Source organism: Pelodiscus sinensis, chromosome 3 (genome assembly GCF_049634645.1).
Source record: "Pelodiscus sinensis isolate JC-2024 chromosome 3, ASM4963464v1, whole genome shotgun sequence".
Taxonomy (NCBI): domain Eukaryota; kingdom Metazoa; phylum Chordata; order Testudines; family Trionychidae; genus Pelodiscus; species Pelodiscus sinensis.
The window spans coordinates 41,796,366-41,862,323 of record NC_134713.1 but is presented as its reverse complement, the minus strand read 5'-3'; the positions used below and the strand labels follow the sequence as shown (position 1 = coordinate 41,862,323).

Below are 65,958 nucleotides of genomic sequence, written 5' to 3'. Positions count from 1 at the left end.
CTGTCATCTGGGGATTTGGCGCCCTCGGCTTCCCCAACTGCGGGGGGGCCATCGACGGGACGCACATCCCCATCCGTGCCCCGGAACACCAGGCGTCCCATTACGTGAACCGCAAGGGGTACTTCTCCATGACCCTGCAGGCCATGTGTGACCACCGGGGACAGTTCACGGACATTAATGTGGGCTGGTCCAGCAAAGCATACGACGCCCGGGTGTACCGCAACTCCTCCATGTGCCAGCGGCTGCAGGACGGGACCTTCTTCCCCGACCGCCACATCAGGGTCGGGAATGTGAACATGCCCGTCTGCCTGGTGGGGGATGCCGCCTACCCACTGCAGCCGTGGCTGATGAAGCCCTACACGGGGCACCTCAATCCCTCCCGCCAGGCCTTCAATGCCAGGCTGACCAGGGCCCGCATTGTGGTGGAGGGGGCCTTCGGGTGACTGAAAGCCCGCTTTCAATGCCTCCTCACCCGTCTGGACCTGGCCGAGCACAACATCCCTCCCGTGGTGGCAGCATGTTGTGTGCTCCACAATTTATGTGAGAGAAAGGGGGAGGCTTTCCTGCCAGCCTGGATGGCTGAGGCTGACCGCATGGCTGGACACTACGGTCAGCCCCGCACCACCGCCGTCCGGGAAGCCCAGCGGGGGGCCGTCCGGATCCGGGAAGCCCTGCGGGAGAGCTTCCTGGTGGAGGACGAGGACTGACCTCTTCCTTGCATGCCCCACTGGGGCCTTCTTCCACCCTACGCCCTTTCCCTTTCCCCTCCCTACCTACTGTCAAATAAAGACACCTGTTTTTCAAACAAAAACGTCTTTTTATTTTACATAACTGGGGTGGGAGGAGGGAGGAAGAAGGGTAGGAGAGGGGAGGGGGAAACCTGGGACGAGGGAGCAGGAAGGGGAGGGAAGGGAGGAAGGAAAAAGAAAGCTCAGGGGTGGGAGTTTGGCTGCCTCTCCTGTCTCGCAACACTGCGGGTCCAGGGGCGTTGGTGGGGAATGGTTGTGGAGGGTGGGGCAGGAGGGACGGGGGGTGTGGAGAAAGCAGGAGTGGGAGCAGGAGGGGGAGCTGGGGGAGCAGGGGGAGGAGGAGGAGCAGGGGGAGCAGGAGGAGGAGCAGGGGGAGCAGGAGCAGGAGGAATTGGGAAGCGGTCTAGCAGGCTCTGGAGGTGGCCTCGCAGGGCACGGCCCTGCTCCTCCAGGGCCTCCAAACTCCTCCGGCGCCGCCTCAGGTCCTCCTGGACCCAGTGGTCCTGGATACGGATCTGTTGCTCCAGGAACCGGAGGTGCCGCCTCTGGTACTCTTGGTTTCTGGCTCTCCTGCTGGCCCGGGCGTGGGCGGCTGCTGCAGGCGGGGTGGTGCGCCCTACTGTCCCAGGTGCTGCGGCTGTGGTGCAACAAGAACAGCGGTCAATTACCCCAGGGGCCCAGGTGTGTGAAACCCAGCTCCCCTCTGCAAGGCCAGGGCCCCTGCAGGATCCCCAGCTGCTGCTCCGTGGTGGGCAAGGCCCAGGCGCACGGTCCCATGGCTCCCTCTCGCCCCAGCCCCCCGTACACATAAGGGGAGCACGATGGTACTCATGTGGACGCCTCCCCGGCCTCGGACGACACAGGCGAGCGGCTCTGTGGGGTGCCTTGGGGGTCCCGGGTCCTGGGCAGGCTGCCGGCAGGCTCCTGGCTCTCGGAGCCCTCCTCCTCCTCCTCCTCCTCCTCCTTCTCTGGGAGCGGTCCCTCTGCCCCGGGGTCTATCATGTTCTGGGGGGCAGGGACGGCATGAGCCCCCAGGAGGCGGTCCAGGGCGTGGAAGTGGGGACAGGCCTCCGGGTCAGCCCCTGGCAGGCAGGCCCGGGAGTAGGACTGCTGCAGGTCTTTGATTTTGCAGCACACCTGCTCCCGGCTGCGCTGGTGGCCCCTGGCGGCCAGGCTGTTAGCCATGCGGCCATAGACAGCCGCGTTCCTGTGGCTAGTGCGGAGATCGTGGACATTGGAGGCTTCCCCCCAAACCTCGATGAGGTCCACGATCTCCGCACTAGACCACGCGGGTGCCCGCCTCTTGCGGCCCGGGCAGGCTCCTGGGAGCCGCCAGGCTGGTCCCGGGAAGAGGGGGAGGGCTGGGGGGCATCGGGTGGCTGGCTCATGGGGTGTCAGGTGCAGGGTGTGCTGGCACGGGTGCTGGCAGCCTTGCAACTGGCACTAACTGTGTAGCCAGCCCGTGGCCCTTTAAGGGCTCCGGGGCCGGGAGGGGGGCAGTAGAGTTTGCCTGGTGTTGGCCAGAGTGGCCACCAGCGCAAGCTGGGAAGGGCTAGCCTCCCACTAGTTCGAATTAAGGGTCTACACAGCCCTTAATTCGAACTAGTAAATTCGAACTAGGCTTAATCCTCGTGGAATGAGGATTACCCAGTTCGGACTAAGCGCTCCGTTAGTTCGAATTAAATTCGAACTAACGGAGCGCTAGTGTAGCGCCTATGAAAGTTAGTTCGAACTAATGTCCGTTAGTTCGAACTAACTTTGTAGTGTAGACATACCCCTAGTTAGAAGAGGGAGGAACTTTGCAGCTGCAATGAGTCGTAGTGTTTTATATTTATTCCCCTCCAGTGGGGAAGGCTGTAGTTCTATGATGAGGGGGTTGCGTAGTGATGCCTCTTGCTATCCATCTGAATCAGGGCTAGGCAAAATGCAGCCTGGGGGCTACCTAATACTTTGAACCAGCCCACGGGCTGCATCTGTCTGCTTTCTATTTATATCCTGCTGCCCAGGCCACCAAATTTTCAGTTGATGGCTGGAGCAGCAGGATCCTATTTAAATGGCTCATGGCTCCAAGTTGTGGTACTACCCTGACAGGAACTGGAGTCACGAGCCCTTTAAATAGCTGCAGGAACCCCAGGCAGCTGCCAGGCAATGCAGTGGTGGCAGAGGTTGGAGCCACGAGCCCTTTGCTGTGTTTTTAAATCAAAGCCTTTGGGCCCAGACAACTCTGGGGGAAGGCTAGTCTCCAGCCCCGCCCCTTCTGCCCCAGGCCCCATCCCTTCCAGGGTGCGGGGGATGGGATGAAGACAGCCCGTGACCACATACCAAAATTCATTAAGTGACCCCTCTGTGAAAATGATTGCCCACTCCTGACCTGAATGCTTGGCACTTGCCTAGGGTTAGGTCAGACACTAAGGCATAACTTGCTGTGTTTTACCATTATTAGTGGAACATTCAATGATTTGTAAAGAGATGGGGGGCAATGAAAACTTTATCGAAAAACAGAATGTCAGAGTTTGAGGGCCATCTAGTGGCAGCAAAGCAATATGCTTAGTTTGCAATAATGGCTCAGGTTAGAAAATCACCCTGAAGTCAGTGTTCATGGCTGGATTGCAGCATGTGATTAAATGAGTCAAGGGACAGCCAATTTAAAAGTAGAGTATTGTAAACAAATGAATTTCTTTGCCAATAATGTCATTATTAAAAATAGAAATTTACATTTGTTTATCAGTCACTACCACAGATGTTAAATAGTGACAGAGATGCAGCCGTGTTAGTATGGTATAGCTGAAACAAAAGACAGACCTAAGTCTGACTTTCTATAGATCTCTCATCTTGGCCAATCAAAAATCAAGGAAAACAGTCTCACTTTCAGGTTCTCAACATATGATGTTTGGGCTGTAAACAATCTAGTTGTTTAAAAACAGTAAATGATGAAAACATTCCTATTAAGTTAAATGTAACTAAATAGTAGGGTAACTGTCCTGCCTATTTTCCATCTAGCTCTCGTACTGAGTCCCTGTACTGAGTCTCAGAACACTGTTCTATGATAGAGAAATATTACTCCCATTTGACAATGGAATAATGAAGTAGAAAGATGAAATGGCATGCCCAAGGTCACAAAAAAGTCTATGACAGAGCTGCCTGTCTCCAGATTCCCAGTCCAGCAAATTTAATCACAAAATTGCTCGTTTTCAAATACAGAATGTCCCATGACCTGTATCTTGTAAGGCCTGATGAAAATAATGTTTTCATATGCAACTATCTTTAAAATTCTTATTTTTGCTTTAAAGTATACTATGTAATACTTTCAAGGAACACTGAGCTTTGTCCTTGATTTCCTTGAACTGGTTACTCTTTGGTAAGGACCTTTTTAAAGAAAACATTTAGAACTTTTCTGCCTAAGATTGTGGGTTAAGGTCAAATGACACAGACATCTAAAACTATGTTGGGCTAAATTGTACAATGCCAGTATAATTTATTCATGGTCAAAGTCTCCATGTAATAGTAGCTTCTAGCTTTTCTCTCCCAGCTGAAGCAACAGAATTGCTATTCCCCAGAACTCGTGATTTTGTATTGATTTTAAAGGCTCAAATAGGAGCTATGTAACAGCCCCACAGCTACATTCCCAACAAGATAAAACTTTACAGCATAACATTAACTGTTCTATTTCTTTTAGGTCAACCATTGTGCAAGAGATTATTTTACCATGAAAAAGCAACCAAACTTATCCTGAGGCGGCAAAGCTGCAATTCAGGATTCAATGGAGTCTGGATAGTACTATCAAGTTAAAAGTCACATTTAATTACCTTATCAAAGTAAAACTAATTTCAAAAAAATCTTACTTTTCACTAGTTTTTCTTTTTACATTTTTCCTCAGTTTTGGGCAATGAAAATAACTAGGCAATTTCACTTTTGTTTTGTCAATTTAGTTATTTTCATGTTCTCTTGAATCACTGAGCTGTTGTGGTTACATACATTGCTGGGGAATGTATTCTGAAATCAAAACTGAATCTTCCACTGAAACTTTTAAAAAATACGCTTTTATTGGACCAAGATAGTCCTTTCCAATTTTTTCATATGGACTTTTTCATTAACACAATGGTGCAGGAGCTATGGTGCATCCAGTTTCAGAAAGATTTTGCCTTTAATGCAATAAATTTGATTTGTACATAATAATTGAATTAGCTTTTGTAATCTGTGCAATATTTTATGTACAGGAAATAACACTTAGCATCACTCCCCAATGCTTATCATTTCACAAAGCACTAAACCTATGTTAACTAGCCTTTGCACTATCCACTGAAACTGGGTAGCATTGCATATTTTACAACTGGAGAATCCAAGACAAAAGTTAAGGATAGGCTCTTCAGAAGAGCTCACCACTGGCCTAGTTCATATCATGTTGATTCCCAACAGTAAGAGGCAGGGCTCAGAATTTGGAAATATACGATTTCTATTAGGCACCTAGGAATAACTCAAGATACCAGAGTTAGGGTATGTCTACAGAGCAACATTATTTTGAAATAACACTAGTTATTAACGGGATTGCGGGAAACTTAACCACACTCATGATAAGTGACATCTGGCTCACTAAAATCATGCTGGATGATAGATGTTGCTGGACCATATAGTGCTGGACTAGAGAGGTTCAGCCTGTATATGGTTGTAGAATTTTGTCACAAAACTAAGATATTGTCCCAGGATTCTCACAATATTTCCCTGAGTGTTCTCAAGAAATCTCCATTCATCAAATTGCACTCACCACCAGACTGGTTGTTATTTATGGATTCTTCTTATTGAATTTCTTAAACATGTTTTACATCAGCTAACTAGGAGTTTGCATCAGTTGTGTTGGCAAAGTTAACCTCTGCAACCGAGGCTGAGAAAAATAGGTCATTTGCTGCAGCCACGCTGGGAATGTTATATTCAGTTCTAGGCACTGCATTACCAAAGGGTACATCTACACAGCAACATTATTTCAAAATAATTAGCGTTATTTCAAAATAACTTTGTCTGCATCTACACAGCAGGCAGTTATTTTGAAATAATGTCAAAATACTGTCAAGCTGGAGGACTTCTTACTCTGACGCCTGTAACCCTCATTCCACAAGCAGTAAGGGAAGTTGGAGGAAGAGTGTTCTATTTCAAAATAAGTGCTGTGTAGACGCTCTATTTTGAAATAAGCTACGCAACTCATGTAGCTCAATTTGCGTAGTTTATTTCAAGAGACGCACCCTTAGGGACAAAAGAATGCACCCTACAAAACCAGTGTGCTAAGAAGGGGCTGCCACAAGAAAATGTGGACAAAAGGGATGTGCCCTAACTCTCATTCCTGACATGAAGATAGGTGCCTAAGTCTGAATGAAGGATGAAGTGGGGGAAGATGCATAGAGCCCTGTGTGGATACAAAACATGTATCCGCATCTACATCTGTAGCTGCAAAAATGAGCTGTGGATATCTGCATTCATATCCATGGAGGCAGATACCCACATATATAAAGAAGATAGCTGTGTATTTGCAGGGCTCTAAATATGGACGCTTCGTTGCCTAAGTAGCGCATAGGGCATGAACTAGTAGGCCATCCATATCTATAATAGCAAGGATAGTGCTGGTGCAAGCTGCCCAGTGGGTAGCACACTCACATGGGATGTGTAAGTCCCCCTTCCACCTGATAAGGAGAAAATATTCTTTCAACAGGGATCTGCTCCCTCTCAGGTGAATGCTCTAACCACTGCACTATGAACTATTCTGCTGGGGATTTCCTTCAGTCTAGCAAAATTGTTCCAATTTTATTAAATATTAATTGAATCATCGTGAATGACTATATAATGAAGTGCAGTGATGCCTAAAAATGGGATTTAATTGCCTAAATCTAGGAATTAGGCACCCACCTATAGATTTGGGCCCTAGAGTTGAATCCTATAGTCTGTCTATTAGACCACACTATCTCTGTGCTCAAGAATACAAAGTATGCCAATTATGTACCAGGATGGGACCATTAATTTATTTTATTCTCTATTAGATCTATCAGAGGAAAAAGCACTTTTCAGCAAACTGTGAATAATAGATAAAACTCAGAGATGTTGAGAAAGTTCTCAGACCAGGTAAACCAGTTGAGATTCTTTGCCCTTTGTGGTAAAGCACACACACTATAAAAATCCCCTTGTTCCTCTTTTGATCAGAAAATCTTTTCTGTGGACTCTACCTCAATATATTTACAAGCACATGTAACAAAACGTTCATTATCATCATTCTAACAGTCCTACTTTTTATTATACCCACTTGTCACATCTTGTCTTGTATTTTCAGCAGGAAACCCCACCAGGATATGGCTCCTGTCTGGATGCTACTTATATACACAAATAAACTTGAAAACCATGTGTCCCATCAGCACAGTTGACTATATTTACTAGTGTCCCTAATTGTTTATTTAGCATATGAAACCTTAACGGCAAGTTGTGCTGAAATACTAGATGCAAGAGCATATCGCCTTACTAGCTGGAGGTTACACCTTGGGACATCAGAAATCTATAAACAGGTAACATTAGTGGTAGGGTGAGTAAAAAATACGGGACCAAACAATCAGTATCTTCACTTGAAGCACATATATACTTTTAATGCTAGCATACGAACAAATATTAGTAGATTTTGATACTGGCAAGCCACCTCGTCCTTCCCATATTAATAAGTGGGATGTGGAGGACATAAGATCAGCCATTCCCCAGCTAGATGGAGAAAGATCCTCGTGTTTCCTTAGTATGGAAAAACTTGGAAACCTGTATGTCAGCTCCCTACGCCCACACCTTGCTTTATGAAGACTGAGTTATACATATCCATAAGCCAAAGATGCTTTAGGCAAAACAAGTCATGTAACAGATCAGTGTTACCGTTACAATACGCTGAATCTGAATATCCTATTTTTGTGCAGGTGTCATTTTGTACGTGAAATTAGAAATATGAAGTGTGGATGTGTTAATGAGGGCAATTAGTGATAATTTAGTTACTTAATGACTCACTCCTCAAACCAACAACCTGTGGATGGACATGTTTGTCCTGTAAGACCATACTGTGGTTGGTCCTAGAAAGGCATGTGACCATGTCACCTAGTTCTGGAATCCATCTTGAACCTGGTATTTTCCATGGGATTGGGGGTTCCCACCCTGGGGGAAAAGTCTATTTAAGCAATGAGAAGCAGTCAGTCTTTTGTCTTCAGATGACCTATGAAATTGCTTGGCACAGCCTAAGAGGATATAAAGAACTACGAAGAAGCTGTAAACCCAAGCCAAAGTAAAGATCAGCTCTGACTAGAAGTTTTCCCCATGATAAGAACAGCTGTTTAGGTAAGAATTTGCACGTAACAGGTTTCTAAGTGTTTTTGTTCATTTAGTAATTTACATTTATCTGTTTTCACTTGTGCCCACTTATATCCTAAGTTTTGTACTTAAAAACAAAAGTGTTTTTATCCAGCCCACTGTAAATAATTGTTACCTGCAAGGGATGGGGGTAGGAGAGCAACCCACTGTGCATCTCTCTCATTGATAAAGTGAATGGACTTTACAAGCTTTCTTTGTGCAAAACATATACACGAGGAAAGACGGATTTATTTGGGATTTTAGTCCCTTTTGGGAGTTGGTTGCTTGGGAGCTGAGCCCTTATGGCTGAGTCTTCCCAGAGCTGAACTGTTTCAGTGTCTGTGCTGCTCTCCAGGGGGGTAGTAACTCCAACTCTGTGCTTTGTCTGGGGAGAGACCACAGGATCAGGCCTGCTGACAGGGTGGTGGAGAGCCCCAGAGAGCAGGAAGGTGGGAGTCAGTGGCATTAACAGCACACCAGCAAACAAATGTAAGGGGCTTCTATGATTCAATCCATCACTCTCTGCTGTAAAGCTGTATGAGTGATTAGCTTCTGAATCTACACCAGGACATGGTTACAACCTGAAAATACCCCCCAAACCTTGAAAATGTACATGTAAAAGAAATCAAACAAAAGAGCAGAAGCAGCAGGCAAATGTCAGATAGAGTGTTTTTAAAGCCCCAGACTGCTTTTATTGTACAGGCTAAAGACTCAGATTAGTTTACACACAATTACACACTGCATATGTGTGCATCAAGTTTGAAGTATCACTAAGTGACCAAATTGAGAACTACTGAATGTCACCTAGATAAAAAGTTTAACATCTTTAACCCTTTCCATACACGTTAAACATTGGTATTTCTTTACATACAGATGTCAATTGCAGACCAACTAAAAATAATCTAAAAATTGGAGGTTTTACCATAACCCTTACAATGAATAATTTCATAACAGGCACTCTTACTTTATGTATTTAATAGAACTTCATTGTCTTGAAGACCAACAACTGAGATTTGAAACAACTGATATTTTTAAATCTCAGTCGTATTGAAACATGACGTAATCCTTACTGAGTATAAGTGTGTTGTACAGGCTCCTTACTGAACACAGAACATTTTACTATGTGAAAAAAGTAAATGTACTCATAAGTCACTAAGAAATAACAATTAATTTATTTGCAAAATGTTAATTTATTGATGTATTTTTAAACAGTGTAGCTCCATGCAAGGGTACACTTTACAAATGTTGGAACAAATAAAGTTCATTTAACAACTTTTTTGTACTTGCATCCTCTTAATTCCTAATCGGTATTTTGAAATAAGTTGTTCAGAAGATAAATTTGTAAGGAATTGCTTTAAGAAAAGAAATCTTACATGAATTTAGTAGAACAAATGTAGAAGCTTCAGTTGTTTGAGAACCCAAAGTACATGTTTATCATAAGCAGCATACAGTTTCTGCACCAAAATCCAAAGTCACATACAGTGCCTGCATGAAAATCCAAGGAATATATTTTATGATAAGCAATACATGGTACCTAAAAATCTGTAGCAGCCCCAGAAGTTAAATGCCCAATGAATTTACAGTTTCTGTAGCAAAGCTAGATGAAGGATTAGCAACGAAATACAAACATGTTAGAGTGAGCCCTGTTCTCATTAGCGCAATCAAATCTGAACAGTTCACAATCACCATCCCAGCAGAACCATGCACTCTCAGAGACTTCCCTGCACCACCATATGCCCCTTGCGTCAGACTTACTCCTGACAGTGGTCTGCCACCCAGGGATGGTAGGCTCTAATGGGCCGATATTAAGATCAGCTTACATTTATGGTGCATTATCATTTGGTGCATTATCATATGGTGCATTTATGGCTGAATTTTATGATTGAACTTCACACTTGTTCAGGTTTCTTTGCTCTTGATTTGCTTTTCAGAAGACTGATGTTTGCACTTAATGTATTGTCATTCCTTAAAGGCAAACAAAACGCATTTACTTTAAAAGAAAAAAATTGTCTTCTCAAGTCACACACAGTTTTAAACAGATGGAGGACAAATTATTTCACATTTGGAGCCTATACCAGAGTGCACACACTAAATCACGTGTACAGTAAGTTTTTCTATTACAATTCTTCCTGGACTGAAATATCATTAAGGTGCATAGGCAGATGAAGACTTGCATTTTAGAGAGAATGGTTCATAACTCTGTATGAAAAATGACATGTAAAAACTTTTCATGTTATCAAAGTCTTTTCACAACATAAATGTTTAAAACAATTCATAAGCTTGATTTCAAAACAATAAAAACCCAGCCACCCTAAATCAAATAGAACATATTACCAGTATATATTCTTCCAAAAAGATTCCCAGAACTTTAAAATAAGTTTCAAATATATACAGATGTAAAACTTAAGTGCTCATTTGCTCTTATCTTTTATTCATGCAAGAGTTGCAAGAAGAGAGATGTATTTCTTAGAGAGGCTTTTCTGAAAATGCAGTAAAACTTTTCACTCGTGCAAAAAACAGAGGGGTGTACATCTTGTCAATGTCAAAAGCAGAGACTGCAGTCTCACCAGTAGATCTACAAAGAATGTTAAAAAAAAAAAGTAGTGAGATACCTTCACAAAATACAAATTGCCATTTAAATCCTTCAATCCTGTATTTCAGGAGTGTGATAAGGAGTAATACAGTATTTTCATAATGTGAAGTGTGCATAACGTCACAGACACACAAGCTAACCTTGTATATACAACACCACTTCATGTGAAAACATGGCCTGTGTTTTGTCTCTCCCATCTAACCAATATGTGTGTGTATATTATTAATAAAATGACAAATGATTATCAAGATAAAGAAATGTCATTCCATGCTGCATTATATTTTTCTCTCCTGTCATAGGATTCACAATTTGGAATACAAGGAGGAAATTGTCCTTGTTAAGCAGGTAAAGTGAGGCATGTTTAAATTTAAAGCAAAAATACTATTTTTGCATGTTTCAGTGAAAACCATGAATGTAGACTACAGTAAAGTGATACCATATCTTATTAGCCTATTTAATGTTCATAGGTTAAATTCCCAGTTATGTTCTCTAGCACATGAGGATAGCCTCGTGACCTATGCATTGATATGCGCAACTCTGTTGGTCTGCACCAGTTGAAACCTCCCCTTTGGCAGAACTCCAGCATAAGGGCTATGCAACATATAAGCTCCCCAAACTGGGCTTAATTAGGATCTAAATGTTGCATAGTTCTTGTGCTGTCCATCAAGAGAACTTCTCCTGTAAAACAAGGCATAGTGTAAGAGTGACAACCTTCAAGGATTAGTCAGGGTGAAAGTATCAACTACTTCCCTGAAGCGGGATTTTTATTTTATTTTCCACACCATGAAAACAATTATTTTGCTCATTCATTATTAACTACAAGCTCACTACACTAAGGAACTGGTCCCTATGCAAAGCCTAAGCAGAAAACATGTGGGGAAGTATGGAAAGTGTTGGGAAGCCTCAATTTTCCCTACAATTCAGAATCAGGAACATCTGAGTAGCCCTTCTATGACTGCTGCTGCTGTAATTAATAGGTAAGAATAATGACCACAGCCCTCTGTGCCCCCACAACTCAAAGGTCTGAATTAGTGGGTATGCAAATGGAGTCTGCCCTTATCTCTCACAGACAGACATAGTAATAGGGCACATTACTCCACAGCAGACCGGGAGCTGGAAAGTATCCTTGCAGAGGCTCCTTGCAGTGTTCCCTACATTTCACACTTCACAAGCCCATAGGTAAAAAGAGAAGTAGTTCTAGAAAGCAGTTTTGAAAAACATCTCCAATAGGAACAAAAATATTTCTGCTGAAGATTGTCAGGTACAATAGATCAAATACTAGTCACAAATTTTAATACACTGCAAAAACTCCATGCCTTCATATTTCAGATAGTTTTACATTGCCAAAAAGTAGTGATCTTTTCAGTTCTTAGAATGAAAGCTATACTAACAAAATGCCAAACCAAGACCATTATTTATTTATATTCAAGTCATTTTTTAAACCAAAAAACTCTTATCACACTTTACCATTAAACAGATTAGGGTTAGGATTATTAGATTAGGGTTCCTGCCACATTAACAAACATTTTTCCTTGCTCTTGTTCCAAGCATATTAACTTACTTATAAGTTATGTGACAAGAATGATGGATCCAAACAAGCTTGTTGAATCTCTGGCGGCCACTGGAACACAGCTGTAGACCTACATGAAAACTGTGTTCTGTTTCTTGTATAGGAACACGGCGGAAATACCGGTATTTGTGGTAGTCAATTGGTTTCTGTACAACAAACACGAAGTTTAGAAACATAAAAAGAATATACAGCACTACTCTGGTATTATTACTACTACTATAATACTTTAAATAAGGGTTTAAAGAGAAAAACTCCATGCCTTCATACATAGGATACCTTCACATATTTTACATTGCCAAAACATTATGATCCTTTAAGTTCTTAGAATGAAGAGCATGCTAAGAAAATGTCAAACCAAGACCATAATTATTTTATGTTTACATCATTGGTTTAAACCTCATTTTACCACCTCCTTATTTACTATACATTCTAAAATGTCTCATACATAGAAAATGCTAGAATTAAGTAGTAATGTTACTTGAAAAAGTGCTTAACTTATACCAAGCTAGACTAAGTTGGATGTTCAACACCACAGCACTTGTAATTATTTGGATGCTACTTACTATACTTATTTCTTTTTTTGTGCAACACCTGTTGTTGAAAGTTATAGTTACTCCCCATTAAACTCTTGGCTGGTTTTTATTTAGATTCATTTATTGAATTGCTGCAGAAATAAGTTCCATACAGATGAAAGGTGGTGTCTGAAAAAGGTCTTCGTTGCTCTTCCCACCTTTTTCCTTCTTCCTCTGGCTTAATTCTCATGCCACAATCTTGTGAACTAGGTATACACATCTTTTTAAATTTAGCAAGGCTGTTACAAATTAATACAGGCCTTGTGTAGCAACCAAGCTTGGGGGAATTGTTGGAAGAGGGCTTATTAGGAGAGAAATGGTGTCTAAGTGTGAATAAAATCATCTTACAGCAAACAAATAGGCTTGACACAGTATGCTGATGCAGACAGATTGCTTTCTTGCTTCAGAAAGTTAATATATTTTTGGACAGAGACAAATAAGTTATTAAATTACCACAAAGAGCCCTTGTAAAATATCTGACATAACATCGCTAGTCTCTGGTACAGCTCACATCTTCATGCGCATTTTAAGAACACAACTGTGTGAAAGCCTTAACATAATCCCACTTTATTGACCCTCTTGTTTTCTCATTTCTCTGTACTTTATTTTGGTACTTACCTCTTCCTTCTTCTTCATTAATACAGCAAATACTTTGGTTTGATTGTCCGTATCCTGGGAGAGGCGATAATGGCCAAGCAAGATTGCATCAGTTCTGGAAAGTTAAAAGGGATGGTCTTAAGTATGTATGGTTAAAACACGGCGTTTAGAGAGGGAGTTCTCCAGGTAAGGGAGAAGTGACTACAGGACTCGAGGGAAGTGGCTGTCTGCAGTGTGTGTTGTGTTTGGGATTTTCTTGCTGTGTGCTGAGTTTGTGCTTGTGAGTGTGGTGGGTCCCCCACCCCCTTTCCCTGCCCTCCTCCCCCAAACGGAGCGTGTGCTGTGACTGGCAGCTGGAAACTGTTAGCTTCTAATTAAAGCTTGAAATCTAGAAGCCTCTGCTGATTGGCTGAGCCTTGGTAGGGGGAGAGACTATCAGGGAGTCCAGGGCTTTAGAAAGGAGAGAGTCAGCAAACAGGTGCTTGCGAACAGGTGACTGCAAACAGGGAGTTTGGAAGGGGAGACGGAAGCAGGAGAGGTACTATTGCCTTTCCTTTAAACCCTTTTTTAGGACAGCAGGTATGGATGGTGATAGCTTTGCTTTTGTTACCTGCACAGCATGTGCCATGTTTGTCTTCCTCCCGGAAGAAAGAAGGGATTTCATCTGCATTAAGTACAAGCTGGTTGCCATTTTGGAGGAAAAAAATTAAGAGGACTGGAGGCCCAGGTGTCAATCTTCTGTTCGATCCAACAGGATGAAGACTTCCTCAATAGAAGGCAGAGTTAAATCCTGCAAACAAGGCAGGAGGAAGAGCCAGAGAGGGCAGTACAGGAAGAGGGAGAGAACTGGTAGCATGTAACTACTAGAAGGGGAAAAAAAGGCCTGCACAGGAATCCCCCATTCCTACAGAGGTAAGTAATCGCCTTCAGGCTCTATCTACAGGCTCTGTGATGGTGAATGCTTTGGAAGGGACCTTACAAGGAAGACATCGGAAGGGAACCAATCCTACCAGAAGGCATGGAATGCATAGTCCTAGGAATGGGGGTTCCATGACCACCACCCCCAAAACAAGAAGGTGGGTGGTAGTGGTCAGGGAATCCTTCCTAAGAGGGACTGAGCCATCTACCTTTTAGAGCAAGCAGTATTTTAAAGAAGCCTTATTGAAGGCACAGAAAGAAACCATTCCAATGCGTAGCAAGAGAAGCAAATATAGTAGGAGACCAGACTGGCTTACCGGGGAAATCTTTGTTGAACTTAAGCACAAAAAGGGAGCTTACAAAAAGTGGAAACTTGGACAGATGACTAGGGAGTGGTATAAATGTATAGCTCGAGAATGCAAGGGAGTTATCAGGAAGGCAAAAGCGCAATTGGAATTGCGACTCGCAAGGTATGTGAAGGATAACAAGAAAGGTTTCTACAAGCATGTTAGCAGGAAGAAGGTGATCAGAGAGGGTGTGGGGACCTTACTGGATGAGGGCAGTAACCTAGTGACAGATGATGTGGGGAAAGCTGAAGTACTTAATTCTATCTTTGCCTCGGTCTTCACAGACAAGGTCAGCTCCCAGACTAATGTGCTAAGTGACGCAGTATGGGAAGGAGGTCGACAGCCCTTGGTGGGGAAAGAACAGGTTAGGAACTACTTAAAAAAAGCTAAATGTACATAAATCCATGGGTCTGGACTTAATACATCCGAGGCTACTGAGAGAGTTGGCAAATGTCATTGCGGAGCCTTTGGCCATTATCTTTGAAAAGTTGTGGAGATGGAGAGAGATCCCAGATGATTGGAAAAAGGCAAATGTAGTACCCATCTTTAAGAAAGGGAAGAAGGCCGATCCAGTGAACTATAGGCTGGTCAGTCTTACCTAAGTCCATGGAAAAGTCATGGAGGGGATCCTCAAGGAATCCATTTTGAAGCACTTGGAAGAGGGGAAAGTGATCAGGAATAGTCAGTATGGATTCATGAACATCAGGTCATGCCTGACTAATCTGATTAGCTTCTATGATGAGGTAACTGGCTCTGTGGATATGATGTACCTTGACTTTGGCAAGCCTTTTGATACGGTCTCCCACAATATTCTTGCCAGCAAGTAAAGGGAATGTGGATTGGATAAATGGATGGTAAGATGGATAGAAAGCTGGCTGGAAGGTCAGGCCCAGCGGGTAGTGATCAACGGCTCGATGTCAGGATGGCGGTCGGTTTGTACCGGAGTGCCCGAAGGTTCAGTTCTGAGACTGGTTTTGTTCAACATCTTTATTAATGGACTAGATGAGGGGATGGATTGCACCCTCAGTAAGTTTACGAATGACACTAAGCTAGGGGGAGAGGTAGATATGGTGGAGGGCAGGGATAGGGTCCAGAGTGATCTGGACAGATTAGAGGACTGGGCCAAAAGAAATCTGAGGTTCAACAAGGACAAGTATAGAGGCCTGCACTTGGGACGGAAGAATCCCAAGCATCGTTACAGGCTGGGTACTGATTGGCTAAGTAGCAGTTCTGCAGAAAAGGACCTGGGGATTACAGCTGGATATGAGTCAACAGTGTGCCCCTGTAGCCAAGAAGGCTAATGGCATATTAGGTTGCATTAAGAGGAGCATTGCCAGTAGATCCAGAGATGTGATTATTCCTCTTTATTCGGCTCTGGTGAGGCCACCTCTGGAGTATTGTGTCCAGTTCTGGGCCCCCAATTATAGGAAGGATGTGGACAAATTGGAGAGGGTCCAGCGGAGGGCAAAAAAAATGATTAAGGGGATGGTGCATATGACCTACGAGGAGAGGCTGAGGGAGTTGGGCCTATTTAGTCTGCAGAAGAGAAGAGTGAGGGGGGATTTGATAGCAGTCTTCAACTTCCTAAAGGGAGGTTCCAAAGTGGATGGAGAAAGGCTGTTCACAGTAGTGGCGGATGGCAGAACAAGGAACAATGGTCTCAAGTTGCGGTGAGAGAGGTCCAGGTTGGATATTAGGAAAAACTGTTTTATTAGGAGGATGGTGAACCACTGAAATGGGTTACCTAGGGAAGTAGTGGAGTCTCTATCCCTAGAGGTGTTTAAGTCTCAGCTTGACAAAATCCGGGCTGGGTTGATTTAATTGGGATTGGTCCTGCCTTGGGAAGGGGACTGGACTTGATGGCCTTCTGAGGTCTCTTGTAGCTCTATGGTTCTATGATTCTACTAGTAGCTTTACTATGTTATAAAAACACATAAGTGTTAAGACTGGCTAGTAAGTTCTATTTTTCCTTTCATTACTGACTTGTGCATGTGTTTTAAGGATATAAGTTTTTGAGCCAGGGAACAGTTCTTTGTTTTGTAAAGCATCAGCCCTGTTATTGGTGATAACAGGGCTCGACAAATTAGGCAATCTACTTGCCCGTGGCAAGTAGATTTTAACTCTGCAGGGCCGCGTAGCACGGTCAGCAAGAGTGCAGCACGGTCTGCGCATGCGCAGCGTACACTTCCATGCGGCTGGTGAGCCCTGGTGACGAATATCTATGCCACAATGGAAATAATAAATTATATTAATTTTTTTACTAATCCTAAATATAGATGCTAACATGAGTGAAAAGTGTCCCTTTTCTGTAAGGGAAAAGGGAAGGGGTGATGCAGACAAATGGACAATTTCAACATACCTTGTATTTTTAGTCCGTAAACGAGGAACAATAGATTGGGGATCTTCAGGAGTTGTTAGCATCATTACTTGACCATCTGGAAAGAATCGCAGGTATCTGAAAAATACAATTATATAAATCAGGAATAAGGGATCTTTCGGAAAAGGCTTTATTTTCCGAATGATCCCCATCTAGACTGGCGCTTTTCTCCGGCAAAGCCCCAAGCCGGAAAAAAGCGGCAGCCATGTTTATGCAAATGAAGCGGGGAAGATTTAAATCCCCGCTTCATTTGCAATTGCGATGTGGCTAATCTGCATCCCTTTTCCGGAAAAGGGGTGCAGTCTAGACACAGCCTTTATGTTTTCTCATGGCAGTCACACAGGTTAGCACCTACAATGCTACATTCTTAGCATTTGAATACAGACGTCCACATTTTCAAAAGCATAGAAACAGCTCATCAGAAACCAAAAGACCTGGTTTGGGACCAAACTGTGTAGAATTATGCAAGAACACAGAAGCTGAGAACTTTTGTTCAGAGTAGGAATACAGGAAAAGAGCTAATGACCAGAAGCCAAGATGAACCTCGTATAAACTTTGGGATCTTCTTTCTACTCAGCGTCGACAGAGAGAAGTGTAATTAGCACTTAACTCATATTAATCTGAAGACATCTGTTTAATAATACTTCTGTACCGGAATACTCCAAAAGGAATTTTGTGCCAAAATATCCAAAATTCTGCATTTTTATTTGTCAAAATAATGCAATATCATACCAGTTTCACTTATTTTGGTAATTTATTTATATTACTATACAGGGGAACAAAATCATTATGACTATTCAGCATTTCCTAAACACATAAAAAGTAAGGGTAAGTTTACACTTACTCTGCACCCTTCCGAGAGAGGGATGCAAATGAAGACATTCGAAATTGCAAATGAAGCGTGGGATATTTAAATCCCAGCTTAATTTGCATAACTGCATTATAGCACTATTTCGAAATAACAGATGCGGTTATCTCGAGAGAAAACCCTTCTCTCAAAAAATAACGCTTACACGTCATACAATGAGGTTTACCAGTTATTTCGAGAGAATAACCGTGTCTTAACAGCGTCTATTATTGTGAAATAACGCCATAACGTGATTATGCAAATGAACAGAGCTCGCCAAACCGCGGCGAGCCCCGCTCCCCAGCCGCGCTGTCTGGCGATCTGCGCATGTGCAGATCACCCGAACCCGGCTCCTCCAGGTTGCAATCTACTCGCCACGGGCAAGTAGATTGCATTATTTGTCGAGCCCTGTAAATGAAGCCCGGGATATTTAAATCCCGGGCTTCATTTGCAATTTCTAATGTCTTCATTTGCATCCCTCTCTCGAAAGAGGGTGCAAGTGTAGACATATCCTAAAATACAAATATTTGGATTTTCATTTAAATTAAATTTCTTTTATTTTGATATTCTGTAAGTCATAGAATCAAGTCCAACCCTTAAGGCAGGTATGGCGAAGTGGGGGTGCTGTCTGCTCTGTGACCCGGGGTTCCCCTGTGCTGTGATGGGAGATTCTCATTGACTCTCCCAAATGTGTATTAACTCAGACACCCAGGCTCAGCCTCCCAGGGAGGGAGAGAAAGGAAGGAGGGTGGAGACCAACACCTTGCTGGGGGGCCGGGCTGGAAGAGGGTTTTAGTTTGTCTGGAAGCATGGAGGAAACAGCCTAAGCAAGGAGCTGGGATTTAGGGCCCCATTCTCCCCCATCTCAAGGGGAGCTGAGACATCCTAGGCCTGCCCTGTAACCAGATTACATCTGTGCTGTATCCTGGAGAAGCAATCAACTCCCTCTATTCTACTAGCTGGTGGAGTCTGTTCGTGCTACTACTGACAATGATTAATAATAGCATAAATGAAAACACTGTACTCTCAGACTTTCTTTAATGGACTTCTGCTGCTGCATCTTTTTGTACATTTCTTTGAAGTTTACATAACTGGTCAAATCCACCTTCATGCACACATTCAGGCTGTCTTGACACTGTCAATCTTATGGCAGGAGTCTGGAGTGTACAAGGGGTTCAAGGGTGTATGATGGACTCAGGGCACACGGTTGGGGTACATGGGGGTACAGAAGTGTTATGGCAGGGGACTGAGCATGTGAGGGTAGAGGAGTCTAGGGATGTGAGAATATGAGGGACTCAGGGCAGTGGGGTCCAGGTGTTTGATGGGCTCAGGGTTGGCATGTGGGGGGTGCAAGAGTGGTATGGCGCTGCAGCCAGATGGGTACTGGGCTCCAATTGAGGGCTCGTTGGCCAGACTTCATTTTTAAATAAAATATAACGTCCAACACAAAAGGTTTCAACATTGTATTTATTTATGGCAGGAATGGGGAACCTTTTTTGGGTCAGAGGCCATTGACTAACAGAAAAAAAAACAAACAAAAAAACCAAACCGAACCCTCACTGATGTGACCAACTGAAACCCCTCACTGCCCAAGTGCTCCAGCACTATAAAGGGGGAGGGGCAGGGATGACTGAGGTTCAAGACTTCAGGCCAGATTTACTCTTCTGGGGTACCAGGGTTAGTGGATTTTGTAGGCCTTGTTCAGTACTGGGCTGGGCCAAAAATGAAGGGGTAAGTGTGCGGGATGCCACACAGTGGGATACGGATGGGAGTGCAAGGTCTGGGCGGGAGGTGGGGTATGGAAGGGGATGAAGGTGTGAGGTAAGGTAACTGACCAGGGGGCAGGCGCTGTCTGGTGGGGGCAGAGTGTCTGGGCAGGGGCTGTCTAGCCAGGGAAAGGTGGCAAGGGGTGTCCGGGCAGGGGACATGTGGTGTCTGGAGGGGAGTATGAGTGAGGGGATGGAGGGGAGGCTGAGAATGAGGGATGGTGGGGGGGTAGGGGAGGGGAAGCACTTGTTTTCGTACCGTGTGGCAGAAACGGTGTAACACGCATCCCATGGTTCCCATTCACAGAGGAAGCCTCCAGGAAATGTTTCCAAGAGAAGGAAATGGGCAACATTTGGACTCATTTTTAGTTCTGGGTTTCCCCCATGCTGGGGGAAGGAAAGAGCTTTTGCACTGAACCATGTTTAGCTCTGCTTGTTCTCTGTATGCTGGATCCAGTGCAGAACTTTCTCCCGTTCACCTCAGAACTTTCTTCCGTTCACCTGCACCCGCAGGAAGCAGGTGCTGGCATTCTAGTCTTGGGGGGCTGCACCAGCGCTGGCTCTCTGCTCCAGAGGGGAGTAAAGAGAGGCTGAGCTGCGGCTTCAGAAGAGCCATATCTGGCTCCCTAGTGAGCCATATTTGGCTTGTGAGCCACAGGTTGCCGACCCCTGATCTAGGTCTATCCAACCTGCTCTTAAATATCTCTAGTGAGAGATTCCACAACCTCCATAGGCAATTTATTCCAGCGTTTAACCACCGTGACAAGCAGGAAGTTTTTCCTAATGTCCAAACTAAACCTCCCTTGCTGCAATCATCTGAGGACAAGGAGAACAATTTTTCTCCCTCCTCCTTGTAACACCCTTTTAGATACCTGAAAACTGCTATCATGTCCTCTCTTTTCTAAACTAAACAAGCTTAATTATTTCAGTCTTCCCTCATAAGTCATGTTTTCTAGACCTTTAATCATTTTTGTTGCTCTGGATCTTCTCCAATTTCTCCGCATCTTTCTTGAAATGTGGTGCCCGGAACAGGACACAATACTCCAACTGAGTAGAGTTGCAGAGTACAATGGACAAATGACTTCTCGTGTCTTGCTCTCAACACTCCAGTTAATGCATCCCAGAATCATGTTAGCTTTTTTTTTTTTTTTTTGCAATAGTGTCACACTGTTGATTCATATTTAGCTTGTGGTCCACTATGACTCCTAGATCCCTTTCTGCAGTATACCTTCCTGAACACAGTCACTTCCCATTCTCTAGGGGTATGTCTACACTACAAAGTTAATTCAAAATAACAGCAGTTATTTCGAATTAACTTTAATAGAGTCTACACACAGGCAAACCGCTATTTTGAAATAAATTCGAAATAGTGGAGCCCTTATTTATCCTTTATCTGGAAAAACTTAAAAAACAACAAATAGTCTTGCAGCACTTTAGAGACTAACAAAAGATGTAGATGGTATCATGAGCTTTCATGGGCACAACCCACCCCTTCAGATGAATTCAGAAGTGGGTTGGGCCCATAAAAGCTTATGATATCATCTACATTTCTGTTAGTCTCTAAGGTGCAGCAAGACTATTTGTTAAGTTTTTTCAGTTTCAGACTAACACAGCTACTCCCTCAAACTTTTAAAACTTGTAAGTGTTTCTCAACTTTCAATTGTACAAATTGGGGTGTGAGGAGATGAAATCTTTGCCTCTAATGAATGCACACAACTGTCTCCACCAGTTGGTGCAAGCTGAACCATTTTTGTACACTGTATATGCCAGAATACACATGGCCTTAGCACTGCTCACGGAGCACAGAAGCAAAACACTATTTGGTGTCCATATAGTCAGATGCTAGTGCATTAGTATGACCACACTCGCGGCACTTGCTGCACTGGTCTGAAAGGCGCTTTCTGGGCAGCTATCACTCCAAGCACTTGTTGTTCTTCTGCCACAGAGGTTTGTGGGGAGAGATGGGGGGCATCCTGGGCCCTGTCTGACACTTCATCGTGCATCACTTCACATTCCAGCAATCTTTACACTTCCGTCCATATTTGGTGCCATCTTTCAATGGCTTGTGTGTTCTGCCTCCTGTGTGCAGGAATGGATCCCCAACTATTGACGAAAATGCCGACAGGTCTCACTAGCACATCATACATGGCAGTCAAGTTATTCCTGAAGCTGCAAAGTGACAATAAGGAGTCTGAGCAGCATTTGTAAGATATGAGATTTCTTGTGGCATTCATAGAGGTGCTGACCACAGTGGAACATTGCTTTTGGGTTTGGGAAACAACCATACACAGGGAGTCTAGACTACAACAAGCAGCTTACCTGAGTAGATTTAAAAGCAATTCTTATTTAATCTCAATTTTTCTTTGTTGAACACTATTTTGATGAACAGAAAGGAAGGAATGATTTGGGGACTGGGAGAAATCTGTGATATCTTTAAAGCTCTAGTTTTACTGACATGAGCAGAAGGTTTAACTGAGGAGGAAAATTAGTTTATAAACCTACATCTATTGACCAGATCTAACAATATTCCTTATGACCATGATCCTGGAAATCCTTCAGTCAAGTAACTTTACACACTAAGTTGACAAGTGCTTGCAATACTGAGACTTATATTTAAATGAACAATACTTGGGGGCTACGTCTACACTGGCCCCTTTTCTGGAAGAGGCATGTAAATTTCACTAGTCGTCGTAGGGAAATCCGCGGGGGATTTAAATATCCCCCGCGGCATTTAAATAAAAATGTCCGCCGCTTTTTTCCAGCTTTTAAAAAAGCCGGAAAAGAGCGTCTAGACTGGCCCCGATCCTCCGGAAAAAGTGCCCTTTTCCGGAGGCTCTTATTCCTACTTATTCCTTATTCAAAGTAGGAATAAGAGCCTCCGGAAAAGGGCACTTTTTCCGGAGGATCGGGGCCAGTCTAGACGCTCTTTTCCGGCTTTTTTAAAAGCCGGAAAAAAGCGGCGGACATTTTTATTTAAATGCCGCGGGGGATATTTAAATCCCCTGCGGATTTCCCTACGACGACTAGTGAAATTTACATGCCCCTTCCGGAAAAGGGGCCAGTGTAGACGTAGCCGGAGAGAAGAAACGAGATAAGCTCATTCAGTTTACTACAGTTCTACCTGTAATATTCCACTTGGTGCCATGCCCTATAGAAACCATCAAGAGACTGCTCTCCTTGGCGTATGTATGTTGTCTTGCTGATGTACACACCTACAGAAAAGAAGCAAACAAGAAAATAAATATCTAAAAATGTAAACATCTTTTAAAAGCACATAAACTTACATTTGTGCCACTATATAATTAGACAGAGACTAACTCAGCTTTTAGCGACAAGGCTATGTTGACACAGCCCTATCACTAAAAGTCGGCACAGGTAAATGTTGCTTGTCAGCACATTTGCTGATAAAATACTTCCAGCCCCTACGAGTGGCTTTTGCTTTATCGACAGGAGAGTGCACCTGCCAATAAAGCAATGTTTACACTTGTACTTGTTGTGGCAAAACTTTTGTTATTGGGGGATAGGGGGGTAACCAATCAGGAACAACACATTTTTTTGTTCAATTTTATGTGTAGATAAAGCCAGAAATAAAACATGACGCAAGTTTTGTCGGGCAAAGTAACAATGAAGACATCTCAGTTTTCAAAAATAACCCTTACCATCAAATCGAACACGGGGTCTTTCCAGAAACATTTCCCTCCAGGAGGTATAGGGAACAAGTTTATTACAGCTTCTGCCCCAAACCCTTAAACAGGCTTGACGCCAGATTTCAGGATCCCTGGTGAAAATATGAAAGCAAAACTCACAGCTTTACAGCATCTTACAGAACTCCAATATCAAGTCTCAAAAGACGAGTGGGGAACTTTAAAAACATAGTGGTAGATGAGGTCTTGAAAGAGTCAAAAGCACTTTTCTAAGACTGTTTAATTACTAAATTATTAATCCACTTAGAGCTTGGAATCATTGAGAAGCTAGAAAGCCATTTTCTCATCATAAGGTACAACATATGATACAGTCACAATACAGCACAGAACACTGTGTGAGTTCACCCAGCAATACTCTGCGATGTCTATATGGTTATCAAAGTCACACACTATTGCGCGGGGCTTCTTCTGCCTCCTTACAAAATGGCGGAGGTTTGCCGCTCGCCGTGCAGTTCCCTGGTGACCCCCTCTAGCCAGATGCCTTGTGTCCGGCCAGACAGGGTTACCGGGGAACGGTGCTGCAAGCGGCAAACCTCTGCCGCTTTGCAGGGAGGCAGGGGAAGCCTCATGCAGCTGCCGGCCACTAGGCCGGCCCTAGGGGAAATTGTGTTATTGTGGGGACGGGGTCATGTTGTTTGAAAAATGTTCCCTTTAAATAAATAAATATATATATATATGTGTGCTATTGCAAAAACGTGTTAAGCGGGCACGTGTTAAGTGAAGAATTACTGTACTATTATTTTGGGACTTCTCCTCTCCATTTGAAAATATGCCCTCTCTTTTGTGAGCAAGAGTGCTTCTTGCTTGTAAACATTCAAATATCACCAAAACATATTAGTTGATATTTGACTAATAGCTTCTAGTTACCCAGACGTTTACATCACTATCATCAGAGTTATTCAAGCACTTGATTAGTATTATCAAGAGTTTAACATAGAATACTCATGAATACAGAGAGAAGGATTTAGCAGCCTAAAATAAATACATACATACTCTTAATACAGGCTGCTTTCCTCTATGAATTTACAAGTCATTCTATACCAATGCTAATTATATCAACCTCTCATGTAGTTTCGCCCTCCCCCTCAGGGATGTAAGTGACTAGTTGAGTAGTTACTGGACTAGTCGCTTCCCCCACACTTGCTGCCTATCAGAGAGAGGAAGCAAGGGGAGGGAGCAGGAGCTGATACTGGGGGGAGACCAGCATGGGAAAGCCAATTCCCCCCAGCACCATCTCAGGAGCAGGGGGTAAGGAGGGTGAGGAGAGGCATAGCAGGGGACCAGGCACGAGTTGGGAATCAGCTGATTCTCAGCTCACGCCTGCTACCCCCCTTCCCCCATTGTGCCTCTGCTTTTAAAGATATATTAAGAGCCTGGCAGCTCTTAATACATTTAAAAGGCAGAGCTGCAATGGGGTTAGTTCCCAGGCTAGACGCTAACCCTGCTGAGGCTCTGTAGTTTTCCCCTCTTATTGACTAATTGAGTAGTCGATGGAAATTCCATCAACTACTTGATTAGCTGATTACCCACAATTTAACATCCCTATTCCCCCCTCGCCTCTACCCCATCAGCAGATCTCAAAGCACTTCACAAAGGTGGTCAATATTATTATCCCCATTTTACAGATGCAGGCATGAAGAAACAAAAAAACGTGGGAAAGGTCATCATCAAGCTAATGACAGAGACAGGAATAGAACCATTATGCAGGGTTATTATACACAAAACTATGTTTTTGGCAATTCTAACTGTTTATAGCTCAAAATACAGCCTCTGTTCACGTTTATTTAAACAGTATTCTCAAGAAAATGTCAATAGGAGGTAAGTGCCACCAGGAATTTTCTAATTCCAATTCCCACAGTGACTTTCTCTACCTAAATGTCTACTAATTGCATACTAGTAACCAGTTTAAAGCCTAAGATTAAGATCTGTTTTATTAGTTCAGCACAGAAAATCTCTTTGTTCTCAACCCAAAAGAGCAGAAGGTAAATCTCTCACAATATGGATAAAGTTTCAACTGTACCTGGCACAAATGTAAAATCCTCTACAGACCATAGATAGCTGCTCTAGTGACCTTATGTCCAAATCACTGGAAACCACCCATCGAAAAATGTACATTAGCACTTCCATAGGCAGCACTGTGAACAAGAACATAATTAAGTGATCACATTGTCATAAGACTATCAAAAAACTATTTCCTTAATTTTTTTATAGCTACCAAAATCCTATTCTTCATGGGAATTTAGAGAACAAATTTGATTGGGAATAGCCAACCAAAAAGCTTACATAAAAATTCATGATAAACAACTTACTCCTGAGGGAATTCTGCACCAAAAGAAATATATACTATATTTTAAAATTCTGCCAATTTTATTTGGCAATAAATATATGAGGCTCCAGCATGACAGTTAGCAGCAGAGGCCACTTTAGAACAGCAACCTGAAGACCTCACTTCCCTCAGTAGAACTTGGCAGTGAAGCTGCACCTGACCCTGACAGTGCAAGAGCTGGGCCTCCCCCCCCCCCCCCCCCCCGCTCCCCTCCCCCTCAGGAACATCATGGGGCCTGCCTCTCTGAGCAAGGTGCAACCTGTGTGTGTGGACAAGCTGTCTTAACTCAGCCGAATTCAGGTATGGAGGGGTTTAGCATGGGGCAATCTGAGTGTGTTTGGTTCACTCCAAGATCTGGTTGCACAGTGGCTTGTTTGGGGATTCCAGGCACAGGGGCAATGGAGCTCTGCAGGAGATCCAAGTGAAGATGGTTTGGGCTCATCAATGGGGGTTTGGGTGTGGAAAGATGGGGCTCAGTGAAGGGGATTGGTGAATGAAGCATGTCAGGATGAGGGTTTGATGGGTGTGCTTTACAGGGGAGCCCATTTCCCTCATTTCCAATACAGCCCCTTATCGAACCCCACTGCAGGCATTCACTGTTGAACAAAAAACAGGAAGGCTCCCAGCACACAGAAGGGGAGCCTGACTGGCACTAGGACACAAAAGGCAGCGTTCAGTTGCAGAATCAATGGAGCAGAGACACAATCTCCTTCAGCTAAGTAGCTCTACTCTTACAGAAACTGATGTGGAAGGGTGTGTGTGTGCATGCACGCGCACATGCACATGGGAACCCAGTGTCACATAACTGTGTGCCTGCCTATGCCTCACCTCTGTTTGGAGGGGGCAATGAAATTCTCCCCCAAAACTGAGTCCATGGTCATTCCCACCCCCACAGCCTGAAACGCACAGCTTCTCTGTCATTTTCTGTAGGGCAGTACAGGAATTCACCAGGAGGAAGAGGGGGGAAGTGTTTTCTGTGGATGTGCAGTCAAGCAGTATGCCCCCAGAGTAAGAACTGCATATAATATACAAATATAAAGGCAACATGACATGGTAACAAAACATTTGTCAGATATGGACTACACAGCTACATTTCTTTTCAGGAGACAACAGGTATATCAGATAATTTTATAAAAATTATTTCTCCAGAAATTTAAAAATAAATAAATAAATAAATAAAAGAGCATTTTGTACATTTACCACACATGTAAAGCATTTACCACGCATGTAAAGTAAAATGTATTTCTTAAACACACTTTTTATATCTTGTGTGTGAGCCAAGCTGTGATGCCCTCTGATATCAAAAGCTAAGAAGGTTCAAGCAAGTTGGTACTTGGAAGGGACACCATTAGGAACTAGGGATGTTAGGGACTAGTCAATTCCTCCCCCACCCCCATTGCTGCCTCTATCAGCAAAGGAGGGGGGCGGAGGAAGAAGGGGCACTCAAAGGGGCAATGCTGCATAGCTGATCCCAGGATCAGCTGTGAGGGGCTACCGTGCATGGAACCCTGGGTCAGTGGGACTTCCCACTGGCCCCGGGCTGCAGGCAGAGTTCTGCATTCCTCCTTTGAAATATACAAGAGCCCCAGCAGCTCCATCAACCACCTGACTCGTAAATTAACGGTTACTTAACATCTTTACTAGGAACACATAACCTGTATGAAGTAGTGTTGGTTAATCAATAGTCTATCACTTGTCCCTCTGTCAGTATTGAGCGAATTGGACCCAGAAGGTGTCAGATAGCAAGGTATTATTGGAGGACTCTTTCCAATTATGTAATAAATAAATATCCTAATCAAAGTTACAGACAAGTGAGATACTAAGAAAATTCTCATCCGAGTAAAGGTAGAGTAAGAAAACCCTGGAGTTTTAGTCAGGATTCTATCGGCTTCCATTCTGCCTCCCTAATTTTTTTCTGCAGTTTTAGCTGGATATAATCTTCTTTATTACCTTAGCCTTTACTGTTAAGAGTGTTGGCATATGCTGTTAAACAGCTGCTGCTTTCTACTGTCTAGGGATGAACAAAAGTAAAGTGTGAGATTTGTTTAGACTAAACTGCTCTGAGATCCCTTAGTAAAAACTGCTAGAGAAGCGTAGTACTCACCAGTGACAGATGCTGTAGTTAAGGCTACAAAACTATTTCTATTGAGTAACTGTTTTTATATGTTAACTGATTTGAGGGAAACAAAGTGCTCTTTTGAACGGAAGTGTTTTGATATTTGGTCTCAGCCTTAGGTGACTTTTCTGGAAAATCTGAGCAAATAGCATTTAGTCATTTGAGTAGTGAGATGGACAGGGGAAAAAACTAATTTTTATGATCCCAGATGATTTGTTCATTGATACAAACACTTGAACTTTGGAAGTTAAAACTCAATTTGGAATTATTACTAACTGAGGAATCATGCCTTTGCTACATTTTGAAAACCCCGAATTTAGTAACAAGTACCTACAAAAATACCATTGGAGGCATATGCAGTTAAAAACAGCTATGCTAACAACTATAAAGCTCATGCTCCTTTACCACTGTTAGCTTTATGTACACACATGTATGCTATTGATATACATTCATAGCAATACAGTACATAAACAGGCTCCAGACAGTCTTTGGCAACTTAAGTGCTGGAAGGTGCATTAGCTGTAATTCTTTAGAATGTAATATTGCTGCTTAAACAGCTAAAACCTTAAAAATCCTGAGCCTTTGGCAAATTGGTGCCTACTAATTTGAACAACACTGATAATTATCACTGGTCAGTCAGCCAAAGCTAGTGAACCTGGATGCTTATATTCTTTTCTAGTTTAGCAAAATCTAGGAAATTAAACACAAACACTTAAGATTCATAAGTCAATTGAAGAATTTTTTAAAATGCACGTATCTTAGCAATGTTAGACTTCTGGTGAGATCATAAATATCTTATTTGCTTTTCTAAAAAAATGCATCACACTCTTGGTGGGATATAAAAATCTAACATTTATGTTAAATAGTAGCAGTCTGATCTTCCCCAGCTTTCTTGCATCAAGAACTAATCACCACTCCAAAAAACAAACACGCACACATGCTACTGCCATCTTTGATTAGTGTTCTCTTATTTACATTCTACATTTCTTTCTGTATGCCAGACAGTAGCTAAAGAAAACAGAATAGAAATACAATCAAAGAATGCTTTGCTGGCATTTAAATATTGTAAAAATAAGGGAATCATGTTCCAGGCATAGACAGTGTCTTATGTGTTTACAGTACAGGCAGTCCCCGGGTTATGTACAAGATAGGGACTGTAGGTTTGTTCTTAAGTTGAATCTGTATGTAAGTCGGAACTGGCATCCAGATTCAGCCGCTGCTGAAACTGATCAGTTTCAACAGCGGCTGAATCTGGACACCAGTTCTGACTTACATACAGATTCAACTTAAGAACCCCAGGAGTCCCCAAGTCAGCCGCTGCTGAAACTGATCAGCAGCTGATTCCAGGAAGCCCGGGGCAGAGCAACTCTGCCTCGGGCTTCCTGTAGTCAGCCGCTGGTCAGTTTCAGCAGCGGCTGACTTGAGGACGCCTGGGGCAGAGCAGCTAGGGTGCTGCTGGGTTGGTCCAGTAGCGCGGCCGCTCCTCGGCGCTACTGGACCAACCCAGCAGCACCCCAGCTGCTCTGCCCCAGGCATCCTGATTCAGCCACTGCTGAAACTGATCAGCAGCGGCTGAATCAGGACTCCTGGGGCAGAGCAGCTGGGGTGCTGCCGGGTTGGTCCAATAGCGCCAAGGAGCGGTGCTGCGGGACCAACCGGCAGCGCCCCACCTGCTCTACCACAGGCCCCGGGCTTTGCTCCACGTCTCCCTGGTCTGCTGGGGGCACTAGCTGCGTCCCCCCCCAACAGACCAGGGAGACGCTGAGCAAAGTGGCGGAGGACCCAGGCCGGACCCGCGGCCCTTCCAGATCAGCGCCGCGGGTCCGGCCCGGGTCCTCCGCCGCTTTGCTCCCCGTCTCCCTGGTCTGCTGGCTCTTCCAGCAGACCAGGGAGACGGGGAGCAGCTTTTCTCGCCCCGGAAGAGGCGGGCGGCGGGACCAGGCATCCCGCCGCTCCAGTCCTCCGGGGCGAGAAAATCCCCATTCGTAACTGCGGATCCGACATACGTCGGATCCGCGTAACTCGGGGACTGCCTGTATCTTGCAAACCTAGATCTTGAGCCTGGCTTTTTGGTGTTAGTAGAATAATAAATGCACACGTGACCACAAGAAATGAAGCCATTCCAAGTTCTCTTTCACATCCAGCATACTTTTCTCCCTAAGCCAGTGGCTCTATAACTGCTGCAAAAATGATCAATAGTGATCCCTTCACCCGATTAACAAATGTATTAAAGATCAATATGTTAGTGACTGTCAACTCTACTACAAGCAGAGAAGCGCAGTAAAATACAGGAATAGCATGGAGACTTAGGAAGAAATACTAAAAAGGAGAGGAGATCTTGAGGCCTTCTCCCACTCAGGCAGAGATATGTAGGGTTGCCAGATGGTTTCAACAAAAATACAGGACACACTTGACATTACATCATAATCTATATTACATCTTATTTAGAAAATACCGGACATTTATATTTTCTCAGTTTGTTTCCTGAACAGAAAGTTCAAATACTGGACTGTCCAGTTCAAAACCAGACACCTGGCAACCCTAGAGATATAATATAATATACTAAGTGCAAACTTCCAAGTTTTGGGGGGGTTAAAAAAACAAAACAAAAACAAAACACACACCAAGAAAACTGGTCTAAATGGGAAGGGTTAAAAACATAGCAGATGACAGCAAAGAATGCCAAAGTTCTGCTGAAGTTCCTTATTTTTTGCCCAAGCCAAGACAAACTCTTAAATCTAATTATCTGAAAGGGTTAAAGGTCTGATTATCTAAAAGTGTTGAGCACCATCCACCAAAAATCATACCTACTGTAACTGTCAAATTGGATGCCTCAAAATGGAGGCATTTCCCTGCCCTATCCCTCCACCCAAAAAATATCACTGCTCATTTTCAAATACCATGGCTAAAGTTTTCTAATCTGCGTATGAACTGATTCATTTATAGCAACAGCTATGAAAATGCTTGCTTTCACTGAAAGGAATCTGACACTCTCCATCAGCAAACATAAAAGATCCACTTACATAAAACAAATCACTTTCATTCACAAAATTATAGCAATTTCACATTTTCTTATACACATGAGTGTTTCAATTTTCCTAAAACAAAGTCAGTTTTAAGGAAAGGTAAATAGCAACTTTTTTTTAAAAAAAAAGCAAGAGGCACGACAACAAATGTTAAGAAATCAGAATTTAGGACCCACTCCTGCAAAGACTTGTACATGTTAACTTTTACACCTTGGGAGTAGTCCCAGTGAAGTCAATAGGACTACTCATAGTATGTCGGACAGAACACCTGCTTATGTCTTTTAGGATTGTACCTTAACAGTTAAGACAGTCCTTCAATGTATTCAAAAATAAATAAATATATGTCAGCCTATTCCCTCTCCCAATATCAACATACTGAACATAACTGTCAGAGGTAAACAAGACAAGAGCACTGAACATTCATCCTAGCTAAAGGAATTTTAAAGTGAAGCACTGATTTTGCAAGCCGCTTTGCATGAGTCTGCCTGCATGGAGTAGCTTACAGGTACAAGAATATGTATGAAGACCGACCTGGTAAGACAGTTGAACTTTATTCCCAAACATCTAGTTATTATAATGAACAAATAGATACCTTGAGTCGTTTACAATGACATTCTTTAAATTTAGTTTTTAGAATAAAAAACCCCAAACATTTTATTAAAACTGAGCTTGAACATATGACTCTAAAAATTCCTTCTTTACAAAGTTATGACATAATCAATCACACACCTGAGATATGAGTCTGACTGACATCAAGATCAGGCTGACAAAGTTTGACTGAGGATTCTTGAAGAGCAAGTTGCTGCTGAAAATAGGACAAAAGATCAGCCATCTTGCCATCATCATCACCATCCTCAATGCTGAAGTAAAGAAAAATAAAACATGTCAACATATAGCAATCACGCCAACCTTTTTCTTATTTGATAAGATTTCAGATTTGTACTTTGTAATTCCTTTAAGATTTCTTATCATATGATGATAATTTGCCAAGAAACCTCCCCCCCCCCCCCCCCCCGATCTAATCAGGTTTATTTAGGTTTTGATAAAAACAAAGTGTTTATAAGAGAGTATGATATTAAGAGAAACATTTCTGTAGTTATTTTTCTTTTAATCCCAAACCAAGCAGTTTCTCTCTCTGGATTTCTATGTTCATCTACAGTAATTGCAACATAATCACTGAAGAACTGTGCTAGTCCATTAGCAGCAAAATATTAAAGCAATTAGTTTATTTTTGTCATCTAACATGAACAACACATACACAATAAAATAGAAGCATTACAAGTTAAAATTAAATAATATTTTATAGAGCTCATTATAGTAATTATTGTAATGATTTACAGGCTCACTTATTTTTTTACATGGATAGTGTCCCTTTGTGACTTTCCTCAGAAACATGTTGATCTTTTAGAAGAAGTGGTTGGATAAAAGGACTTTGGCATGGCAACACTCAGCATTGTGGAAAAATCCCAGAAACAACACTAATCCACAACTCCTGAGTTAGGTACTTGACCTTCAACATAAGGAATAGGAAGAAATAGTGTTTTTAAGTTCAAAAACTTGTCTTTTTCACCTACAGAAGTTGGCCTTGATAATAAATTGAAGTTGATAATAAAAGATATCATCTCACCTACTTTGACTCAGCAAGACACTAGAATGTCATTCTAACTCTCTCTGGCCCAATTATCATTGTTTAATGATTCAGTTAATGTGGAATAAATTCAGTACAGAAGATTGAAGGAGCACCTTATCAGACTACTCCATAGCTCAGTAGTTAAGTAACTCACCTAAAATATAGCAGATCGCTGTTCTAATCCCTTCTCACCCTCAGGAGACAGGATTACAAGAATCAGGAGTTTCACACATCTTGAATGAGTGCCTAATCACTGGGATAAAAGTTGTAAGAGAAGTCCTCCTAGATCCTTTCCCCCATTTTCTGAGAGATCCAATCCAGTTGGCACTCCCTGAGCATGCCCATCAGATTAGGCTGTGTATATGGCTCAGGTGGCTGAACAACTATCTTCTTAGTTTGTAAATCAGAGTGCATACTCAGATTCTAAAGTGTCAGCACTCAGTGAGTTCAGGTGTCTACAGGGTATGGTAGCAGCTGAGTGGGAGTTCTGTGGATCACAGTGGTGCCTAAAAACAAGCCTTAAGAATTTAACTACCTTTGTAGATTGCACCTTAGGAGAAAGGGATAATGAACTCTGTGTAATATGTTTTATTACTGAAACAGATTAAATCTGAGTTCTCTACAACAGGTGCAACCATTCGACACAGGTGTGTACAAGTAGCCACTCAAACAATACCACTCCACCTTGCCTTACTCATGAGGTGCTGCATGGCCTTTAAGATTAATCAGCTCACTGTGAGAACACATAGTTTGTACAGAACTTCCAGATGCTTACTTATTTCTCTTTTGCATGGTTAGTTTAATTGTAACCTGAGGCTATGTCTACACTGTGCATTGTTGTACAACAAGATATGCAAATGAAGCACAGGGATGAATATTGCCATGTCTCATTTCCATACCTAATGAGCCGCCATTTTTCCGGCACGGGCTTTTGTGCAAGAAGGAACTGTCTACACACAAGTGATAGGGAATAGCCAGCATGGGTTTGTGAAGAACAAGTCATGCCAAACTAATCTGATAGCTTTCTTTGATAAGATAACGAGCCTTGTGGATAAGGGAGAAGCGGTGGATGTCATATACCTAGACTTTAGTAAGGCATTTGATACGGTCTCGCATGATATTCTTATTGATAAACTAGGCAAATATAACTTAGATAGGGCCACGATAAGGTGGGTGCATAATTGGCTGGATAACCGTAGTCAGAGAGTGGTTGTTAACGGTTCTAAATCCTGCTGGAAAGGGATAACAAGTGGAGTTCCTCAAGGGTCTGTTTTGGGACCCGTACTATTCAATATCTTCATCAATGATGTAGATATTGGGATAGAGAGTACGCTTATTAAGTTTGCAGATGATACCAAACTGGGTGGGGTTGCGACTTCTTTGGAGGATAGGGACATAATTCAAAATGACCTTAGCAAGTTAGAGAAATGGTCAGAGGTAAACAGGATGAGGTTTAATAAAGAGAAATGCAAAGTGCTCCACTTAGGAAGGAACAATCAGTTCCATACATACAAGATGGGAAGCGACTGTCTAGGAAGGAGCATGGCGGAAAGGGATCTAGGGGTCATAGTGGACCACAAGTTGAATATGAGTCAACAGTGTGATGCTGTTGCAAAAAAAGCAAATATGATTCTAGGTTGTATCAACAGGTGTGTTGTAAGCAAAACTCGTGAAGTCATTCTGCCGCTCTACTCTGCACTAGTTAGGCCTCAGCTGGAGTACTGTGTCCAGTTCTGGGCGCCACATTTCAAGAAAGATGTGGAGAAATTGGAAAGGGTACAGAGAAGAGCGACAAGAATGATTAAAGGTTTAGAGAACATGACCTATGAAGCCAGGCTTCATGAACTGGGCTTGTTTAGTTTGGAAAAAAGAAGATTAAGGGGGGACATGATAGCGGTTTTCAAATATCTAAAAGGGTGTCACAAGGAGGAAGGAGAAAATTTGTTCCTCTTGGTTTCTGAGGACAGGACAAGGAGTAATGGGCTTAAAGTGCAGCAGGGGAGATTTAGATTGGACATTAGGAAAAAATTCCTAACTGTCAGGGTGGTCAAATATTGGAATAAATTGCCAAGGGAGGTGGTGGAATCTCCCTCTCTGGAGATATTTAAGAACAGGTTAGATAGACATCTGTCAGGGATGGTGTAGACGGAGCTTGATCCTGCCTTGAGGGCGGGGGGCTGGACTCGATGACCTCTCGAGGTCCCTTCCAGTCCTATGATTCTAAGATACACTGCTCCTTCTTACACAAAAAACCCCTCTTGCGCAGAGCCATTCTTCCTGAAAATAAGTGGCAGAATGGCTCTGTGCAGGAGGGGTTTTTTTGCACAAGAAGAAGCAGTGTAGACAGCTCTTCCTTGCGCAAAAGCCCGTGTTGCAAAAATGGTGGCTCATCAGGTATGCAAATGAGGTACAGCAATATTCATTCCCATGCCTCATTTGCATATCTTATTGCACAACAATGCACAGTGTAGACGTAGCCTGAATGTTTCACAAGGAACTCATGTTCCAGCTAGGCTAGTAAAGGATCTTTAAGGTACTGTAAAAAGAAGACAAAACTCTGTTTTGGACTTCTAAGCCTAAAACTCTAGTAAGAAGTTATGGAGACAGGGCGTGATACTTGATAAAATAGTGTTTATTACTTATCTGGTATTACTGGAAGAGACAGCAACTGTTCCAGACCATTGTTATAGTAGCTTATTATAGTTTATGCTGATGTGACAGAATGTCTACAACTTTTTAGTTTAGAGAGCAAAAATATTAGAGGCATATACTTTACACATGCTACTTTATAAAACAAATAAGAGAGAAGAATATGAGAGCTGGCTCCAGTCCTGGTATCACCTGGAGTTGGGAAAAGGCAATACAAACTATTTAAAGACCACATGGCAATTCATGTACTCTTCAATGGATGGCACTGATTAAAGGAGAGTTGCTTAACTGGGAGGGGAAATAGTAGGAATATATAAGAACTTTATAAAACTATATTCTATAATCTAGTATTTTTCTGACTTTATTGATGTGTGATGTTAAGGGTGGTGCATTCAAACACCCAGCTAGTCCTATTACCAGGGATTGGTAACCTGTAGCTCTTCGGCTGTCCCTTCTCCCAGTTGCGCAAGAGCTCTGTTAATGGAGCAGTGCTGTCGCCAAGAGGCCAGCGCAGCCCTGCAGCAGGCAGGGTCTTTGTGCGTGGCTCCTGCAAGCAGCATTCCAGTATCTCCCAATTGGCTTGGAATGGGGAACTGTGGCCAACGGGACTGGAGGGAGTTGTGCTGGCAGACAGAGGCTGTGCGTCGAGCCATGTGCCCCATACCCCTCACGGTCAGGGGCCACAGGGTGCACTGACCCCTTCTGGGAGCAGCACAGGGCCAGGTCATGCAGGAAGACAGTATTAGGCCCCACTATACCACCAACCAGGAGCTGCCAGCAGTAAGAGCAGTCCAGCGGGAGACTGAATGCCAACCCCCATCCTCTTCCTGAAGCCAGCACTCCACAATCCCCCCTGCATCTCAATCCCTTGCCTTGACCCCTCTCCCAGCACCAGCACCCCGCTCCTGCACCCAATCCTCCACTCTGACTCTCCTCCCAGAGCCAGCACTCTGCACCTTCTCCTATACCCCAGTCCTCAGCCCTGATCCCCTCCCAGAGCTTGCACCTCTTCCTGCACCACAGCCACATGCCCTAACTCCCCCTCCCAGAGCCAACACCTTCTTCTGTACCCATGTCCCCTCTCCGAGAACTTACTATCTTTGTGTATGACTGCAAGTAGCTTTACATGTGATGCAGCTCTCCACATATTTTTGTCAAAGACAAAAACAAAAAAAGGCTCTTCTTGAAAGGTTAAGACCCCGTCCTATACTCTTTATACTTATTTTCCTTTGAGAGTATTAGCTAACTTCTGCAAGCTTACAAGTGCAGAATTTTCTAATATAACAATGTAACTCTCCAGAATCAATATACCAGCATTACTAGCTAAAATAATCCTAACTGGATAACACACAAACCCCAATCTTAGAGTAAAAAGTAATATGGTGGCTTCTCTATTTTTAAATTGCCAGGCAACTATGTTCTGCTCTATTATTTTAATCCCTGAATTTCAGTTTGAATCGACTCCAAACAAATTAAGAATGCTATATCATTGTATTGTTTGGTATAAAATGTCTTCCTAGGCCCATTAAAGGATGTATATAACTTTCTATAACCCTGTCTACTAATTAAATCTAAGTTAAACAAAAAGATGCTTCTCAAACATTAGATGACTATATTACAAACAGATAGGTGACACCTTAAATAATGTCTTTGGATTAGAAACAAAATGTGTAAACTGGTGCATTCCTCTGTTGCTCAATGGTAAACTTGTCATACTTACTAGCTCTTTCCAACACCATCACCCTCTGGAGACCATGTATAGGTGATCTTAAACTCTATATCAGGTACAAGTTGCATGGCTAGACGATAAAACTTGATGGCTGAAAACAAAGGTAATATTTACAACTTGGAACACATTTAATATCTATTATAGTGATCAAAATTGCACTTCTTCTGAGAAATACCTTTAGCTGTAACTAAGGCTGAGAAGGCTCTGTAGCATTACACTTTAAAAAAAATCAAATTTTTCCTAAATCACGAAGCTGCTGATCAGGGTGCCAGACTGAATATTAATCCCTTCCTTATCAGTTGTTTCTTTACTATTAAATTTAACCTACAGTGATTAGAATAAAAATGTCAGTCTTAGTGGGGAAGATGGATAATTTTGGTGCACTTATCATGGCTTGAAAATCCACTTGCTCCTTTTGTGGAGGAAGCTTTCCAAGACACATGCCATTAGTTTCTACATAATTAATTTTCATTCAAAATCTGCTATGGGAGTGCCAGTTAAGGCTTGAAAGTGTGTTTTATACACTTACATTTATAAAAGCTTGATTTTTTCCAAAAGTGTTGGACACCCAACTTTTACTCACTTCCATTGTACACAAAGTTTCTATGTGTTTATGGCTGCAAAGAATTTTCCAAATGTGAACTGAGTGTGAAAGGATGATAGCAGCGCACTGGAAGTCTGCAGACAGATGGCTCCAGTATCGAATGCTTTCAGATCACTCTTTCAGATGCTAATAATTTTATTAAGTAACAGCAGAGTAAAATAGGCTACTATTCCCAACCCTGTAGATATCAGTGACAAGAATCAGGTCAATTCACTTTACTGCTCACTGCAAGCAGCAGCAGTGAAAGCAGGCACTGGAACTAGTCACTGGGAAGGCTCTCTCCTTCCAAAGTACAGAAAAGCAAGCTGAAAGATATATACAGGAGCAGAGATCATCCCAAAATCTTTGCAAGCAGCCAAATGGCTCTGCATGGGATGGGGAACAGAGCTGCATGGGGGAAACATCAGTTTCTAGCATCCAGAGAAAATACTTCTAATTACAGATATTTACTAATAAAAGACTCACATTCAGATGGAGCATCCCTTAATAAGAGTTAGGAAAAGCACCTTAGTATACTAGGAATATGAGATCTGCAATTTTTCTATTAGTGGGACATGGAGGGGAAAAAAGAGATAGCAGGTTTGTTTTTCAAGTGGGTTTTGTTTTTAAGGAGTTAGGCCCAACTGTATAAAGGGAGCATGCTAGCAGAGTGACACTTAAATTAGCCAACAGGAAATGCCAATAAGAGAGGTGTCCTAGGTCCCACCCTACCCTTCTCACAGATAAGTACCTCAATCCAGGTGGCAGGGAAGCACCTAACTCTGCTTGTGATCCACAACTAGGAACCCTTCCTCTTTGAGTCAGATAGCTTATTTCTTGTAAGAACAAATGAGGTGTCTGCCTCATTCCAGATAAAATAGCTGAAGGAGAAGGTGCTGCTGCACCTTATAACTTCTAGCCCAGTGGTTATTGCACTCATTGTGAATGTGGGAGACCTATTCAATTTCCCCCTCTGCAGGGTGGGGGGGGGGGAGGAAGATTTGAAAAGGGGTCTCCTACCTCTCAGAAGAATGTTCTAACCATTGAGATATGGGGTATTCTGATATGGAGCTCTCTCAATTGTTCCCACTGAAGTTGTTTCACTTTAAACAAATCATTATGTAGGGATAATATATTAATGTATTGAAAATGATTCCCCCAAATGGAAGTAACTCCCCATAATTTGTTCCCCACAACTTAAAGTGTTTAGATTTATTAATTCTTATTCTTCTTATTATTATTATTTGTTAAGTTTGTTAAATGTTTAGATTTATCATTATTATTGACCCATTAGAATATAATGTATTAGGTAATGTAACTGTTAAGAATATAATCCTATGTAGCCAGAAACAGCCCCCCCCCCCCGTGTCCCAGGACATGCTCAAGCTTGTGCAAGGGGCTGCTTGAAATTGACATTGCAGAGATACATTGTAACAATGCATTGTCAAGCCACTAACTCTGCTATGGGAGCCAAGCCCTGTAATTGACTAAGGGCATTGTTACATAATTGACGCCTGTTCTCTTTAAAACATTGTAACTTTACTCAGCACTCAGAGAATGTTTTAAGCAATACCACCCAGAAACTTTTGTAACTACAACTTTTATTATTATACAAAATACTGTATGAATGTATGAGAGAGTGCTTGGACGATGAATGAATGGTTCTGAGAGGTGCCAGCCTGAGAATACAGCAACAAAGGGCTGAAGAAGGCGTCAGGTGCCAGTGCAACCAAAAGGTATCAAGTTCAGAAAACCAAGTACTGGAGGTCCACCCGATGAGATCACTGACGAGCACCTGGCAGCCACCCTGGAGACATCAGCATGATGCAGCAATTTCCATAGACTGGCATAGGAAGAAATTCCTATAAGAACTGGACTAAAAAACTATGGAATCAGAGTCCATGGTTCTGCTGCCAGCCCACCAGGAGCTTCAGATGCGCATCTGATCAGGACTTCGCTCCCCACTACCATCACTTGTGTACAGAATACCTGGCCAGTATTCTGTCACAAGCAACTTCCAGGCTGGTAACTCTACAGAGAACTTGAATGAATAAATGGATGTATGAATGAATGGTCATATATATATATATATATATATATATATATATATATAAAAGTGTATAAGGGTTAAGTAGTGTTAGGAATAAGTAGTTAAACAACGTTGTTTGCTTCTATCTTTTCTTTATTTTTTATTATTATCTTTACAATAAATGTGGCTTTTTGCCTTATCCCCCTCATAAGATCCTGCTTGCTTTTATTTGGTATAACAATTAGTCTCTGGACTAGGGAGATGGAAACATGGGTTTTCACACCTCCCTGGTGGTTGCTCTAACATCAGGTTATGAAGTTATTTGCTCTCTTTCATACTCTATGCCCCTGATTTTGTATGGGACCCAATCCCATAGATGGCCTCTGAACATACCAACTGGATCAGACCTTATGGGTAAACCAGGTGCTCCGCTATGTATCTTCCCACACTTTGCGGGTCACAGTGGGGTTCAGTTATATGGTAAGACCTAGTCTGAGGCAGCAGTGTACATATCCAGATGCAGGAACTTAGGTGCACAGGTTTCTATGGATTGCTATGGCTCTAGGGTTTAGGTGCCTAAGTACCTATGTGGAACCAGGCCCAAAGCCTCTATCTTCTGTATTTCTCTTTACTTAGCGGTTGAGTCCTCTAGTTACTGGGTATCAGAGCAAATTTCCATGCCCTGGGTAAAAGTGGACAGAAAAGAAAGAGCAGGAAGACTGGGTATGGTGAGACAAAGGGAGAGAGAAAACAAATGAAGGGGAAAAGATAAGGGAATAGAGAGGAAGAATAAGTGTCAGAGGACCTTGAAGACAAAGCTCTCCTTTTCTGTGTTAGTGTTTGTTTATAGGGAGAGCTGGAATGCACCAAGCCACTGACTGACTGACTAGTTAAGTTCAGCATGCATATATTTCACTTGTATCTATTTTAATATTTCTTGAGTAAAGGACCAGGATTGATATAGTTCCACTTCTCTTCAGGGCTTGAGAAAGTGCAAGCCAGAGAAGGAAAAGGCATGTAGGAGAAGGAGAGGAAAAGATTATTATTAAAACAAATGACTAAGGGAGATATGCCAAATATCAGGCATCCTCTGAAGTTTATGGAGAGATCGCAAAAACCTGATTTAGAGTAGACCTGCAGAGCTAGTCTTGATTTTCCTGTGTACTATGCACTCTGGGCTAGAGCCATAAAGTCACTGTGCGGCAATGCTGAGTGTTGCAACATCTAACTTTTAGGTATCCTGCTACCCAGTGTGATCCTTACCCATCAACAGACACCCAGGCTCCATATACAATATGGCTGCGTCTAGACTGGCATGATTTTGCGCAAATACTTTTAACGAAAAATATGTCAACTATAATTCAATAAGGTTTAATTTAATTCACTAATCCCATACATTTATTTCATCTTAATCTTAAATTTGTTCAAGATTTGTCTTTTGCATGTACCCACTGATCATAGTAAGCATATTTGTGTAATGTCTTCCAGTGATATTGAGAAAATGACAACAGGCAAAAGCGGGCATTTTTAAAGTTTTTTTTTAAATTTGTGTGAACAACATGAGCTCAATGGGTTTGTATGTGCAACTCATATTGTGCCATTACACTAATTTTTCTGGCTCAAGACAGCAGCATTCATTCATATACAGGCAGTCCCCGGGTTACGTACAAGATAGGGACCATAGGTTTGTTCTTAAGTTGAATTTGTATGCAAGTCAGAACTGGCATCCAGATTCAGCCGCTGTTGAAACTGACCAGCAGCGGCTAAATCGGACACGCCTAGGGCAGAGCAGCTGGAGTGCTGCTGGGTTGGTCTGGTAGCGCCGACCCTTGGCGCGGCGGGACCAACCCAGCAGCACCCCAGCTGCTCTGCCCCCGGCTTCCTGGAATCAGCCGCTGATCAGTTTCAACAGCGGCTGAATCTGGACGCCTGGGACAGAGCAGCTGGGGTGCTGCCGGGTAGGTCCCCGCAGCCCCATACCTCGGCGCTGCGGGGACCAACCCGGCAGCACCCCAGCTGCTCTGTCCCAGGCGTCCAGATTCAGCCGCTGTTGAAACTGATCAGCGGCTGATTCCAGGAAGCCCGGGGCAGAGCAGCTGGGGTGCTGCTGGGTTGGTCCAGTAGTGCCGCACCTCGGCGCTGTGGGATCAACCTGGCAGCCCCCCAGCTGCTCTACCCCAGGCGTCAGCGAAAAAAGCCTGGTCTGCTGTGGAGGGGCACACTAGCTGCACCCCGCCCCCCCCCCCAGCAGATCAGGGAGACGCGGAGCGGCTTTTCTCGCCACGGAGGACTCGGGCGGCGGGACCATGGCGCGTCTCGGCAGTTCTGCCGCCCGCGTCCTCCACGGCGAGAAAAGCCGCTCCATGTCTCCCAGGTCTGCTGCTCTAGCTTCGCGTCTCCCTAGTCTGCTGGGGGTAAGTGCTCTCCGTGCCACCAGAGGCAGCGACAGTGGGGGGAGGCACCCCGCACTAGCTGGCTCCCCTCACCCGTTCGTAACTAGGGATCCGACTTAAGTCGGACTGACATAACCCGGGTACTGCCTGTACACTGGGATAGTGTGACAGACTCTCTCATTAGGAAAGACGATATAGTTACCTTGAAGAAGACATTACAACAATGCCAAAAGCACTGGAAACCAGCAACAACCGTGCTCAGATTCATTTTTCCTTTATTTTTGGGGAGGGAAAGAGTGAGAGGAAGTTATGGGATTCATTTGCAAAGGAAATAAATGTACCACTTCATCATGATTTACAAGTTGCTTCTGATGCCTTCAAAGAACTGGCCTTTAAGTCAATGGTCTCCCGATGGCAACTCCTTTAATTTGCAACGTTGGTGTTTGCATCAACATTCAAAGAAAACTGAAGGCAACCATGTCTCACTATGTACCCAATGGACTCTATGGAACAAGATCTCTTTTTGCCAACTGTAAAGCGTGTATCCATTTTTCAAGGTGCAAATTTCATGTCATGTAATTTTAGCAACTATAAAAATATTCCATAAATTTTTTCCTTGCCTGGCAGAAGAGTTCAAACATGATTACGTCTTGTACATATCATGTGAAGTGCTCTTTGATAACAGTTTAACAGCACTTAAATACTAGAAAAGTGAAAGCCAATCATTACATTATGTGCACTCTTCAATGTTTGTGGAAAGTTTATTCAGTCTGTTCAAAAAAGTTCAAGACAACATTGTACGTGCTGCACTGAAGACCACTTTGGGAAGTTCCATGTTTTGCAATACAATTAGGCCATAAGTTTAAATTTGAAAAACTTTTAAAATCCAGAATTGTCTGCTGGCTCTAGCAAACAATGTTTCAGTCCAGTAACATAAGCCTGAAGTTTTTATTTTATTTTATTTATTTGTGCATTCAAGCCTCTTAATTGTGAGAATTGGAAGACTATGGGCAAAGTTCTATGATTGAGACCTGCTTTCATTTAAAACTTAGTTCAATCTAGTTACATCATTCAGAGCTGTAAAAAATTTCATACCCCATACAACCGTGGTCACCAACCCGTCAATCGCAATCTACCAGTCAATCGCAAGGCTTTCGGGGACCCCCCCCCCTCACTCCTCCCCACCCCCAAGAAGAGCTCTGTGCTGATGCTACCTCCAGCGACAACAGAGGTAGCACGGGCTTCTTGCGGGGGGGGGGGGGGAAGGGAGGGAGAGGAGTGCTGCAGCTACATGCCAGGTCCAGGAAGTATGCAAGCTGCTCTTCCTCCTTCCCCCAAACAGCAGGTGCATTTCCTGAAACGCCAGTCCGTCGTGTGCCGGGGACCTCCTTCCCTTGGCTGCCTACTTGCGTGTGTGCGTTAGTAGTCCCGGGACTGCGCCAACTTCAACTGATCAGGCAGTGCCCGCCCTTCTCCTCCACTCCCTACAACAGTGAACACAGTTGGAGCTGGAGAGACCCTGGGACTCCTATTCCTCTCCTACCTGCCCTGCGCAGGAGGCAGGGGGCAGATGGGGGAAGGAAGTCCCTGGCGTGTGATGGACCAGCATTTCAGGAAACGTGCTGGCTGTTTGGGGAAGGGGAGAGCAGCTTGCACACTTCCTGGACCTGGAGCACAGCTGCAGGATCCCCAGGTACTGGCCTGAGCTGTCCCTATCCCCTCCCTCCACCCAGCCCCCCATGAGTACCCTGCCTCAGCCCCCACCAGCCCCCTGCCTTAGCACCATGCGCCAGCCCCCATCAGCACCCTGCCCCCTGGCCAGAACCCCAAAAGCACCTTGCTCTTGCCCCCTCCCTCCTGGCCAGACACCTATCCCCAGCTTGCTCCTGTACCCTATTTTCCACCCAGATTCTGTACCCTCTCCCTATCCCACTCACTGGCAGCCCTGTCCCGCACACTGGATCCATTATTTTTGGCCCCACCTCAGATTGTAGAGGGGCCCACAAATGCCACTAACCCTGGAACCAGAGAGTTAATCTGGCCTGGGGCTGGAGTGACAAGCGAGTTGTCTCAGTTGGGGCCACATTAGTGAGGCTTGGGGGGTTTTGGCGGGGTTATTTTTTTGCATCCCACTTGTGTGGCCCTGACTGACTTTTCGGTAGGTCAGTGATCCCTGACTCAAAACAGGTTTCCCACCCCTCTCATAAATAAAGACAATGCTGAAACATTTTGTTTGACATAATATTTTAATTAAAAATGAAACCTGGCCAACAAGCCCCTAATTGGGGCCAAGCCCCCATCTGGCCGCAGCATCATAACACTCCTGCACCCGCCCCCCCCAGACTCCAAACCTGAGCCTATCATACACTGGAATCCCCCTGTCCTGAGCCTCTCACATGCCCAAACTCCTGCACCCCCACATCCTCAGTCTTGTGCCACAGCACTTCTACACCATCCACCTACTATAAATCTGTGTCCTGAGCCCATCATACTCTCAACCTCCCTGCCCTAAGTCCCACACACACCCCAACCCAAACTCCTGCACCCTCATATCCACAAGCCTGTGGCTTGCTCAACTCCCCAACCCTCCACCTGACCCTAACCCTTCCCAACCTAGAGCCCCTTCCCTGAGCCAGCATCCCCTTCTCCACCTCCTCCTGCATCCAAATTCCCTCCCAGAGCTTGCACCTCTCACCCCTTCCCACACCCAAATCCCTTATTCCCACCCCAGAGCCCTCACCTCCTGTCTCAACCCAGTGAGAGTGTATAAGGGTTGGGGACAGTAAGGCTGTGTCTAGACTACATGCCTCTGTTGTCAGAGGCATGTAGATTAGACACATAGGCAAAGGCAAATGAAGCCACGATTTAAATGATCGCAGCTTCATTTACATTTACATAGCTGCCACGCTGAGCCGACAAACAGCTGATCAGCTGTTTGTCTGCTCAGCGCGCTAGTCTGGACACTCCCCTGCCGACATCAAAGCCCTTTGTCGGCAGCCCAGTTATTCCTTGTGGGATGAGGTTTACCGGGGCTGCCGACAAAGGGCTTTGATGTCAGCAGGGGAGCGTCCAGACTAGCGCGCTGAGCAGACAAACAGCTGATCAGCTGTTTGTCGGCTCAGCGCGGCAGCCATGTAAATGTAAATGAAACCGCGATCATTTAAATCGCGGCTTCATTTGCCTTTGCCAAAAAAACAAATCTACATGCCTCTGCCGACAGAGGCATGTAGTTTAGACGTACCCTAAATGATGCAGAGGAAGGGAGCAGAGAAGGCAGGGCCTTAAGGAAGGGGTGGGGCTTGGCTTGACATTTAAAAAGTGATCTTGGGTGTAAAAAGGTTGGAGACCACTGCTGTACAACATAGTTAGGTTGATCTTAGCCCCCCTGTAGATGCAGTTGTGACCTAAGAACCCCTGGGTGTCAATTGCCAGAGGGCACAGGCATTCAAGGGTCCCTGGATTCACTGAAAGAAAGATCTCTAATGAAAGCCTGTGTCGCACTGCTTATCAGTACCATTGCAAACCACATGTACAGATGCTAAACGTATATACATTGAAAATTACATTTAGGTCTATATCTAAAGACTGATAGGTAAAAAAAACAGGATTTATGTATTGTTTACATGAAAATTAAATATTTTATAGTGGTCATAATGGGCATCCATACAGTCTAAGCCAAATCCTAGTGAAGGCTTGTGAAATCTTCAAAAACAAAATTTCACAGGAAGAAGTGAACTAGCAATGAAGAACTCTGTTTACAATGAAGGATAATGAACTTTTGAGGGTATAATTAAGAGTTATACAGGTAATAAACCCTCATTCCATCAATCTATGAGGACAAACTGCCAGCAAGCTTGATCTTATGAAAGGGATCTCAGGCAAACTAAGAGTAAATATTGAGGAAAAGCACTTAGGGTAAGCTATCTTGTAGGAGACAGGAAAATGCCACGTTAAATTTGAGCTCTAGAAAGCATGCTATAATTTTGTTTTATATGTAACCATTTATTCCCAACATTCTTTTTAGATCAGTTGAATGGCTGTTCTCAAACTTATTCTTGCGGCTATATGTTAAGTTTTGAATCTTATAAGCTGGTATGCATTATTCCTTTAAAAATAGTAGATCTAACAGTGCTGTCAGTATTCAGCAGAAGAGGGGCAGAGCAGTTCAGAGGGATGCTCAGAGGATTCGGGTTCCTGTGTCCTACTACCAATGTGTACAGGGTGTGCCAGTCCTTTTTGACAAAAGCTGGTATTTTCAGGGAGGTGATTCACAGCAGACACAGAAAAAACTTCCTCATGCTAAGTGTGAGGGGTCACAGTCCTAACTACCCTGATGAAACATTGCAACCTCTGGGAGATGGGGGTTTACTACAGCACCAAAAAAATCCCATCTGTAAACAAGGTTGTATTTTTCCCCTGGACTCTGTAATAAGATGGTCTTTTCTTTTGGGCTGTCAATTAACACAGGTTAATGCCTGCAATTAACGCAGGTGGTGCCGCTGCGCTGCCCCTTTGAAATACCACCAGGATGTTTCAAAGGTGCAGCACAAGAAGAGCCTGGGATCAGCTAGAGTCCCCAGCTGACCCCAGGCAGTGTTGACCCCTTGAAATGCAGCAGCTGCATTTCAAAAGAGCAGCGCCTGGGGTGAGCTGTGAGGCGCTGCCCCTTGACACGCCACCCTGGCATTTCAAAGGAGCAGTGCAACACAGCCTGGGATCAGCTGGGGACTCCAGCTGATCCTGGGTTCCCATGGCGCTGCCCCCTTTGAAATGCCGCAGCGGTGTTTCCAAGGGGCAATGCTGCACGGAGCCAGGGTCAGCTGGGGACTCCAGCTGATCCTGGGCTCGGTGTGGCGCTGTCCCTTGGAAACGCCACTGCGGCATTTCAAAGGGGCAGCCCAATGCGGAGCCTGGGATCAGCTGGAGACTCCAGCTGATCCCAGGCTTTGTGCAGAGCTGCCACTTGGAAACACCGCCGCTGAGTTTCAAAGTGTCAGTTTTTAAAATTGCTTGACTGCCCAATTTTCTTCACAGGTTATTGGCATCTGAACAGAGGAGACTAAGGAGGTATACTGGACTGAGACTCATGTCACTTACACTGACTAGCCTACTTTTAACGGCGGCAACAGAAAGGTTTGGAAAGATGGCAAAAGCTTAATTGGGAAAAGCCAGAGTTCAGCTCAGAGGTCAGACAGGCCAGCACTTTATCTAGTTGTACAGCTGTCTCATGAACTCTTGCCTTTAAAGTGCCACAAGATACTAGTTGTTGATATTAATACCTAAACTAGTGTAAGAAGTTATACAACATAACCTTTAAGTGCTACAGTACTTCAAAGAAACACTACTGCTAAAATGAAAGCAGTGGTAACCTAGCCTCTATCCTTACTTCTCATCCTGACTCAGGCTGACCCCTCAATGCACAGTTCCTATACTACAATAATGGCGTGGAAATAGCTCATCTTACTGGAACAAATGTAAACCTGGCTGTTACAAGAACTCCATGGCTGTGTCTACATTAGCATCCCTTTTCTGGAAAGGGATGCCAATGATGAGACACTTCGGAATTGCAAATCCGCGGGGGATTTAAATATCCCCCGCGGCATTTGCATTTACATGGCTGCCGCTTTTTTCCGGCTCGGGGTTTTTGCTGGAGAAAAGCACCAGTCTAGACGCGATTTTCCGGAAAATAAGCCCTTTTCCGGAGGATCCCTTATTCCTACTTGATCCCTTATCCCTTTCAAGTAGGAATAAGTCCTTTTCCGGAAAGGGATGCCAATGTAGACACAGCCCATGTGACACTACTATGCAGAACTGAAGTTTATTACCACTGTATGAATTAACTTTACCCTATTTGGTTGGGTAAAGTACGGCTCAGATAAAAATCTGTCATTTTGATATGGTTTCATTAAGCAGTTGGGCAAGGTGTTCAGAGTCCAAAGAAAAGCAGCTAGCCCTACTATAATAATTGGGTTTTGATAGCTTTAAGGGAAAAATGCACTACTCTTCCAATAAAATTAATTGACAAAATGATCTTCTTAGGGTAAAGATGGCAATGGTCTTTTTTAAAACTTTGGAAAGAAGACTGCTTGATGTAAAACTCTGATACCCTTCATTAAAATAAGGTGTGCGGAGTCTATACTATCGCCATTTTTCAGAAAAAGCTAAGTAAATTGCACTCTCCAATCTGCATAGCTTTTTCTGATGGCTCCTCCGAAAGAGGAGGCTTTTCCATCATTTGGCCCTGTCTAGACAGGGCCAAATGGCAGAAAAGCCTCTTCCGGAAAAGCACTTATTCCTTGTATAACAAGATATACAGGGCTCCTCGAAAGGGGGGGGGGGGGGGGGAAGAGCTGAAGAGAAAACACATTCCCTGGACACAGTGATGTTTTCCTAGGATAGCTCTGGTATCCCAGAAAAACTTGCCAGTCTAGATGTATCCTTGGAGACCTCTGGTGCCTGCTGGCAACCCAGGGAACTCAAAGATGAAGCAGATGCCTCCTATACTCTCTCAGAGGGGAGGGGCTGCTGGAGTTCCTAGCAAAGGTTTCCATTACTTTCAGTAGGAAGTTAAACAAGCACCATCCAATTGGAGATCCTTTTCCTTTATACATGCTCAGAATGACCCAGAATCTCTCTCTAAGGCCATGGTGTCCAACCCGCTAGCTACTATGTAGCTATTTGGCTTATTGAGTGTGGCTAGTTGGCTCACAAAATTATTAATATTTTCAGAATAACATGGCTAGTTCACTATAGCAGTAGCCACTATAGTAGCTACTGATTTAGAACTGGTTAGACACCACGGCTCTAAGATGACCAGAACACATGAAATAAATAATAGTAGCACAGATCAGCCTTGACCTGTAAGACCATTCAGGGTAGATAACTAGAGGAATAATAATAAAACCAGAACCATGTTCCTTTGACACTTATTGCCTAAGCAAAGCAAGGTCCTACAAACATATCAAAAGCATTTCTGTTTATATATGTAATCAGTAACTTTTAAAACTGCATTGAATACATTCTAGAATGTCAGGGAGTATTCTAGGCACTACTGGACAGAATTTGTATTGTGGTGAAAATCAGAAAAGCCTGCTTTCCAGTAACATCAGATTTGTACTATGATGGAGTGGGATTCCCACATTAGCCTTGCAAATGCAGAATTAGATTAGGTGGGCCCAATCAGTTAATTAGGCTTTATTTTGGAGGCAGCTCATCAGAGCCAGGCCCACCTGTGTAGGAAGAGATGAGGCTGTTGGGGTCCTGAAGAAAAAAGGAGTCGCTGACCAGAAAGAGAGAATGAGTAATGGCACACAAATCAGGGAAGAGAGCATCTACCTCAAGAGTTGATCATCCGAGAGATCAGGCAGAGATGCCAGAGGAGGGGTGAGTGGTGTACCCTATGACATTCCCTTAGGATACAAAGATAAAGCAATATTTCAAGTATAAAGTTAGGGGACCCTGGATATGCCTACCTCCCTAAACAGCACCCTCTAATAAGACCCTTAGTGGTTTTGCTGAAAATTGGGAAGCTCATTTTTCACTCTTCACTAAAGTTAATAGGGTTCTGACCTGTGTGTGTTTGAGAGGAGGTAGGGAGTAAACAGACAGGGGGAAAGATACTGAGTGTCCAATTCTGCCTGCATATTGCATATAGATTTTCTGTTTTGTCTATTTAAATTCTAAGTTCTTCAGAGCAGGCACTATCTCCCTTTTGTTTGTACAGCACCTAATTCTTCCCTGCTGTATTAAGATTTATAGTATATCGTTTGAACATCTCAGGTGGGGCTCATAATCAGATTGGAGTTTGAGTAATCAATCTTGCTATTTTAACCGAGGAAGGATCAGTTACTAAAATCTTATTCTCTTCTAATCATAGGACCTAAAGTTACAGCCACCAGGAATAGAACTCTATTCATATGAAAGCTGTCAGACAAATCGAATGGCTGTAAGGAAGGCTTGGAGAAGAGCTCCACTAATCACATGACAAGCATTATGGGCAGTACAGCACTTTCTAATTTTGGCTTGTTCAGTTATTTAGAGTTTGTATTAGTTCACTTCTACATGAACAAATGAATTAACTTATTAATGTATCTCAAGAGTCTGAAAAGTATTAACTTGGGTCAAAATAAAGACCACTATTGTACCCTATATAAAAGAGCTTGCTGGGAAGCTTTCAGTAAAGTCCCGCTACAGTCTAGTATAAGAATCATGTTCTTGCAACAACCTAATCACTGTTTAAATATACTATATTTGAATGGACCTATCAAGCTCTATCACAGGGACACACTCAAACTGGGGGCTAGGATCAGTGTCCCCTGTAACCTGAGTGCATAAGTGGCCACCCAGAAGAGAGTCCAATGCCATCAGCTGATTAGCAGAGTGCCACAGCCAGCAGCATCTATTTCTACTGATGGTGCACATCTGCACATGCCTCAATGCATATAATTTATTCTGCACATGGATGAAAAAAATTAGAGGAACCATTTTCAAGAAGCTAATGCACTGAGGGTAGCAAGCTATCAACCTCCACTCCAATTCCTGCTTTGTTTCCAGCATTTATAATGGTGTTAAACATTTTGTTTTAATGTATTTGCTGAGTACTGATCTGTGACTCCTCTTTTATAAACAAAAAAAGGAGTCACACTCAGAGGCTTATGTCACCAGTACAAAAGTTTGAGAACCACTGTTCTAGTAAATATTCTTTACTGAAGGAATGCAGGGAAAACTTAGCTTGAGTTGACATGTCCAAGACAAAATAGGAATCACTACACTGAAGGGTTTCTATCCACTGTTAGTTTCATTTTTGTATCAACCCTACACCATCATGTGACAGTAACTTCTCAGTACATCTGAAAAATGTTGAGAGTTGTAATAGATTCTTAACATTAAGGGCAATGTTACACCTCATTCAAGTGCCATTTCAGGACATAATCCCTGTTTAGCAAATGATCTGAGTACATGTATAAGTGCTTTCCTTAATTAGAGCCATGGTGCCTTACAAAAAGATACCCTGTCCAAAGTTTCCCTTACTGTAATAGTTTCTCACTTGATTATCAACATTATCGGTTGATTGAGTCTTGAACATTAGTACCCAGATCTTTAACTGGACTCCACTCAATAGGCCAGTGTGTTAGTGGAGACAGCAGAACACTGTCTGCTAGGCAGACAGGCTACAGCATTTTCTAGGGATGTTAAATTTCGATTAATCAGCTAATCGAGTAGTTGATGGAATTTCCATCAATAACTTGATAGGGAATGATTTTGCTATCCTACCATACCTCTCCTCTTAAAGTGTACAAGAGCTTCCTGCGGCTCTTGTACATTTCAAAGGCAGATGAAACCTGCTGCCTCTCTCCCCTTGAAATATACAAGAGCCATGGCACCTGATGTACATTTCAAAGGGAGAGAGGCAGTGGGAACCTGTGCCAGCGGGAAGTAAAGCAGTTCCCGCTGGCACGGGTTCCCCTCTGACTCTTGTCGGCTCTTATACATTCCAAAGGGAGAGAAGCAGCAGTGGGACTGGCATGAGCAGGACTGTTTCAATCCTGCTTGCGCCATTTGCCCTTTGCCCCCCATGGAGACGGTGCTGAAGATGGGAGGGAACCAGCTTGTAAGCTTGTGCCCTTCCCCTTGCTGCCTCTCTCTGAGGGAGCAACTAGTCGAGTTCCTACTCGACTACCTGATAAGCATTTGCTTATCAGGTAGCTGACTAATCACTTCAGCTGACAGGAGATGCTAGGGATGTAAGGTATTTCAGGGCAAATCTTCATTCCTACGTAAGTCACTAAATAGGCTTGCCTCATAGGTCATGATTTTTTTAGACCTCGAATAATTTTTGTTGCTCTTCTCTGTACTTTCTCCAATATATCCACATCTATAGTGCCCAGAACTGGAAACACTAATCCAGTTGAGTAATCTCACTTAAATGTTAAAGTTACCTGTAAAAGCAACCTAGCATCAGAATAATGCATGAAGTCAATTCACTGGACTGCTTTTAACAAAGTTTGCTATTTTCACTAGATTACTGAAGGTCCGGATTCTACTTTATAGGCATTTCTAGTAGCAACAGGTCAGTACAGGTAACATCCCAGCATTAGTTGTGATGGGTGAGAGATCTCTGATCAGGCTGTTCTCACATTTTTTTGCCACAACAATCTGTAGAGCTTGCAATAAATTCTTCTTGAATGTGGAAAGTTTCAACTACTGCTTGATACAGCTTTACATAAGAGGAAGTCTTCATCGGAACTAACACAACAGTACTGCAAAAACTGAAAGCTGTGCCACACCAGTTGGTAAGTCCTCAAGCTGAATTTTTAGACCATTTTCCTAAGTTTTGAAAGTAATTGCTCTAATTTAGTCTACCATATCACCAATACAGTGCAACACATGAAGAGCCACTTTTTCAATGTAGTCACTGTAGGACCTATAGCTTATGAAGCCATGTCTGTTGAGTAGGAAAAAGGTACCTTTCTTCAGTAACATTTGCCTCCTGCCCAAAGAGCGTGTGTAACACTGATAGTTGAAAAGTCCATGTGTTGATTTAAAAGCCTCATGTTTATCTGTGTGTATGTCTTCTAAATACTGTAACAATTTTGAAGGCTTCGCACTTTGCAACAACTTCAGGACAGAGTGGGATGTAGTTATGAACTAGTGTACTTTGTGTTCTGAGGTTCTGTCTCAAAGCTGCTGGATCAACATGAAGCCATTGCTTTTCTGCAGTCCTCTTAGCAATCATTAGAACTCACTGTCCTTCATGAAGTAATCTTTGCTTGTTGCCAAAATTTACTTCTACAGATGGAATGACAGATGCAATAGTAAAGTGAGATTCAGTGTACTTGGGCCTCAGCAATTACAGCTGACAGTATGTCTGCATGCATGATTTAGATGCAGCAGAATGCAAGAAGTTTAAGATTGCTACTCATTTAAAAATATAAATTCAGGCACACAGATGCCTCTGTTCCCAACAGTATTTTAACCTATCATTGTGTGTGTGTCTGAATTTACTCCTTTTCCTCTGGCTTCTCCTCTCCCCTGAGCAACTTGAACACTAACTTTGGCATAACTTGTGTACAAGTCCTAATGGTCTATTCTTTAAGCTTAGTAAATTTTTGCAAAGTTTTACTGTGAGAACCCTTTGCCTCAAGCCACTGCATGATCTCAGAAGTTGTGACCCATAATGTAGGGAATCCTGACTGAAGCTCTAATACCAAGTTCAGTAAGATACTTAATCATGTACCTATCTTTAACAGATGTGGATAAATCCACAGCAAGTCAGTGGAAATATGGATACATAAAGGAAAGCACATGATTAAGTACTCTAATTAGGGTTTAGGTACAGGTTTCTCTCCTTCCAATTATTCTGAACCTCCTTTTTTACAACCTAAGACAAAGGGGGGCAGGAACAAGAAGGAAGGCTGTCCACAGTTGCGTAATTGCTATAATTTTCATTACATGGGAATATTCAATTTTGGGGGAAAACTTGATAAATTAAAGATGAAAATCTGTTGATCCTGTAATACTTCCAAAAAGGCATCTACAAGAAAGCTTTGAACATGTTAAATGTGGTAACATCAGTTTGTTTTAAAAATACAAAAACTATTAACTGCAAAGCAAACTAAAATTGAACTTTCATATTAATGAATCTGTCCATGGCAAATGCTCTGGAGAAATTTCAGTACATTGAAACTTGTGGAATTACTGTTAAATATGGCTAAACATAAGACTCAGTGTTCTTAGTACACCTTAATCTTACCCATAATCAGGACTCGACAAATCACTGAATCTATTCGCCCATGGCGAGTAGATTTCAGCCGGTCGCGTCGTTCGGTGGCGGCGCGCACATGCGCAGTGCGGGGCTGGAGAGCAGATTTCGTCGCCGTTTGTCAAGCCCTGACCATAATAATGCTTTTTTTGGCATTCATGTCCTTTCTTAGCAAGATAATTTAGTCTTGGAGTCTTCGGGTCACCAGTACTCCAGTTCTTTAGTAGTAATTTAAACTTTTCCAGATATTTATTAGGAGCACACAGCTCTCATTTCATTAGCAACTAATAAAAAATGGCTTCATCACCTATATGGTATTTTATAGGCACTAGACTTGTAATCTAAAAATGGCATGTTACCTTCATAAAGGGCCCCATTTTGTTCTTGTTCCACAGCCTTCAGGAACAGTTCTCTTGCCTGCACAATAAATTACATAGAACATTTTAAAAAGCTTGTTACAAGTGCTCAAGCAAATCTAGTTAACAGAATTTTCATCCAAGATGACAACTGTATACTATGAAATGCTTTTACTATTCTCTTTGCCACAACGGCATATAACATGGAGGTAACATTCAGGTTCTAACTGAATTTCCAAGCTGTCATAGAGCATTATTCTAATCTTGCCTATATTTTTTTAATTAAAGCAGGGCAAGAAGCACTTATCAATTAGGAATTGCATAAATTCTAGCATCACTGTAGCCATGGCTGATGTAGCACTTCCCTTATAAACCTATTTTCATAGGTTTGCAAACTAATACCTCTTTATTTTTAAAGAAACCTGCCATGGTTGACTTTCTATTTGAAAGGAACCTAGTCTCGGGAATGAGAGAGCTTTATCAAGCCTTCTTTGCAAAGCAATAAACTTTATAACATGACTTTCACCAAAACTGGCAGGGGAGTGAAGATCTTGACTTTCTTTCAAGTATCACACCTTTTCCTAAAGACACTTTGGCTCTAACTCAATTTTGTTCTTAAAAAAAAAAAAAAAAAAAAAGTACAAAGCCATTCCAGAGGTGAAACTAATAGCCACGAAGAGAGGCAGAGAGCACTTGGCAGATATTAAGAAGTCAAATCCAGAGCTGACCTACAGGAGCAAAAGCATGTCAATTGCAAATCCCGTCTGCTGAACTGAAGAATAGTGAGAGTTCAACTGGAATTCTCTCTCCTGTTTAATTGGAAAACATTAGTTATTGACCTAGTTCAGAAGAACTTCAGCAGTTTTTAGTATTTGTATATATCCACACAAGATGATAGTTAAAAGGACAATTTGTCCAAGACATCACTCAAATGGACTACATACCTACATAACACTCAGTATTAAGTATAGTGGCTTCCATCTTGTCATGATACATATGTTTTGGTGCAGGAGGCAAAGTCACGTATGAGGAGGAAGAAAAGGGGATTGGTTTTAAAGGTGGTAAAATGTAGAAACAGAGGGCTAGATTCACAAAGTGACACGGGTGTCCAACTTTGACATTTTTACACCTCTGGCATTCACAAAACCCCTGCTTAGCTACCACCTAACCCTGTAAGTGACTAAACTGCCCCAACTTTTTTGTAGCAAAACTTCTGGATGCCTAACTCTGTGCTGCTGTGCATGCATGCATGCTGCTGCCTCACTAAGCATCTCAACATCTAAACCCCAGAAAAATCCACAAAGTAGGGGAAGATAGCAGTTCCTCTACCTTTCTCAGCTGCAGGGCCTAATCCAGCAAAGTGTATTTGAAATCTACCTCCATAATCAGGGACCATTCAAAATCTAGCCAGAGGAAGGAGTGGTAGCAGTGGTGCCTAGGGATGTGAATGACTAGTTGAGTAGTCATTCCACCACCCCTTGCTGCCTCTATCAGAAAGAGGTAGCAGTGGGGGAAGAGGGAGTGATTCAAAGAGGCAGCACCGCATGGAGCCCGGGGGGCCAGACCTCGGGCTCCACGTGGCACTGCCACTTTGAAGCACTGCGTGAAGCCTGGGGCCAGCTGAAGAGCCCGCAGGCTGCACCCAGCATTTCAAAGTGGCAGCACTGAATGGAGCTCAGGGTCAGCGGGGGAGTCCCCAGCTGACCTCGGGCTCTACATGGTGCTGCCACTTTGAAACGCTGCAGGGAGCACAAGTCAGTGGGGGACTACTCCACGCTCCCCGCAGTTCTTTTGCCTTTGAAGTGTAGCAATAGCCCAGCAAACTATACTGACTACTTGATTAGTCAATCAAAATTTAACATCCCTAGTGGTGCCTATTTTACAACTTTTAGAACACTTCCCCAGAACATGGGAGACCTGGATTCAAGTCTACCCTCAGGCTGAAAATGCCCTCTCCCCCCTGTTGATGCTGTTGCACTTTATAGTTTTGTGGTTAGGGCTCTCACTTGGAAGGAGGCTCCTGGAACTCCAGAGACTGTTGAGATCTACAGAGTCATTTTCGCACACTCTCTAGTCCAGGGGTGGTTCACAGTGGAGAATCTCAAGCAGGAAATGGCACACTCTTGCAGCCCAGACTTATGACCGTAACTCCTTGGAAGGTGCTTAGGATACCTTCTCTTTGCTGTCTCCCATTACTAGCTAAGACAACTCCTCACTCTGTGTGCTGGCTTTTGGGAATCCAATTTTTGGTATACATCTATACTTACAGCAGTATACACAGTACAGGCAGTCCCCGGGTTACGTACAAGATAGGGACTGTAGGTTTGTTCTTAAGTTGAATCTGGACGCCAGTTCTGACTTACATACAGATTCAACTTAAGAACCCCAGGCTCCGCGGCTTTGCTCTGCTTTGCTCCCCGTCCCCCTGGTCTGCAAAGCAGAGCAAAGCCGCAGAGCACGCAGGCAGCTGACAGCCCAGACGCATCTGGGCTGTCCGCTGCCCGCGTGTTCCACCGCTTTGCTTCCTCTCCCTGGTCTGTTGGAAGCCAGGGAGAGGGAGGGCCCCGTTCGTAACTGCGGATCCGACATAAGTCGGATCCGCGTAACTCAGGGACTGCCTACACACACACACACACACACACACACACACACACACACACACACACACACACACACACACACACACACACACACACACACACACACACACACACACACACACACACACACACACACACCTACCTCTAGCATGAGTATCACTAGAACTGTAGACTAGGAATGTCTAAGTAACTGTTAACCAATGAACCTGGGATCACTGGTTATCATGCATGGTTACACGCAGCCCCTCCTCCCTGCCACCGCGTGAGGGGAGAGGAGGGCAGGTGGTAGTCGGTGTGTGCGGAGAGCCAGTTTTAAGCCATCTCCCCATGTGTACTGGTTCCTGTGGAGCTGCCCACCCGGTGTGTAATCGCTGAATTTTTCAGCAGCTACATGTTTACTTCAATGAATTTGTAACATCTCTGCTATAGACTGAGATACAGTTTAGATAAGAATGCCATGAGAGTTCATGATGGAAGGGAATGTACCCTACAGGGCTCGCTAAATACCCAAGAATTGCACCCCACATCTACAATGCTATTTTTAGCAGTGTTGTAGCCAGCTTCCAAAAGCTCTCCGTCCTGCACTGAAAGGCTCCAACTCCACTCTGCCAGAGTTCTTCACTGAAGCATGTCGCGCCACACCACAGACTCAAGTGTAGATTCAACCTCTCTTTCACTGTGACAAGATGGGCACACATGTAGTGTCTGTACATATATACTTAAGGCAATTTCCCCTATCCATTGTAAGGGGAGCTGGAGTATTAACTCAGAATTTGTGACTTCCAGTGTTCTTCTAGGCACCTAAAAGTTAAGCACCACAGCAACTCTGTGAATCTAGCATATAGTGAGGAAGTTATCTGATCTCTTGAAGGTTTAACCAGAAATTAAACATTCAATGTTAATAGCTAATGGAATGCTAACTTAAAGACAGTCTATTAGTAAATTAAGTTATCTTTCCTACCTTCTCCTCTTTTGCTAGCTCCTGCTTTCCTTTGGTATCTACAGCCTTTACTCCAGGCCCTCTTGCGCATGACACAGTTTCCAAACCACCAGAACTCATGCCTGGGGCAAGTTCAAAAATCCACTGAGCTCTAAACATCTGGAGCTCTGCCTAAAAAAGCAGAAACGTTAACTCCTAATAGCTTCTGATTGAACATCTTCTGTGCAGACATATCTTCTGTACAAGAGATGACATTGTCTCTAAAGATCCAATCTACAAATAAAAACTTTGAATATACGTTACATGTACAATACTAACTATATAAGGGTAAATATAGAGACTATTTAGCAAATTCAGGCAAAGATTAGAATTAGCATTTCCTGTGGTGTCATTTACAGTGGTGTCAAGTATCAGAGGGGTAGCTGTGTTAGTCTGAATCTGCAAAAGCGACGAGGAGTCCTGTGGCACCTTATAGACTAACTGAAGTGTAGGAGCATAAGCTTTCGTGGGCAAAGACCCACTTTGTCAGATGCATGTAGTGGAAATTTCCAGAGGCAGGAATAAATATGCAGGCCAGGATCAGGCTGGAGATGACCAGGTGGATCCAATCAAGGAGGATGAGGCCCACTTCTAGCACCTCCAGATCAGCTGCCAGAAGTGGGCCTCATCCTCCTTGATTGGATCCACCTGGTCATCTCCAGCCTGATCCTGGCCTGCATATTTATTCCTGCCTCTGGAAATTTCCACTACATGCATCTGACGAAGTGGGTCTTTGCCCACGAAAGCTTATGCTCCTACACTTCAGTCAGTCTATAAGGTGCCACAGGACTCCTCGTCGCATTTACAGTGGAATTACCAGAAAAGTCTCTCACACATTCTATGGCTTATGGACAGTTTAGTTCCACCAATGCAATTGCTTCTGTTTGAATCATTCAGCGTGAAGAAGAAAATGTAATCACCACGATTGCTTTGTGCAACAACTAAATTCTGGCCTAAATTCATAGAAACAATCTCATTGTTTTATTTCTGAAGATGTCTGAATAAGTCTACTTACTCATTCATATATATTTTAAGCAAACAATAGCTAAAATCGTTTTATAGTAATCTTAAGCCATTTTTCTATATAAAATTATTACTGTTATGAATACATTATTGTAAATTAGCTTTGACTATGATAAAGGTTATAATTTGTAGTTTGCCTTTTCATGGGGAGGATCACGTGGCATAAAACAAGTGAAGTCAGCATACTATGCTTCCCTCATTTAATTTTGACTTCAGTGTGTATTTTAGTAATCTAAATTCCAAAGCTGTTTTAGTTTGTCTTTTTTGTGTTAATAAGGTGGAAACATTTTTTCTACTGTGGAAAAAAATGCCAAGTGAAATGTGTTTTAAAATGAGAATGCTACTTTAGATGTACCTGAAGATTTGCTTCACCAGGCCTTTCATTGTCATCAGTTCTTATCAGATCAGAGTGACAATCTTCTTCAGCTTCTGCCTAATAGAGAACAGTTATTCATTAATATGAAGCCGCGAAATGCACATTCACTACTTTGTGAGTAACCTCTGCATGCGCACACGCATGCGCACACACACTACAAGAAAACCTTGTTCCGCCTCCATGTCTCTATTGCCACTTAAAAGTAATTTAGTCTGATATTAAGCTGATAGAATAATGGAATGGGAAATGATATTGAAACTGATAATGACCTTTTTTGCACTTCACTTAAATGGGTTAACGCAGAGATTAGCTAGATGTCATTTGCATATTTCACTCTGCTGACAAACAGTGCTTCATAAATTTGGATTATAATGGAACTCTGCCCTGTCATCCTATTCAACACTGTATACTGTACTGGACTACAGTGCCCCATCACTGTATCACAGTGTTCTATAAACATAACAAAAATTGATATCTTCAAGGAAGGGAGGACATGACTCCAATAAAACTTACACAAGTAACTGGCTGCTTTGACTAAACAAATTGGTAAACTTTAGAAAGGACAATTGTTTGGAGCAAAATACCCAAGTTATTTTAAGTAACCTTCTACATGATGGTTTTGGTAGAATTTTTTTTCCCCTCCAAGTCTATGTTTCAGCCAACTGTATTTTCACTCTTCTTGTGCAAAGAACACCACTCCTCACTCTGCCACTGGGACTTCACTCTGATCAGTAGTCTCTTGGTGTAATTCAACACTGTTAGGAATGGAGAATTCTATACTCACTCATTTCCAGTGCAAGCAATCAAGTCTGCCACAATGTCTGAACTTCAAGAGCCTACTCAAAACCAACTGTCAGAACTGCTGAGCATTCAAGATGCCGTTACACCCTCTGAGTTCTGAATTCCGCTGGTCTCCCTTTCACCTGCACTCTGTACATATTCAAATACTAGTCACTTCTAATTTGCAAATGTATATTTCTCCTACTGATGTGACTGAAATTCCAATTAATTAGTGTAATGAGTAAAAAACAGGACTATGTAGCACTTTAAAGACTAACAAGATGGTTTATTAGTGTTCTTGCGCAAGAGGCCAGTGTAGACAGGCAACATGAATTTCTTGCGCAAGAAAGCCTGATGGTGAAAATGGCCATCGGAGCTTTCTCGTGCAAGAGAACGTCTACACTGGCATGGATGCTTTTGCGCAAAAGCACATGCCAGTGTAGATGCTCTCTTGCGCAAATACTTTAACACAAGAACTCTTGCGTTAAAGAGTATTTGCGCAAGATCATGCCAATGTAGATGTAGCCCCTGATTTTACATTTTGAATGTTAAGAGAAATGAAGAGTCACGAGGGGAAACATGGCACTAATAAGCCAGTTTGTTTGCTGACTATACAGATCAAAATCTAAAAAAAGTTGGGTCATTTTAACTCAGGTTTGATTACAAAGAACTTGCTACATCCCATAAGCTTGTCGATCCATGGAGCTCAATTATCACTGTCTTGCAAACCAGAACTGTACAATGCATTCCTGAGACAATACAAAGGCTGCCATTTACTGAAGAAACTCCACTGTCATTTAACACCACTATAGCCAAGATCTGAACTAAGACCTTCACAGGACCAGTAGTAACTGTACAAGGCGAGCCTCTCTGAATCACTAAGCGTTACTATGCTCAACTCATCTAAAATAAATCACACTTCATCTTTCCATAGCTAATCTGAGGTTTACAGAATTTTGATTATTTTACATCATCACATTTAGACACAAGAAAATCTCTGTCCTCCTTGCCCTGGCTATTATTTCTTTGGGTTATTTTTTTAACCTTTCTCCATGTAACTAAGGAGCATTTTAATTTGGGTCTGGTTAGAAAAAGCTCTGCGAAGATTAAGGACTTCTCACAAGATATTTCTTTACAAATAAGATCTCTCATTCACAAATACTCTCCTTAAACATGAGTCAAAACTAGTAGACAACAGATTCAGTCAAATGACATCTATATATTGCCCAGCGAAAGGGCAGTTGGGAAATGTCCACAAGTTGGTATAGATCAGGTTGGGCAAACTACAGCCCACAGGCTGCATTCAGTCCCTTAGGGTTTTCAATCTGACCTTTAGGATTACCAATCCAGTGGCAGAGGGAGGCTACGGTAGGTTCCCTGCCTGCTGTGGTCCTGGGCCAGTCGAGGAAGTGGCTGGCATGTCCCTACAGCAGCTGGAAGGGGCAGAAGGCTCTGTACCAGGAATGGGCAAAATACAGCCTGCAGGCCGAATCTGGCCTGCCAAGCTTTTTTAACTAGCCCATGGCCCAACCTGCCACTCCACCAGTTCTAGCTCAATCGAGATCAGGGGCAGGGGAGCGCGTACAGTAGTTCACTGTTCAAAGCGGCTGGCAGCTCCCTCCTCCCCACCAGGGGCACGTGGCACCTAGGAGGTACCAGCCATTTGAAACAGCGAATGACTGGGCACTCCCCTGCCCCCAGGCCCCGACTGGCCTGGGGACAGCAGAGCATGTGGCACTTAGAAGAAACCACCAGCTGTTCCCTCTAGGCACCTCTAGAGACTTTGTGTGCTCTGCTTGCCCTCAACTGGTTCAGAGGGAGCATGTGAAGTCTCCTTCCCCCCCCACCAGGGGCATATGGCACCTGGAGGGAACGGCTCTTTTCCTCAGAGGCCCTTTCCTTTGGTCTGAGGCCCTGCCTTTCCCAGGGACGGAGCTGGTCCATGACCATTACCAAAAATGGTGAAGTGGACCCACCGTAAAAATTATTGCCCACCCCTCCTGTGCATGTGGCCCTCATCAGAAGATGCCATCCCTGCAGCTCCCTGGCTGTGTCTACACTGGCATCCTTTTCCAGAAAAGGGATGCTAATGAGACACTTTGGAATTGCAAATGCTGCGGGGGATTTAAATATCCCCCGCGGCATTTGCATGAACATGGCTGCCGCTTTTTTCCAGCTCGGGGCTTTGCCGGAGAAAAGCGCCAGTCTAGACGGGATCTTTCGGAAAATAAAGCCTTTTCCGGAAGATCCCTTATTCCTCTTAAAATCAGGAATAAGGGATCTTCCGGAAAAGGCTTTATTGTCCGAAAGATCCCGTCTAGACTGGCGCTTTTCTCCGGCAAAGCCCCGAGCCGGAAAAAAGCAGAAGCCATGTTCATGCAAATGCCGCGGGGGATATTTAAATGGAAGCTGTGGGAGCAGCACTGGCGCCTCCCTCCCCCAGGAACTGCTACCACCAGCTGTGCTGGCCGCATCCAGGAATGATGCGAGACCACAATGGGGGGGAAGAGGGGAGCGACAGCCCACTTTAGCCCCACTGCACTGCCAACTAGGATCTGCATAAGATACATAGCTGTCTGGGTAGAGCCTGCACCTCTACCCCAAGCCTTTTCCACACTCTAACCTACAACTCGAGGCCTACATTCATGGCTCGCTGTGCTATTTCCCTACCCAACTGTGGCCCTTGGGCCTAGAAGCTTGCCCATCTCTTGTGTCAACTATATCCACCCAAAAATGAGCTTAAAGCACAGAACTGACATCTGAGTGAATGGGTTTTTCTTAGATCCATAACAGACTATAAAATGTTGTCCATCCATTTCCAATAAAATGGAAATAATTTTCAGCTTGGGGGTAAAGTGTTTTGAGATCTTCTGCCTGCCACTACCAGCACAGTGTTGAGGTATTAGATCAGCTGAGGTCTTAAGAAATTCATATGGAAGTATAGTCCTTAGGCCAACAGCTGCTGTATCCAATGCTTTGCTTAGAGCCAAGGAGCAAGATTGAACTGTGCAGCAAACAGTTGCACTATGCAGGGGCCTGGTCTTTCAAACCAGCCTGGAGAGTTCAGTCTCTCTATACTGCGTTTTACTGACAGGGTCGTCTACACGTATAGGGCTAATGACTACTCCGCGGCTGGCTGTGAAGGCGGGGCAGTCCTGCTTCCTATTCCTCTGCCGGCCTGGGGCAGGCGCAACAGCTGGACGCCGCCAGCCTGGCCCGGGGGACAAGGTGGTATCTCGACGTCATTATCCTCCAGTACCTCGCACTGAGGTTCCCCACACTCCGGGCGCGCGTGGTCGCAGGGAGCTCGCCCCACAGGACACAGCGCTCGCGGGCCTACGCCTGCGGGGAGGTCAGTGGCGGAGGGGGGCCGCGCTTCCAGCGCTCAACTCCCGCACCCCCACCGCTGACGGTTGCCAGGGACGCCCCCTCCCCTCCGGCAGCCAATGACAACTGCCGCCTCGGGCCCGCGCCCTGCCCCCAGCCCCGGGGCCCTCGCTGCAGCAGCCACCAGGGAGCAGGCACGGCCGGGCCGGGCGCTGCTCACCATGCTGCAGTCGGTCAGGCGGCGCTGTCCGGGGTCTTTGCCCCCCTGCTCGGTCCGTGTCTCCTCCCCGCAGGGTGACTTAGCAGAGTTCTCGGTCGGAGAAGCGCACCACGCAGCGGGAGTAACTGCGGGCCCTGCGTACGGCAGCCATCTTCCCGGAGAGTGAGGGGTAGGAGGACCCGGAGCAGCCGAGACCTTAGCCAGAGGGACCCCCACGAGCACTGAGAGAAAGGACAGAGCGTCGCTTCTCTGGCGCACGGGTCGCTTTAGTACGGAGCGTCGGCCGTAAGGCCTGCAAGTCCCGGCATGCAGCACGCCATTCTGCCTGGTTCTTCGCTTGGATCAAGGTGGAGCGTTGCCTCCTGGGCAATGTAGTCTCCGTGGGCCCCTCCGCTCGAGGAGAAGCATTGCACGCTGGGAATTACAGGGTTTTTTTAAGCAGACCAATCAAATAGAAGAGGGAGCACGGAATGCTAGGAAATGTAGTTCCTCGTGGGTACTTCAACTAGAGATGGGAGCAGTGGCTGCTGGGACCCGTCGTTCCTGCGGGCTGCGGTAGCCCTGCAGTTAGGGCTAAGAAGGGGGTTGCTGTTTGCCGCTCCACGTTGCAGTGAGTGTGTTTCCGCTAAGGTTCGCCTGGTGCTTTGTCTGCCTGCCCGCAGGCCAGGCCCAAGCACTGTTGAAGGCCATGTGTAGAATTACTTCGTGGGCCAGAGAATAATGTACAATGGCCTGGTGATACAGCACTTTAGCAACCTGTAGAATCCAACTGATCTAACAAACTTTATTACTGGAGGTATCTGAATCGCTGTACCCACCACTGACAAGCAGACATCTCTGGGGTAAAATAGGCAGCTGTTTAACAGGGCCACACAACAGTGCAGGCATCAGCCCAGATCTGGAGCATATGAGGTCCTCTTGACTTTGCATAAGACCCGGAGTCCATGTTTTCATGGGGATTTCTAGCGTTGCCAAATGGTTTCAACAAAAATACCGAACACACTTGACATTACATTACAATCTACATGACATCTTATTTAGACAATACCGGACATTTATATGTTCTCATTTATATTTTCTCAATTTGTTTCCCAAACAGAAGAAGCTCAAATACTGGATTGTTCAGTTCAAAACTGGACACCTGGCAACCTTTCTGATGCAAGTTCATGGCCAAGCAGACTTCTGAAAATCCATTTGAAGTAGCATATGGAATCGAAAGGAAATATAATTGACAACCCTTTCACCACACAAACTTAAATGCTACTTTACAAATATATATCTCTAGTCTCCCAAACCTATTTTATTTGTGGTCTGAAAATAAAGATGAAAAGTTTCCACTTCAAAAATGTTATAAAAAGTTATGAACAAGTGAAAATATGGATTTAGTACCTGATCATTTTTCAATTGCAATTCATTGCAGAAAACTCCCATTGATTTAAACAGGCTCCAGGCTTTGAGGACTAAATTTTGCCCTTTTTTGTATCAAAGTTTGCTTCTTACAGTGGAAATTCTTTGAAACCCAAGTAACCTACTAATATCATTACTGAGGCTGACAAAAGAGGAAGTCTTGTCTGTAGCTCTGTCTCATAATCCTTCTCTGCTTCCCTGTAAGTCAACAGCAAAACACCAAAGTCCTTGGTAGGAATATGAAAGCCTAAAACATATTTCTAAAGCTCTGATCACTTTTTTTGATACAGGATGACCTCTATAACCACACACAGCCCCACTGACTTCTGGGGATCCATATGGGCACTAGGACGTATCCCACATGGAACAAATTGTAGGATCTAGGTCTCTTGTAGAATCTGGGCCTAATTTTGTATACACACACACATAAATTCAGCAACATTCAGTGTAAATATAAATAGACTTCAGGGTAAATGACCCTGTTTTAGACAACTGAGAGTTTTGGATAAATGAGGAGCACAGGGCAGCTTTGCAGAATTGTCATGAAGATTTATCATCTGACACACAAAATATGTTTGTGTTCTTCTCAATAATGAATATGAAAACATTAATTCATTATATTATCATATTCTTTTTACAGATTACTGCAGTTTTATAAAATTCTACTAGCCTATTCATTTGGGGTATAGAGTTATGTACAAAGTTGCGAGACATCACAATAATGATTTAATGCCATATTCTTCCTTTCAATAAGCATATACTACGACTGTTGGCTTCACAGGAAATTATGCATGCTATTGCCGGCAGAATTTGACCCTTCATTTTTTGTGTTAATTAAAAAGTAAAGTTAAATGATCAAGATCTATTGATATTTGTGTCTAAAATAAAAATCTAACTTCTCAGATCTTTAAACCACATTTCTAGAAGTTTTCTCATACTTTCAAATTAACGAAATTTGAGAATGCCACTGCAAAATAGCTATTACTTGATGTCACTGAACTATGCAAAGTCAGCCTTTTTAAATGTATGCATGCCACTACACTGTTATGTAATGCTGAGCATATGGTATTCCTGCGTTTTAAGCCCAACTCAGATACTGCCCTGTATAGTTTTCTGGGGGAGGGATTAGAGAAATCACATGCCTCAGTTTCTCTATGTAAAGTAATTAAAAATGGGGAAACTTGTAGGATTGGGGTCTGGGCTGATCATTACAAAATATTCACACTTACTGCCTTAGTATAAGCTCAATATCAAT

General features: G+C 43.5%; 1 protein-coding gene across 1 annotated transcript; it reads right to left on the bottom strand.

Moving 5' to 3' along the window:
* Positions 1 to 9,251: 9,251 nt before the first annotated feature.
* On the bottom strand, positions 9,252 to 63,626 carry FBXO9 (F-box protein 9). The gene is made up of 13 exons (XM_006137744.4): positions 63,297 to 63,626; positions 58,949 to 59,026; positions 57,553 to 57,702; positions 53,995 to 54,052; positions 36,861 to 36,960; positions 31,591 to 31,721; positions 25,414 to 25,528; positions 23,349 to 23,467; positions 22,811 to 22,901; positions 17,059 to 17,154; positions 13,456 to 13,549; positions 12,257 to 12,411; positions 9,252 to 10,677 (listed from the first exon to the last, which is right to left on the bottom strand). Exons 1-13 carry the CDS (start codon positions 63,297 to 63,299, stop codon positions 10,569 to 10,571), a joined length of 1,299 nt encoding a protein of 432 aa, XP_006137806.1. The 5' UTR covers positions 63,300 to 63,626; the 3' UTR covers positions 9,252 to 10,568.
* Positions 63,627 to 65,958: the final 2,332 nt, after the last annotated feature.

Excerpts from the sequence above, each read along its gene's own strand:
- FBXO9 (XM_006137744.4), bottom strand. Across the intron at positions 23,468-25,413 it reads GGATTTTACATTTGTGCCAG|GGATCCTGAAATCTGGCGTC; the intron begins GTACAGTTGAAA and ends TATTTTCACCAG. Across the intron at positions 13,550-17,058 it reads TTACGGACTAAAAATACAAG|AACTGATGCAATCTTGCTTG; the intron begins GTATGTTGAAAT and ends TTAACTTTCCAG.